The sequence below is a fragment of the Dermochelys coriacea genome, chromosome 13 (genome assembly GCF_009764565.3).
Source record: "Dermochelys coriacea isolate rDerCor1 chromosome 13, rDerCor1.pri.v4, whole genome shotgun sequence".
NCBI lineage: Eukaryota > Metazoa > Chordata > Testudines > Dermochelyidae > Dermochelys > Dermochelys coriacea.
The window spans coordinates 7,008,038-7,080,126 of record NC_050080.1 but is presented as its reverse complement, the minus strand read 5'-3'; the positions used below and the strand labels follow the sequence as shown (position 1 = coordinate 7,080,126).

At 42.7% G+C, this 72,089-nt stretch overlaps 1 long non-coding RNA gene across 1 annotated transcript; it reads left to right on the top strand.

Moving 5' to 3' along the window:
- Positions 1-44,513: 44,513 nt before the first annotated feature.
- On the top strand, positions 44,514-51,802 carry LOC122456399. The gene is made up of 3 exons (XR_006275324.1): positions 44,514-44,663; positions 51,725-51,730; positions 51,792-51,802. It is a non-coding gene; the product is annotated as an uncharacterized LOC122456399 (long non-coding RNA).
- The last annotated feature ends 20,287 nt before the right edge of the window (positions 51,803-72,089 follow it).

The following is a 72,089-nucleotide window of genomic DNA, read 5'->3' as shown; positions in this document are numbered from 1 at the left end:
GTCTTTAAACCATGATTTGAGGACCTCAATAAGCTCAGACATAGGTGAGAAGTTTATTGCAGGAGTGGGTGAGATTCTGTGGCCTGCATTGTGCAGGAGGTCAGACTAGATGATCATAATGGTCCCTTCTGACCTTAATGTCTATGAATCTATGTAACTAAATTCTTTTACAAAGACATCATTGTGCAGTTGGCAGGGGGAATAAACCTGGACAATAACAAAGACTCTGGCTTCAAAGGTAGGTCTAACCTGTCTTAAGGTCATTTGTGTCAATAATTCCTATGTAGGTTCTCAAGGGGGTTTATCATAGAATATCAGGGTTGGAAGGGACCTCAGGAGGTCATCTAGTCCAACCCCCTCCTCACAGCAGGACCAATCCCCAACTTTAGCCCCAGATCCCTAAATGGCCCCCTCAAGGATTGAACTCACAAGCCTGGGTTTAGCAGGCCAATGCTCAAACCACTGAGCTATCCCTCCCCCCAACAATTTGGAAAGACTTGTATATGGATCAAGTCTTCAAAAGGTGAAATTCCCACTTTTCGACACTGACAAACAGAAGGGTAGCCCTATCACTCACAAGAGAAGGGCTCATTACGATTTGACACACAGAGGGTACACATGGGGAGGTATACAGGGTCACAAGGCTCCCCCACCCCGGATTTCTGCTAGGGTGTATATGCCCTGCCGTGAACCCCGCTGCATACCACCAGCACCTTTAAATTGTGCCCCACACGATCAACAGTTACACGTCGCCTCTGTTTGACAATGCTGCTTTATGTATTCACAAAAGACACAATCGAGAGGGCCCGCCTGGATGCTGCTTGAATTTGAGCTAAAATCTGGACTTCAGAAAAAAGCATCACAGAGTCCAGTCCAGACTTCTCCCTCAAAATTCATCTGTAAACAACAGTCTTTGACAATATTTGACACGGTTTCTCATTGAAAATTGATGTTGCTGCAAATTGTGGAACAGAAATGCTGATTTGGGCTTTGACATGTCGGACTGTAATAGGACTGAAAGAGGAGGACTGGGGAAAAAAATAGTAACAGGGGACTGACCCATATGGAGAAATATGTGTGGAGGTAAACTCTTCCAAACAATTTGGAAAGACAGGAGATCTTTGCGTGTCAAGAGAGTATTTGATATTCCCTTAATTCTTAAAATAGAAAATAACTGTGATATACCAGATGCTGTATGGTACTTGCTAACTTTTAAAATGTGACTTTATATACATCTTCAGAACTCTGTATAACAGTGGTTTTCAACCTGTGGTCAGTGGACCCCTGGAGGTCTGCAGACTATGGCTAAGATTTCCAAAGGGGAAATCCAAAATTCAAAACTTTTTAGGGGTCTGCAAATGAAAAAAGGTTGAAAACCATTGCTGTAAACATTTTAAACAGTTAATTGTAGGCAATTAATCTTTATAATTTTAAGTGCCTCAAGGTAGGACTCTTACCCTGATTGCGTCTGGTACAGCACAAAACCTGCTCTAAATAATGAATGATTATAATAATTTGATTGCTTAACTACTCATTTCTGCTTTGTTGCTGTACAGTTCTCTTTGATGCCTTGAATATGTAGGGCTGCCTGCGACAGTCACACTCGCTACATGGATATGTGTAGCGTTTGCATTCCCAATAAGACAAAGCAATCAAGGCTGTACAAGCAAGTCACTTCCTCTTGGGAGTACTTCAGAACCACAACTTCCAGATTCCACTGCCTCTCCCCCAAAGACATCATAACAAGGTGGCTTCTGGACATAAAAATAGATTTGGGACTTGTAGTCTCACCTGTGCTGGTTATCACCACTTGTTACCATAGCAAGAGATTGGACAACTTTATTTTCTTTTCATGTGGGAGAAAAAACACATTCTTTGAGTTTAAACATTTATTTTATATATCTTGAAAATGGAGGCCCCTGGGGAAAAATAGGTAAAAACAAAAACAAACAAAAATACACCCAACCAAAATCAAACCAAAGGGGAACATAATAGAATTATAGAATGATAGACATGTAGGCAGGGGAGGTATCTTAAGAGATCATCTAATCCATCCTCCCTTTGCTGAGACAGGATAATGTTTACCTAGACCATCCCAGACAGGTGTTTGTCTAACCTGTTCTTAGAAACCTCCAATGACAGGGATTCCACAGCCTCCTTAGGTAATCATAGAAGTGTAGGACTGGAAGGGTCTCCAGTAGGTCATCTCGTCCAATCCCCTGCACTCAAAGCAGGACTAAGTAATCACTACATCATTTCATTTCATTCCAGTGCTTAATTATCCTTTGAGTTGGAAAGTTTTTGCGAATATCTAACCTGAATCTCCCTTGCTGTAAACTGAGCCTATTACTTCGTGTCTTTCCCTAAGTGGACATGGAGAACAACTGATCACACTCCTCTTATAACAACCATCTGCATATTTGAAGACTAATGTCCTCCCTCAGCTTTTTCTTCTCTACGCTCAACATGCCCAATTTTTTCAACCTTTCTTCATAGGTCATGTTTTCAAAACCTGTTATCATTTTTGCTGTTTTTCTCTGGACTCACTCCAGTGTGTTCACATCTTTAACAAAGTGTGGTGCTCGAAACGGGACACAGTACTCCAGCTGAGGCCTCACAAGTGCTGAGTAGAGTGGGACAGTTACCTCCCATGTCTTACAAATTTCACTTCTCTTAATACATCCCAGAATGACATTTGGGTTTTTTTGCCACAGAATTGCCCTGGTGACTCGTATTCAATTTGTGATCCACTATACCCCCCCAAATCCTTTTCTTCAGTACTCCTGCCTAGCAATTTATTCCCCAGTCTGTATTTGTGCATTTGTGTTTTCCTTCCTAGGTATATTACTCTGCACTTCTCTATTAAATTTCATTTTATTGGTTTCACACCAATTCTCCAATTTATCGTGATCATTCTGAATTCTACCTTTGTCTTCCAGAGTGCTTGCAACCCCTCCCAGCTTGGTGTCATCTGTAAATTTTATAAACATATTCTCTACTCTATTATTCAAATCATTAATGAAAATATTGACTAGTGCAAGATGCAAGACAGACACCTGTGGGACCCCACTTGATTGGTCATCCTAGTTTGACAGTGAACCATAGCTACTCTTATGAAGTAGTTATCAGCAGATACATGTAGAGTGAGATATCAATAGAGAACACATCAAAACCAAACAAACCCCAAAACCTAATATAGGCACCAGTGAAAATTTTAAACGTCTAAAGCAGTGTTTCCCAAACTTGGGAGGCTGCTTGTTCAGGGAAAGCCCCTGGTGGGCCAGGCTGGTTTATGGGAGCCGTGATCGGCCGAACCTGCAGACCCGGCAGGTAAACAAACCAGCCCGGCCCTCCAGGGGCTTTCCCTGAACAAGCGACGTCCCAAGTTTGGGAAACACCGGTCTAAAGAATTGGAATAAGGTAAAGCTGAGTGTCAGAATCCAAATCTTGACCCAGATCCAAAACGTTTCCCACAGTTTGTGGGTGTTTAGAATTGGAGTTTTGGTTCGGGCCCATGTCTAAATAGGAATTGTGAAAGAGGCAAATGCAACCTTGGATGTAGCAGGTGAGGTGAGCAGAGATAGAGAAATATTAATGCCATTGTACAAGGCACTAGTAAGACCTCATCTGGAATACCATGCACCATTCCGGTCACCCCTGTTCAAGAAAGATGATTTCAAACTGGAACCGGCGCAAAGAAGAGGTAGAATGATCAGGGGCCTATCTTATGAGAGGAGACTGGAAGAGCTTGGCTTATTTAGCCTAGCAAAATGAAGGCTGAGATGGGCTATGATTGCTCTCCATAAATACACCATGCGGGTAATCACCAGGGAGAGTGGGAGAAGAGCTATTTAAGCTCAGGGACAATGTTGGCACAAGAACAAATGGGTATAAATTGGCAATGAATATATTCAGGGTGGCAATTTGAAGAAGGTTCTAACACCCCAGGAGTGAGGTTCAGGAACAGCCTCCCAGTAGATAGGGTTCCCAACTGTCTAATTGCACAAACCCAAGCACCCTTGCCCCGCCCCTGCCCTGCCCCTTCTCTGAGGCCCCGCTCCATTCACTCCATTCCACCCTCCCTCTGTTGCTCACTCTCCCCCACCCTCATTCACTTTCACTGGGCTGGGGCAGGGGGTTGAGTTGCGGGAGGAGGTGCGGGCTCTGGGCTGGGGCTGAGGGGTTCAGAGTGTGGGAGGGGGCTCCAGGCTGAGGTTGGGCCAGAGGCTTGGGGTACAGGAGGGGGTGTGGGGGGCAAGCTCTGGGAGGGAGTTTGGGTGCAGGAGGGAGCTTTGGGCTAGGGCAGGGGTTTGGGGTGCAGGCTCTGGAAGGGAGCTTGGGTGTGGGAGGGGGCTGGGGTGAGGGAGGGGGTGAGGGGTGTGGGCTCTGGCCGGGTGGCATTTATCTCGGGCGGCTCCCTGCTTGCCCTGGCCCCACAGTGCTCCCGGAAACAGCTGGCACATCCCTGTGGCCCCGGGAGAGGGGAGGGGGCTCCATGCACTGCCCCGGCCTGCAAGCACCGCCTCTGCAGCTCCTGCTGGCCACAGTTCCTGGCCAATGGGAGCTGTGGAGTTGACGCTCGGGGTGGGGGCAGCTTATGGAGACCCCATATCCCCACTAGGGGCCACAGGAATGTGCCAGCCACTTCCAGGAGTGGTGTGGGGCCAGGGCAGGCAGGGAGCCTGCCTTAGCTCTGCTGCATAGCCGGACTTTTAGCAGCCTAAAATCTCCCAGTTTGGCTTCAGTAGCTTCTGGGAGGTAGAGCCCAGTTCCAGGAGACTCCCGGCAAAACCTGGAGGGTTGGCAACCCTACCAGTAGGAGTAGTGGGGGCAGTTATAGTAACTGGGCCTACAAATTTACCCTAATTGTGAGCTCAACGGTGACCAGTGAGTGAAAGTTCATAAAATGTCACAATAACCGATAGCAAATGCTGGTGGGAAAAGGTGCAAAAAAGAGACATAACTTGAAGTAGTCCAAACAAAATGGCTTGGTGATACAATTCAATGGTTGCGGGAAGATCATGCCTGGCAAACAACAGCAGTGCAAGACCAGAAATCAATGAGCCAAAAACTAGGCCTAACTGGTGGACAAAATAATGAGGGGAGGAGGTATTTCACCTCTCTCTCCCTTTTGGGGTCCTTAAAAAAATCAAAGACACTATGGGAGGAATAGCTGGGGGAGGCTATTGTGAGGCCGACTGAGGGAAAGAAGGGGAATGAGAGAGTTTCACCATTATGGCTGCCACCCCCATCTCCACTGTTCCGCCTGGACCTTCTTCCTCCTAATCTGGAGAGACCTCTTGACCAGACCAGGCCAGGGAGAGGGACCTAGATGGCATCACCCCCTCCACTGGCTCTGGCTAAATCCCCACCTCCACCAGGGATATGAGCCTTTGTCACCCCTCTTGCCCTCTCCCCCAACACCTGGTGGGTTCTTTTCCTTCCCCACCTTATTTCTTCTCTTTCCTCTCCCTCTCCTTTTTTTCTTCTGTCTAATAAAGCTGATTTAGTTGGCCAAGGCTATATTTTGCAACACCGCTCTCAGCCTGTGACCAAAGAGGCAGTTAAAAGCAATACCTTCAATAGCCCAATGCTGGTGCAAGTTTTCCAGGTTTTGGAGTGGCTGAGGTGAAGGTGTGTGCCTGGACTTTTCCAGCAGGGAGGCTGCAAGTGAGTGTTAACACCAGAGACAGAGGCTGCATTTCCTGTTTTTGCTGTTTGTTCTGCTTCCCATTTTGGGTGTGTTTGTCTCAAAGGCAGCAGGATTAGACTTTAACAGCAGACACAATCACAGCTCCAGCCCAGCTCAACTCACCTTTTCTCTTTCCCCCCAAAAGAAGAGTCATTACCCTCTAAGACAGGAGACTGTAAAACAAGGGTGTTCTCCTCTAAAGACTCTCTGCAGCTGGAGGAAAGGGGAACGAGAGAGGTGTTAAAATGAAAGCCTTACTTAAAACTTTGCTCTTCAAATGCATTAGCTGTTTTTCTTTCTTTTCTGTATCTTTAATACAACGTTAAAGATTTTTAATAATGTGTTTGCCATGGATTAAGCAGGCTGAGGTCTTTGTGGGCAGACTGTGAACTTTGTTTAACACTGTTTAATTTTGGATAGTGAATGGGTCATGTTTACACCTTTGACTCTTGGGGTCCTGTTATTCCAGCTAAATTACTACAATAGGGCAAACAACCCAACTAGTTTTGAAATGGAACTTGCTAAGTTTACAGATGGGGTTATAAAATGGAGTTGGCTGAGATAGGTGGGAACTGGACACAGTGATCCAGGAAGTCCCTTCCACTCCTGTGTTCTAAGTTCCTAAGAACAAACTTATTACAAGTGAAGACTTGTCACCTTATTTAAAAAGAAATCTGGTTGCGTGTTCCAACCCCATCTCAATTAAGTTTTGACCACATGGTCTAGGTCATAAATGGGTATTTTTCCATTTGAAAAAGGAAGGAAAGAAGCATAGAAAAAACTATAGCAGGAGTTTGTTACACTAACAACAAAACATAAATAGAAAACAGAGAAGAGAAAAAAAATAAGACCAATGTGCACTGACCAGGGGTTTTAAATGTGTGTGTCCAAACATACTGTGCATTAAAATATTTTCTTTTTATTGTATTAAGATTAAAAGTTCACGGTATTTGATGAATCAATCTTCCCCTGTGGTTCTGCGACCAGTGCTGCGTATCTTGACTGGACATTCAGTGGGGTCAGATCTGAAAAAAATATCATAATTTATAAATAACTTCCATTCTATGCATCCGATGAAGTGGGCGGTAGCCCACGAAAGCTTATGCTCTAATACATTTGTTAGTCTCTAAGGTGCCACAAGTACTCCTGTTCTTTTTGCAGGAAACTGAGTGCCTGCTGTTTGTAAAAGTCATATACTGACACCTAGCGTCCATTTAGTGGATTGCACTTTTTTGCTTCACATGAAAGACTGCAGAAGGCAATTCACATTGATGACCTCTGTGAAATTTTAATAGTTATAAATTAACCTAACACTCCCCACATCCTTTTCATTAACCAAAGCAATGAGCCAGAGATTATAAAGTGATAAAACTTCAGAGAGAGAACCAAAGGGTAAGGGATATGGTAAGGACTGACCCTTTTTAATGTCTGTCTGAGGGTGTTATACCGCTGCCAATCACTGCGGTATCTGACTGCCTTCCATGTAAATCTATGCCTGGTTTCTGAAAGGCAGCTAGCATTTTAGCAAGCCTAGGATCCCTTCCTCTACTGCAGAGCAAATGGATGGATATCAAGAAGAGAGAGGTTTGGGGTCGGGTCAGGTCTGTGTGGTCAAGGGACATGAGGCAATCATCCACTTTACTCAGTTCAGAGGAGTACTTGTGCACTGTGCTCAACAAGATGGAAATAAAGGAAGTGGAGGTACTGATGAATAAATACAGGCTTCTCTTTCCTGACACCTTTCAGCATGTGCAATAGAGAATCTGCTATGAAGTTAGCAAGGGAAATGGAGCAGAAAAAATATGAACCATTACCTAGTTGGATGTATATAGTGGTGGCTGAAGGCCACTTGAGCCGCTATATCCACTGAAACTATTTTTGCAAATGTGCTTGTCTTCTCTATTCTGAAGTTCCCCACCCCTGTTTATTCACTTGTTGCAGATTATAACCCTAGACTGTGAGCTCTCCATGGTAGGGACTCTGTCTTTGTTTGAATCATTTGCACAGTGCCTAGAACAATGGGGCCCTGATCCCTGACTGGGGGCTCTAAGTCATCATGGAGAAGAAAAAGACCAGTTGGCTCTTTTTTATTCTGGTAGCAAACTTCCTGGCTTGTTTTCAATGGAACTCACATTTTTGCCAGTTAGGACACTGGAGCCAATTCCCTCCCGTGATGTGATACAATTGAGGGCATGGATGGGAGCATAATAGAAAGGCATAAAAATACTTCACATTGCCATCTTCAAAACACATTACAGAATTAATTAATCCTCAAGATCGCTCTGAATCATTCAAAGGAATATTATAATCTGCCTTTTATAGAGAGTGAAACAAACGCAGAGAAGGAATCAATGGCAGAGACTGGATTAGAATTGGATCAGGCATTCCTGGTGTCCTGCTCTTTCCTGCACCTTTGTACCATGGCTCTTTCTTAGAAAGAAATGGCTGATTTGAAAAGCTTGGGGAGAAACCGGCAGATAATTCATAAACATATTTATTGAGTAATTTGTTTTGGAAAATGTCATTTTTTCCCTCATAGTGTTTTCCCTCATAGTACCGAAGAGTGCAAGATGAGACTTAGATATTATTATGTATGACAAAGAGTGATTTGATTATTCACCTAGTTCTTGCTGGGAATATACCTGAATTTCAGTATCTGTGGCTCATGTTTTGTGCTATTCAGCCGTCCCAGTCTTGGGTGCCCTCCCTCCTAGACATGGTTGTGAGCTTGCACTCTGGCCCCTCAATTTTCAAATGTCTGGAAACATTGATTGACTGTGGTGGAGCAGTTTTCCTTTAGTTCATCTCCTCTCTTCCCATTTAGAAGCAGCTGGTGTTGAGTGGTGGATCCAATTCCTCTGCTATATTGGTTTTCAGAGGTGTTTTCTGGGCAAATGGACCCGCTAATGGCTTAGCTTTATTTTTAAACAAGTTAGCCTTAATATTCTCCCTTTGTGTTTTCTGCTTACCCCATTGAGGTCTAGAATTAGTCGGTCAATGCTTTTAACTAATTGGCCAGCCAGGTTCTTGGCCTAGATTAACTACCCTTTGTGCTGCTTCATCACAAAGGGGACTCAGCGATTCCCTGAAAGGGCACCAGGGGATTTCCTGTCGGGGGTGGGGCGGGGGGAAGAACCCCTGGTAGTGTAAAGCTCAAGTATCTGGCTCTAAGCCATCTGCTTCCCCCTCTTGCACAGGTTTATTTTTGGGATAGATGGAGTTTCCAGGAGGTATGGTCAGAGTATGCTGTCCTCTACCAACCCCCAGCAGAGGGAGCAGTCCCAGCTGGGGTGAGTTAGAGCCGCCTGGGTCGCTCTGACATTCAGCTGGATCTCCAGCCAGCCCCAGGATAGGGGGAGATGTAAAGGTGGTATAGAAACACCTTTGTCTCCCCATCGGTTAGCTATGCTGAATGTGAATTTGGCCCTACTAAGGATTAAACCCTGTGTTCATTGTCATTCTAAAGTAATGACGCAGCAAAGAATGGCAAGCATGTCAAAGTGGGCCAGACAGATGGAGATCACAACTAAGGAATCATGTGGGAACCAGATACAGATGGGAGAGCATTTGAGGTGGTGGTGGAGCCGTGTCTTTTTAAAAGCTGATGGGCAATATATTGCTTCTTAGCAGGGGCAAGGACCAGACCTCTTTTATGACACTTGCACCATGAGGATGGTGCACTTTGGGCCAGAATTATTTGCTTTTACAATTCTAAGCTCTGTTGCTTTTATTTGAATATGATCATTTGGCACAAACCTTTGTATGCTAAAAAATGTTTTTGGTTACAATTTAATGCAGCCTAAACAGCCTACTGTTAGTGGCATCTACCGGACCCGCTCACCGACCACTGATCCTGCCTCAGTCATTGCTTTGTGAAGGAGATTTCAGTGCCTTTTGCTGTGACAGCTCCAGCATGGCCACTCTTTTAAGCAGCCTCCGTTATCCATTGTCTCCACTGCCTTTTGGGGGCTCTCTGGTACAGCCACAGTTAGTTCAACTCAGCTCTGGTCTACGTCTGGTAAATCTCTCTTCAGGCGTTTCCAGAGGACATTCTCACCCCTCCAACCCCCAGGCTGTGTCCTGTCCCACGCATGGTGCTGTAAGGCCTCTTTTTGCTGATGTTGCTGATAATTAGTCTACAGCTAGTTAAAAACAATTCTGCAGGTGGGAGTCTGTGTTGCTCCAGAGGCAGAAAGCACATAACTCCCCTTCTGGCTCAGTTACACTTGTTAGCAGAGTCTGTATTAGCTTCAAGGTGTTTCTCTTAACCTATTAAGGCTTTCAGAATCTCAGGTGAAATTATCTTTGATCTAGCCCTGCTACTTAGGACAGTACTAGCCTCCCTTAACTGAATCATGAGGCATGGCTATTGTACCAGTGATTTAATCCCTTCTCTCTATAAATCCCTGAGAGGTGAAACATGCCGTCACTCATTCATTTTCAGAGGAATGGCAGGCCTGAGGTTAAGGTACTGGCCTGGGAGTTGGGAGATTTGGCTTCTGTCATCTGCTGTGCCACAGACTGTGTGACCTTGGGCAAGTCACTTGACCTCTCTGAGGCCATCTGTAAAAGGGGGATAATTTTATTTCCTTTCTCCTGCTCTTTTCTGTTTGGTCAAGTTACTCTGTCAGCTCTTCAGGGCAGGGACTGTGTGTGTATGTACAGCACCTAGCACAATAGGCTCTGGTTCTAGATGGGGCCTCTAGGCACTACTGTAATTCAAATAATAAATAACAATAATTCACTCTGTGAATGACAATGGAAAATCCCCTTGCTTTAGCAGAGCACTAGCATAGGACAAACACAGCAGCCCTTAGTTTTGCCCTATAGATGCATCCACAATTTCCTTGAAAGCTTTTATAAAGTGCCTCGAGATGTCTCTGCACAATAAGTTGCTATACAAAGGAAAAGTTTTGTTGCTGATCAGAGATTAATGATGACATCTGTCCTCAGCTGTCTCTCAAGGGACTGATAAATTGCTTAATGAAGATAGGTTTCAGAGTAGCAGCCGTGTTAGTCTGTATTCACAAAAAGAAAAGGAGTACTTGTGGCACCTTAGAGACTAACAAATTTATTTGAGCATAAGCTTTCGTAAGTGAGCTGTAGCTCACGAAAGCTTATGCTCAAATAAATGTGTTAGTCTTTAAGGTGCCACAAGTCCTCCTTTTCTTTTAATGAGGATAGCCGTCTAATAGAGGTGGAGCAAAACCCCACACAGAACTTTTGGGGTTATTTTCAGGCAGTCTCTTAAAGTAGCAGGAGGTTGACTAAATGAGCAGGCTCCTTATGTGCAGGTTTCACTCTGCCACTTACATGTTTCTTCTTTCCCCACTAGGTGGCAGCAAAAATATGGTTATGAGAATATTGTGCATTTTACATTTAGTAGAGAGTTTCTAATTGTTTCTCCTTTTGGATAGATTTCTCCTGGAGGGAAGAGAGCTGGTGAATCTTGCAATGCCTAGGCCTTGACTTATGAAATATGTTCAAAAGAGGAATGGAAGTGCCATTTGCTTTGCATGGGCTGTTGGGAGTATCATAGCTTCCCTGTATGTTTCGGTACTATATATAGATATATATTTGCATGAGCAGATTAATTGGTCTTGTAGCACCCTCTGCTGGTTAATTATGTAGTTGTGCTGAACTGATTTCAGAAGCAGCCCTTCACCTGATATCTTGGTCAGCTGTAAGAGTGTGAAGATGCAGGCTGCAGAAGGGCCGAGGGCATTCAGATTGAAAAAGAAAGACTGCCTCGGAGGACTACCATAGCAGATCTGTGGATATCGTAGTGGGGACACTGGGGTTATTTGTTCCTCAAGACTTTGTAGCTGGGCATGGTGATGACATACTCAGCCTTGGGGAAAGATAGGGTCCTAGTGCCTACATTGTGCTTAGAGGATGAGATTTGTTCTTCCAGAAGCAGAACTGTAGTGATCACAGACTGTTTTAGGAAGAAAAGGAGTACTTGTGGCACCTTAGAGACTAACAAATTTATTAGAGCATAAGCTTTTCTTTTTCTTTTTGCGAATACAGACTAACACGGCTGCTACTTTGAAACCTGTTTTAGGAAGGTGAGACTAATGAGCAGCACTCCCCTTCCTCAGAGCAACTAGGCCCAGTGGCTAGGGTACTAGCCTGGGAATCAGGAGACCTGGCTGCTCTTCCCAGGTCCGCCACTGATCTGCCACGTGACCTTGGTTAAGTCACATCCTGCCTCTGTTTCCTGTCCCACCTCTGGTCCATTTAGATGAGGCTCTGAGTGGCAGGCACTGTCTCTTGCTTGGTATATGCACAGTACCTTGCACAAGGGGGCCCTAGTATTGGTTAAAACCTCTAGGTGCTAGTATCACGCCCCTAACATTCCTTATGTGCTTTCAGAGTATGTCATTGCTGGTGCTAAAGGAAGGGATGTACTCGGAGGTCTGAGAGACAAGCAGCACAGAGGAGGAAGAGGAAAGCACCTGCATTCTTAGGGGGAGTTTTGCTGTAAAACAGAAAAAAAAAAAACCACTGTAAAAATACCCCACCCCTCTAAAGCCCAGGCTCAGCTACAACTGGGCCTCCCACAGTCACTGTCTGAAGTCAAGGGGATAAGGGCCAGCCTGCTTTAGTCCATCCCCAAGCACGCACAAAACAAACCCCAACCACCCCTTTTCTCCTCTCATGCCCATAGCAGCCTCAGTGCCTCACAGCAACTCTCTTATAGGGTGTGCAGGGAATTAGTTGATGGCCTATAGCTGGCCTGGCCCAGCCCAGCTCAGGGCAGGCAGCTGTGAGCCTTCCTGAGGCCAAAGGGAGAGTGTTAACCCTTTCCCTGCCATCCTCTGGACTGTCAATATGTTAGCTACTTTTCTGCAAAGAGTAAAGTAATAAACAAGCAGTTGCAGGAGCAGCATGCGGGGACAAGGTGATCTGCATGTTCAGGAGTTTAAATTGTTGTGGATTATCCTTACATAATTGCTGGGCATTCCAGGTGGAATAGAAATATATTCACCAGGCTGCTCTAATCTGGGAATCAGGAGACCTGGGTTCTATTCCCAGGGATGAGGTTAAGGATTCACTTGCTTAAGCCTGAGTTCCAGAGGCATTAAGGTGGATGGACTAGGGTTAGTCTAACCCAGACTTTGCTACTTTCGGGGTGGGGCATTTTAAATGGTATCTTTCTAAATCATTGGGATGCATCTGGTGTTTAGCAGCGCTTGGGCCACATGTCATACATGCCCCACTCTGCACTGACCTGGGACATGTTCTGCTCCTGGTGAAGGCAATGAGAAATTTCCCACTAATTTCAATGAGAGTGGGAGCAGCTCCCCTCCCCGCCCGCTATCTCTGAGGCCTCCAGGCCATCTCTGCAGAGCCCAGTGCGGGAACTGAAAGGAAGTGGCTTGTGCCTCCCCTATCCTGGGGCTGCCACGGGGTGGTTCGGCTCCTACTGGCACAGGGCAGCCAACATGGAATGCATCCCAACTGCCATGGCTCCTGGGGGCTTTATGGAGGGTTTATGGCATCCAGGGAATAGCTGGCATGGAAGAATGCCCTACTCCAATGTGTGAGGGACGCTTGCAAGGGAGACTCTTATGCTGGGACATTCCATGGGGAGACCTGACAGCTCTTTGGCAACCACTTTGTACCAGCATAGACAGCGTAGCTGAGAGCAGAATCTGGCCCAAGACTGTAGATTGTAAGCTTTTTGGGAACAGGTGCTGACTTTTCATTGTGTCGGGGGGTGCTCGACCCCCGGATCTGCCCCAGGCCCCATCCCCACCTTATCCCTTCCCTCAGTGCTGCACCCCCGCCCTGCCTCTTCCTGTCCCTACTCCACCCTCTTCCCCCAGCCTGCGGAGTCCTCGCTCTCCCCTCCCCCCCATCATACCATGAAACAGCTGATTGTGGCAGGCGGGAGGCACAGTTAGGGAGGGGGAAGGCGCTGATCGGTGGGGACTGCTGGCGGACAGGAAGCGCTGGGGGGGGAGGGGAAGGTGCTGATGGGGGGCTGCTGGTGCTCCATTTTTTCCCCATGGGTGCTCCAGCCCCAGAGCACCCACAGAGTCAGTGCTTATGTTTTTGGGGCAAGAACTGTCTTTTTGTTCTGTGTTTGTATAATGCCTAGCATAATGGGGTCCCTGCTTCTTGACTAGGGCTCTTAGACCTTCCCCCAGATATTCCACAAAAGGAGTGATGAAAGCCAAGCTTTCCTTTCCTTTCCTTTCCTTTCCTTTCCTTTCCTTTCCAGAAGGTCTTTCCATTATTTTGGGACCTTTCCCCGCACTGCAACCAGAGCATCCAAGTGTTAGCAGAGTCCCGGCTGTTCTAATCAGACAGGGGAGCAGTTGAAAATAGATTAAGAGGGGATTGAATGCGTCTTGTGAGAACCTGGCTATTGATTTCTATCCCTCCCATTCTGGCATCATTGCAGAAATGATTTTTACACCGTGTGGAGATTTAAATATTAATAAATTGGAGGAAAGAAAAGGAGAGAGGAATAAAAGGCCAGATCTCAGATCATGTCCTCATCGCAGTTAAAAAGCAAATGAAGGATATTTGTTACAAGGCTTCGCTGTCTGGAGTTTTGTGAGCCTAATGTAGAAACACAAGGGGTTGTAGTGAGATGATGATGGTGATTTTTTTATTGGTATGGGGGTAGCCCCGAGGAGTCCCCCGTCATCGTGCAGTCAGACTCAGTCCCATTAGTCTATTCATTATGTAAAGTGGGGGCGACTGGCATCGAAGGATGCCCAAGAGATGATTTTTATGTCATAGATGTTTTGCGGCTTGCAAGCCTTGGCCATCTCGGAGAGCTGTTGGGTTGCATGCTCCAAACATGGACTGTGAACAAGTGGAACCCAGAGGCATGGGCATCTCCTGCAGGAGAAGAGCTGACTGTATTTGTGTGGCAAACGAGAGCTCCTGCTTTGTATAAACCTCCCTAAGACATCTGGTGCTAAGACAAATCTCCCCACTTTGAGGCCTCTTCTGGGCTTTGCATTCCCCTCCTGTGGGAGTTGGGCTCTCACACTAGTCAAGCAGGAACATGGCAGAATTGGAGTCTCTCGTCTAACTTGTGGAACACCTGGATTCGCTCTTCAGTGGGACTCGCATGGAAAACCCAGACGTTAGTTTGGTATATGGAAGATAACACTCTTCCTGGGAGTCATGCCCATCTCTCTTAGAAGAATGGCTCAATTAGGGCCCAATCCAACTCTTGCTGAAGTGCGCACACATGTGTGTGAGGGGCTGCTTCTCATAATTCAATTGTATTTCCTCCCAGAACTACGGAAAAGTGGGTGTCACCACTGTATATTAGACCAAAGAAATAAAATACGTGAACAATCCTCCACACATTTCCATTTAGAGGCCTCCATGCTGGGCACAGAAAGAAATTTATTTCTCTCTTGCCCTCTGTCTTGAAAACTCCTACCTCTTCAGTCTGGGACATCCATGTAAGTGGGCGGATGACCTTCTGGCCCTTCGGACACCAGCAGTCTGCCCCCTCCATCTCGCCTGCTTTAATGTGAGATTTTTTTCTATCCCAAGACACTGCTTATGAAATGTTAAAAATGATCAAACTCAGATGATCAAGTTCAGCATTTTTCTGCATTAAAAAAGCAAATCAAAGCAGTCGGTGAAACTCCATCCTCAAATCCAGAGCAATGCTTTTGATTTCCGAGGGATGTCTAGTGTAAGATTTGGCCCAATGAGTAACAGAACTTTAATGTGTCACCATTTTTGCATCATTGTCTCCTTCCCTTCTAAGACAACAGTTTTTCTACTGCACAAGATAAATTTTGAGTGTTGGACATCCCGAACAATCCCTTCTTTGGCCGGCTCCCTTCTTTCCATCACTGACTGTGTCCAGGGGCAGATAGTGCTGTTGTTAGTTCTTTGAGGCCCTGAGGCAAAGCCTCTTGAAGAACTCCCATTGACCTCAGTGAGCTCTGGATCAGGCCCTAAAGTGAGTATCTTTCCATTTCTCCACTCCCACCACTGAGGCCCCTTCTCATTGTCCTCTCAGCTGAAGAGGACCTAGATGGTGTGTACACATTCAGAAATGATTGGCTAAATATTCTGGGACAAAAAGCCTACACAGCGTTTGTTCAGTCCTTACTCAGGTGAGATGCTTGTTGACTGATATCAGCTGGCTTGGGAAGGCTAGTAGAATGGGTCCACATATGTTTTAGTTCTGCCAGTGACTACTTTGCATGAAATAAATGCGCTAAAGGCAGGAAGTAAACAGTGAGGTGACAAAACTTGCAGATGATACAAAATTGCCCAAGATAAGTCCTAGGCAGACTGTGAAGAGCTACAAAAGGATCTCTCAAAACTGGGTGACCGGACAACAAAATGGCAGATGAAATTCAATGTGGATAAATGCAAAGTAATGCACATTGGAAAACATAATCCCAACTATACATACAAAATGATGGAGTCTAAATTAGCTGTTAACACTCAAGAAAGAGATCTTGGAGTCAGTGTGGATAGTTCTCTGAAAACATCCACTCAGTGTGCAGCAGCCGTCAAAAAAGTGAACAGAATGTTGGGAATCATTAAGAAAGGGATAGATAATAAGACAGAAAATATCATATTGCCTCTATATAAATCCATGGTACGCCCACATCTCAAATATTGGGTGCAGATATGGTTGCCCCATCTCAAAAAAGATATATTGGAATTGGAAAAGATTCAGAAAAGGGCAACAAAAATGATTAGGGGTATGGAACAGCTGCCATGTGAGGAGAGATTAATAAGATTGGGACTTTTCATCTTGGAAAAAAGAAGAGTAAGGGGAGAATATGATAGAGGTCTATCATGACTGGTGCGGAGAAAGTAAATAAAGAAGTGTTATTTACTCCTTCTCATAACACCAGAACTAGGGGCCACCAAATGAAATTAATAGGCAGCAGGTTTAAAACAAACAAAAGGAAGTATTTTTTCACACAATGCACAGTCAACTTGTGGAACTCCTTGCCAGAAGATGTTGTGAAGGCAAAGTCTATAACAGGGTTAAAAAAACAAACCTAGATAAGTTCATGGAGGATAGGTCCATCAATGGCTATTAGCCAGAATGGACAGGGATGGTGTCCCTAGCCTCTATTTGCCAGAAGTTGGGAATGGGTGACAGGGAATGGATCCCTTGATGATTACCCATTCTGTTCATTCCCTCTGGGGCACCTGGCATTGGCCACTGTTGGAAAACAGGATACTGGGCTAGATGGACCTTTGGTCTGACCCAGTATGGCTGTTCTTATGTTCTTATGAAGACTTTGAGGTTAAGACATTGACCTAGGGCTCACCAGACCTAGGCTTCATTTTTTGCACTGTCACCATGTGATCAAGAATGAGTCATTCAGGGTGGGCTTCACAAAGCTATTTGGGCACTTAACTCCCATTGTTTTCAATGGGATTTCAATGGGAGGTAGAAACCAAAATATAATTTTGAATCGCAACTTTAGTCTCTCTCTGCGCCTCAGTTATCCAGCTATAAAAAGGGGATAATAGCAGTGTCCTCCCATGCAGGGATGCTGGGAGGATAAATACATTAATGATTGTGAGGTGCTCAGGTATGACGGTGGTGAAGACAATAAGAACCTTCATAGATCTAGGCCCCCATAAATAGCCTCCCGCATTGCATAAATTGTTCAGTAATAAAATGGGAGCAAGCCCCCCTTACTAGCTATATAAAGAGAACATATGCAGATTATGCCCCACGTCACACCCTAGGTTTAGAAGTGACATATGGTGTCTTTTTACAGACACCCGGGAGTATTTAAAGGATAATCTAGCTATGTATAATAGAACTGCAGAAGATGTGAGAAAACCATACCTCCTCCCATCCACCCCCGTATGGGAGGCAAATGCTTTTCCAGCCCATCATTCGCAGAGAGCTAGAACTTTAGCAAATAAGAGACTTTATTAAGTTGTTAATAAGATTTCATTTTCTCACTAATGTTGCCGTGCTACATTATTAATTTAAAACTGTATTTAGCCTGACATGCTAAAGTGCTAGGCCTCATTATTAATGCATAGCCCTATGCCTCTGTTGTTTAATTAAACACGATGATTATGAAGGTCTGATGTGGCCTAATGATAGCAGGCTAGAATGGCAGCACATTCCGGAGCATGGCCCCCGTATCCCCCCCACCTCCCTTTATTTCACCTTAAAAGCAGAAGCGCAGTTGTTGTTCTACTGAATAAACATTACGTGAAAAATGATGTTGATCTTTCCAAAGTGAAATAGAATTGCCCAAGCCATTTTTATTTTCTTAGTCTTAGCTTTTTATTGATCTTACATTTCAATCCTCTTTTTTTATGGCTGTGAAGATAACCTTGCTTCCACTTCCCCAAAGACCCCTGAACATTTAGGGTGAAATCCTGGCATGAATGAAGTCAATGAGAGCTTTGACATTATTTCAATGGGGCTAGGATTTTACCCCTGGAGGGATTCATTTGTAGAGAACAGAGCTAGGCAATTCGTTTTGCATCTCTGTGTTGAATCTGTGCTGCTCAAAATGGCTTTGTAATGTCTGATACCTATTGTCTTGGAGAGGTGGTTTGATCCAGTGCATAGCCCCTGGACCAGGACTAAGGACTCATGCATTCTTTTCCCAGATCTGCTGTTTAATCTTGGGCTAAGCCCTGATTCAGGAAAGCATTTTAGCAGAGAAGAGCAACCAAAATGATTAAAGGTCTAGAAAAAATGACCTATGAAGGAAGATTGAAAAAATCAGGAGAAGAGAAGACTGAGGTGAGACATGATAACAGTTTTCAAGTATATAAAAGGTTGTTACAAGGAGGGAGAAAAATTGTTCTCGTTAACCTCTCAGGAGTCATCATCTTCATCATCATCATGTTTCTATTACGCCTCTGGCATTTAGGGCAGTGACAGAGCTCCTCCACTCCTGTCTGTTTCTGGCAAATCTCTCAATGGTTCCCCAGCTATGCCCCAGGTTTTTCAGCTCGGCTTCCACAGCTCTTCACCATGTTGTTTTCGGGTGGCCTCGTTTTTGCTTGCCTTTGGGTGTCCATCTTATTGCCACTCTGATGATGGAATCAGTTTCCATCCGAAGCACATGACCGATCCATCTCCAACGCCTCCTGGCAATGATGGTGCTCAGATCAAAAGGAGTTTTGTCATTGACTTCAGTGGAACCAGGATTTCACCCCATGTGTTTGTACAATGCCAATCTCACCTCTAAATAATAACAACAAAGTATTTAATTCAAATATGCTTTTAAAGGACCTTAATTCTTTTCTAGGTAATTAATAAAAAATGGTGTAAGATACAATAAAATTTCCTTTCAATTCTTAACATGCATATAACTCTATCTATTTATCTTTCTATAGTGTGTGTGTGGATGTGTGTGTGTGTGTGTGTGTGAGTGAGAGAGAGAGATAAATATTACCTTTACTTTCCTTTTGTTTTAACACCATACAAATTATGAATTTAACACCAGGATATAGTGGATTATTCTTTAAATGAGTTTGCAAAGAAAAGCAATCTTCTTTAAACTTCCTATCACCAAAAGGTGACCTTTTTGCATTTATGAAGTGCTTGTTGGTAGGATTTAGATCTTTCCTGAAAGCTGTTATTTCTCTAAGTACAGGAGAAAATGCATTGTCATATCCATTTGTGTAAAACCATCATTTCCTGCTGTTCTCTGCTTGCCTCACCATGGAATCATAATGTGAGGTTCAGTGGCTTTTGAGAGAAATACATTCCAGAAGTGTAGTGGGAACTGGGAAGTCCTCCGCGATGCTTACTGCTAGGGAAGGGAAGGAAATGAAGGAAATTGCAACTCTTGGTTTCTGAAATATTTAAGGATTCTGCGTGCCCAAAGTTGCTCAGCTTCTACCATCAAATCAGCTTCAATTTAGGAGGGTCATGCAGGTATTTCATAATTGTACAAATAAAGAACCCATGGGTAGCTGCAAAGATTATATATGTATTTGGTGGTAGCATCAGCAGCTGCAGGAAGCCACTTTGGTTGGATTTAAGCGAATCCTGTCAAGCCATGATACTGATGAGGAATAGCAATAATTTAATATAATTCTCTGTACAATGGTGATATTACAAGTAATGCTATTAATACCTGATGCACTAGGAACTACACTGCTTCAAATATAGTTGGCCGCAACAAAGAAAAATGTGATAGTTGAATGCATATGTGTGAAGGTCACTTATAGGCATAAGTGTAATAACATCTTCATGTCATTCTTCCTTAAATTTCTGGGATTGTTAATTTTTGTTGAGAGTATGAGATTCTAAGAAAAATTATAAAGAATAGTTTGACCAATTTCAGCTCTTTTTCTCTTTGCAAAGTAAGTGCAAGGAAGTTCTCCAATTTCTTTGCTATCTGAGATTGTTCACAAATAGTTGGCTCATTGCAGATCATTTGCCAACGGTTCATTGCAAATATTTGAAATTCTTGATACCTGGTGTATTGGTGAGTTATGTGACATATGACATCACTTCTGTTCCCTGACTGGACGACTTGCATATCTAACCAACATTGGTGCGAATTTCACATTCAGATTTGAGGGTCAAACTCACTGATAGCAATTTGAACTTCTCGCAGTTGTTGGGTAATCAATAACTTTGCATTTGGCAAGTGTTAGAACGTTGGAGTTTAAAATGTGCTTTTTGGGAAAATTTATACTATAAAACTCATTTGCTAAAATATTTGCAGAAAAACACAAACGGGGATGGGGGGAAAACCCAGGCTAAGCAAATTCATTTAAACATTCAAATAGATATTCAAGGACAGTTTTTTTCAGTATTCATCCAGCTCTACTACTCACAAAAATGCATATGCAAATGTTTTTCCAGCCACAAAATTGTCCACATATCTGCCCTTGCAGGAGCAGATTTATGAGTGCAAACACACATTCAAAGTTGGGGACAAAATTCAGAGGTGTATTTATTGGGTGAAATGCTGACCATAGTGAAGTCAATGGCAAAACTCACATTGACTTCACTGGAGCCAAGAGGTCACCCACTGTCTCTGTGACCTGCTCATGGAATCTCCACTAATGTCAGTGTGAGTCCTATTCATAGAACAAGAGGAGAGAGAGTGGATCTCATAGATTAGTAAGAGTGACATTTCCCACAGTAATGATATATAGGATAGTCACAAATTCAAGGCACCACGATGAGGGGCCATTTTAACTACAACGCCAATGAGCAACCATTGTTGACTGCATTATGTCATCAGATCATTTATTTGTCAGCCACAGGCGCTTGCTGTGCCACTTGTGCCGTCATCTCTCCTTGGCTTGACAACCTGCAACCCCCTTTACCATGCCTTCCCCAAGCCTTGTCTCATTGGACTCCAACATGGACTCCCCACCCAGCTCTTTTTGCTTGCCTAGGGCTGACCTTCTTTAGAACCTCTTTTCACCAGAGCATCTGACATCTGGAACAGCCTTCCTTTACCCTTCTGCTTCACTGACCCTCTGTCTGATTTCAAATCTCAGCTGAAAACATGTCTTTACTCCCGTCTCTATATTTCTTCCTGTGATATTATTTAACTCTGTAAAGCATTTTTTGGATACAGTTTGCATGTAAAACATTATATAAAATAAGGCCCCAATCCTGGAATGGGACCTTCTGGTACAAACCCTTGTGCCTATGAAAGTCAATGGAGCTGTGTATGGGATCAGTAGTCTGTGCATTGACTCCAGGATCGATGCCTAAAGTTGTAAGCAATTCTGTTATCTGTACATTATAGGCGAAACAGTCTCACATGGATTTCTTACTGGAAAATGAGAGCCAGTATATACTGCAGGTATGTGCTGGTAGGATATACATTCAAGGTGAAAATTCAATTAAGTGCAACACTTACACTATTTCTTTGCAAAATTGCTATTCAAATGTTTTCATATGTTGGTTAAACATTTTATGAACATGATAGTATTTCAGACAGAGGACAGCAGTAGCTTAAACATTTATCAATCATACAAAAATCTTTGAATATAATTTATTGCTAGGGAATGGCACAAGCCTTTGGTGTCTGTTGCCATGTGTTGAATGCAGTAGCTTCAAACCAGTCAGTCATATCAGTGGGGTAAGTGTCCTTAACAGAAATAGGTTTTCTAGCTCCATTCTCTGTTTCTCTCTCACATACACTCAGTATTGGGCAATGGACAATTTCACTGAAACAACTAAAATTAATCAAGTCCAAATCCCTGCTGTCCAAGAGACCATGAATTCAGCTGGATCAGAAACCCTCAGTTAAGGAGCCCCTGAAAGTCTATCAGAAGTTTATTAATATGATAATTTATCTGGGTAAGTGCATAAAGAAGCTAATTGAAATAATCATTTTTATGCTTTTTTAAAGACAAAGTGTTTTTTTTTAAAAGGCAGGAAGTGGAATTGTTGCTTATGTTTCATAATTTCCCTAGAGCTTCAATTGAAAAAAAATTAAAATGTGAAGAACAAAGAACTTGATACTCGGAAGATTTGGGGCTCTTGCCACGTCTGGTTCTGGTCTCGATGCATGAAGATAGATTGAATTAATCAAACTTTTTCACACTGCTATTTAATCGGGTTTACAATTAGCTGAGGGCTGCAGGTCTCCTGGGCCTATCAGCTTTGCCAGCAGAAGCTGTAATACAGCGGTTCTGCAGTCACACACTGGGAGTACTTTACAGACCAGATTGTCATAATGTGGCATGAAATTAAAGCATGATGTTACTTGACAACAGAATTTCAATTTTTCCCCTTCTTCTCCTTTAACAAAGTCTCTACCTAGAGATAGTCAACCCATTGAGCTGCCCCCACCTGCTCAGAGCTACACATCTGCCTTCAAAAGAGTTTCTGATAGTATTAAACTGATCTATGTTTCATTACAATCATTCTGGTATTCCTCCGTGTCTGCTTTCAGCGGCAGATTAGTTTGCTGTGAGGAGCTAATAAGCATAGAGCTCTTAACTTGTTTCAATTCTTACGCAAATGTATTGATTTCCTCTCTCTGGCTCCTCTCACAATGATATTCACTTGCGTCTGTCCTCCCCAAATCAGCATGCAATTACGTCAGTCCTACTCACCCGCCCTGCTTACCTTTGGATTTATTAAGTCCAATTGTATTCTGATAAATGATCACCATCCTCCCTAGACGTATGAATTTTGGACGTTTTCTTTTTCGTTTTTTAATTCCCCTCTTGCAAAACAGCCCATGTCTGTGGTCAGTAAATTGGCTTAAGCACCCCTGTCCTCTCCAAACAACCCAAGATTTCTGAACAAGAATAACAAATATCCCTGGGTTTCGATACATGGATTTGGGTTATTTTATTGAGATCTGTATTGTGAACAGCAGCAGCAATCCCAGAAGTAGTCGGGAGGAGGTGAGGATGAGGTCAAGATGATAATGTGGCTGCTGTCCTTATTAAACTGAAAAGGAAAATAGTCTAATTCAGCATACAGCTTGGAATCAATGTGTGGAGAACAGAGAGCTCCCTGCAGTTAAAAGGAAAATGTAGGGAAAATGTTCCCACTGGTGAGAGCAGACTGTGGAATAGCTTCCCAAACCACAAAACTTGAAGCATTGAGAACTACCCTGGACCAAGCAAAAAGAAATTTATTGGAAGGAGACATGGAAAGGGGATGCACTGTGGGTCCATCCCTGTTCCCAGTGAAGTCAATGAGCAAATCTCCTATAGTAGCAGGATTGGGCCCTTGATGGTTTTGCTCATGTCTGTTTTCTGTGGGCCACATCCTGAATGGTTCTGAGCATTTAAGACTCCCATTGGTTTCTCTGGGTCTTGCAGGTGCACAGCCGTTCTCGGGATTTGGCCCTATAAATCTGTACTGACAGATCCAGCTCGTTAAGTGTATGTTTTTATTACCGACAAATTATGAGAATTGTTTCAGTTCTAGATCATTTCAGTTCATTAGTAGTAAAAGCACAAGCAACCGGAAACCACCAGGCTATGTCCTGTATGTGCGTGTGAATCAAGAGCTCTCAATCAGTGCAGTGGGATAGCACGTGAAGGGTTCAAGCTACACAGACAAAAATATGTCTTGCAGTTTCCTTTTTAATTTCATCTGCCTTTTCAAATGCCACAGCACTGTAGCTTTTTTACATTCTTAATCTCAGCAACTGCCGTTTAGATGTCAAATCATAGGAACAAAAAGAGCTCTGGTTAAAAAGGAAAATTAATGCAGCAACAAATGAATAAACAGTTTTCTTTCTTTCTTTCTTTCTCTACCATGAACAACAACAAAATCCCAGTTCCTGCACTCCTCTCTCTCACAGACTGTTATGTACTTAACTCAAAAATGGCTGAATGAATTTTGCTCAAACCTCGTAAAATCATCCTTCCCTTTTGCACTCAGCGCAAGCATGTCATGTTAGGAGTGAATAGAACGAGGGGTGCAGGGAAGTGCTTCTCCAGCCTGAGGCCCAAGTTTTGCAATCAGACCCCTGCATGTTTGTCAGCCCCACTGACTACACCCATTTGCCCTTGGAATACAGTGTGGTATCTTTTGTGGGGTGGCAGAGGGGGAAGTTCGCTGGCTGCAGCATGGCCCCACACAGGAGCAAGGGGTCCATCTGCCTGGATTCAATTACAGGATTGGGCCTAACCCAGCTGTGGCACTGAGTATCTCTGCAAAGGACAGAGCAACTGTTCAAAGACTCAGTTCTGCTCCTATTGAAATCAGTTTCAAAACTCCCATTGAAATCAAAGAGCATAATCAGCCCCATTGTCAATGGGGGTTGAGGGCGTTCAGCACCTTATGCAGATGGGATTTTAAATCCCTCTAGAAATGGTTTGTACAAAACTTGCAACTTTGGCTGAATTAAGGATCTGATCAGTTTTAAATGTCTCCTCCCCTGTTGTAAAAATGGATTTTTTTTTAAAAAAGGCATTTTTCTAACTGAGAAAAATCAAACTGAATGAAATGGCATGAAATCAATTGCCTCAATTTTACTAGGACATTTTAAATTAAAGAGCAGAATGTAACATCTTGTTTGCAGATTACTGTAAATATTTCAATCACTCCCTAATTTGTGGTAAAAAGGACAGAAGCCTGGAGTTTTGGGATACTAATCAAAGATCATTACAGGGAATCCAGGCTCTTTGTTTCCTCCTGTTTGTGCTTGTCTGGAATCTTTGGGACTTTACCGAAAAATGTAAATATATATTTATAGCTGAATATTTATGAAGAGTTAGCTAGTGACAGACCATGCTGGCCCTGTGGGCCCAAAGGATTTAATGTAAATTCCAGTCAACCATGAAAACCCACCAGAATTGAACTGTATTTTAGCATGGTGGATAAACACATCAAAGAGCAGAATTTCTATAAGATAATTACACACAATGTAACTCTAATCGCAGAAAGATTGTGGATATTGCTGATAAAGCATAATAAATCTTTTATGACTACAGTTTATTCTCCTGAATCAGCTTTCTGTTCTGTTACATGAAACCCCAGCTTCTCGCTTTTATTTGTATTTTTTTTATTTTTAAATGTTTTGACTAGCAATTTACTCAGAGGTTTCATGGGGGATTTGTTTTTGTCAAAGTGCGTTGGGACCAGCAACAAAAATTAATACCGTATGCCTGGTGAGTTTAAGAAAATAAATAGGCAAACAGCTGGAAATCTGCCTTTTTGTCATTTTTTAAAGAAATTGCAGCAGTTTCACTATTACCAATCCCATGTTTTCAAAAATCAGGAATCAGCCCCCTCCTGCTCCTCCCCTGTCCCAAATTACAAGATTGGCTTAAAAACACAAGATTAAAAAAAGATAATAATACATTTATTTTTGCCTTCTAGGTTTTGAGCCTCCATGGTGCACTCCAGTCAAGTGCTCAAGCTTTTCTTCACAAATGTTATGGCTGGAAACTTACTTTTTATTCTAAATGAAAGCTGTGATTCTCACATCCCCTCATGACTCCAGGAGCTGAAGCTTTAAGAAGAACATCAGGTATCAGGAGATTCCTGCTAAAATTGTGAGAGTAGGTGTGTCTGTCAGAATTAAAGGGGAAATGCAGCGGCTGTTCCTAGCAGTATAAATTAGCAGAGGAACAGTTATTAAATAAGGGCTCAATTGTGAGCTAGCTTATGCAGTTGCAAAGGGGAGTAAGGGGGCATAACTTACTCCTTTACACCCTTGCATAGTTGGCCTTCATTAAAGGTAGCAATGTGGCTTGAGGAGACCAGTTTCCTCAGGGCACTAGTTCCTTCCCATGCATGTGTGTGGTGGATGGGCAAGGCTGGGGAGTAGTCTGAGCTCTGGCTCCACGCCCATAACAATGGGCCAGCAAAACTGAGTCACTGTGGAGGGGAAGAAATCTACACCAGGGATAGGGCCTGCCTGATGCTGATTATTTCCCACCCTGGAGCAAGGGGGAAACTGGAAACTTGATTGTAAGGAACTCTGAGGCTGCAATCTGGTTACTGGTCTGCTACCAGAGCCTTCTTCTGGATCTTCCTTGTGCACTCCCTTATGTAGGACTGGGCACAACTGGGGTTCTACAACTGCATTTACAGATGGTCTTTTGCATGCATAGTTTATTAATCAAGAAGCCCAGGGTTTGCCTTCTTCACAGGAGCTTTGTCCTTCATTTGTCTTTTAGGCATATGAGCAGCAGAAGGGCTTTGCTTCTACCCGTGTGAAAGAACCTTACATGTGGTTTAATTACAGTAAATTAACAACAAAGAAAAGTGTTTGCAGAAGGCCGGCTGAATAGCATTCCTGGGCTCGCTGGAATAACACAGCATTTCAGATCAGCCTAGGAGTTGCATGCTTGTGATTGACATAGTTTAATTTAGGCCCTGTTCAGATAGAGACAACCATGCCTGGTATGTTCAGCTTTAGGGACAATTTATCTCTGGTACTTATATGTAAAGCTGGTCAGGATAGGAAATGGTTTTTCCCAGTTCATGAATAGTTTCAAGAGTTTGAAAATTTGGTCTGTCCTGACTCGGGCCAAAAAGTCAAAATCTTGAAAACTTTCATGAAAGAAATAAATTCAAAGTTTTCATTCTGGGTCAATTGAAAGGTTTCGTTAGGACAGTTTTCAGGTTTCAACCTTTTTTTTCCTATTGACCCTTTTCTCAAGCTAATTATCTTAAATTTCAAAACGAAAAGTCATTTTGAACCAGCAAACGAGAATTTTTTGTTTAAAAAATGTCAAAATGAAACCTTATGACAATTCCAAAAGTCCTCCCCCCCCTACCATTTTTTTGGAGTTGGGAGATGCATTGAAACTGACCCTGTTTCATGAACAGTTCCAAGGAATAAGCATTTTTCAATGAAAAAAAAATGTTTTGTCAAAACAATTCCAGACCTGATCTAGTTACAGTGGTCCTCTCTAGCATAGTCACTAAATACCTCAGTCTTTAACATATGTAGCCTCACAACCCCCCTCTGCGAGGTAGTGGAGTGCTATTTGTTCCATTTTACAGATGGAGAAATGAGGCACAAAGAGACTTGTCCTAGGTCACTCAGGATGGCTATCATAGAGCTGGGAACTGAGCTCAGATCTTCAGAGTCCCAGCCTAGCATGCTAACTGCTAGACCATCCTTTTATTAATTATTATTATTATTATTAAAACCAGCAGGGAAAGACATATAAACAGCCTTGCTCAGCTGCATGGCGACATTCCAGTCAAACCCTTCAGCAAGATAGACAGGAAAAAAAAATTCTGCAGTGATCTGTTGGCAATCAATACCACCAGAAGCATAACTAAAACATACCCAAAAAGCATTCAAGCTTTTTGTAAATTACTGTCGTGACAGAACCAATAATAATAATAATATAATAAATAATAATAAAAAAAATTCCAACCCAAATCTGTAAAGCAATATTTGTGCACACATGAGCCCCTGTCATTTGGGAACACATGTGTTAGTGGTAAAAAATCCTGTGATGGTTGTGTGCTTATAACAGGGTTGGCTGAGTCCTGAGTGCCCCCTCATGGCAGGGGTGCTTCTATTTTCCCCTTCTTCAAACAAACTCCATACAGTCTTTCTCCTCCAATCACAGCCCTTTTTTTGGGGACTGCATTTTTTTTTTATTAACACAAAGTTCCAAAAATCTCCCCCAAACCCTCCCCCCCTCACCACACAAAAAAGGCATCTTCCACCCAACCTTAAGATGGGCAGAGCCATTCTCCCACAGATACTGTCCATTCCTGATCTCTGAGCAGCTGGAGAAGATGCAAGGCCCAGCCCACTTTCCTTGCCTTCTCCCAAAAAAACCCCCAAACTTTCAGGTGGCTCTTTTACCCAGCCCCAACTCCTTTCTTTGGGGACCCCCGCAGGAGACCCTCTCTTCCTGCAGCTTCATTCTTCAGTTCCCCTTCTAGCTCTGCCTCCCCTGAAATTCCCTTTGATCAGTTGTAGCCCCACCCCCTTAATTGGCTCACCTGGGAGCATCTGTTCTGGCACAGAGGAGCTGGACCAGGCCAGCCATTCTGTGACAGTGCAGATGGGCATTTACTCGGAATTACCTGTTTAACAAATGCATGGTGGCACTCACAAACTGGTGCCCTGGAAAATTTTACAGGTGCTTTTAAGGCGGCGCTCTAAAAATATGTGTTCTGTGTTGGCAAGGAAAGGGACTAGATGACTTTACAGATGTTTCTGATTTCTAGGTTATATGAGTCTATGCTAATTTCAGATCATCCACTTATACCCATTTGTTCTTGGGTGGCTTCCTCTCTGGCTTTTGGCTAAGGTCAAGTGGAGTGAGTCGAATGTGGGATGATACATGCTCTGTCAGGTGGACAGCTCCTCTTTTCCGTATCTGGCTGCTGTGCTCCTATGATTCTATTGAAAGGTATTCAGAGGAGGTCATAGTATATTTGGGGTTTACCACACCCCCTTCTAAGCATACCAGTATTCATCCTTATTCATATTAACTAAATCCACCCCTAGGTATTACCTAATGGAAAGTGCTTTGTACAATCCAGCTACATAGGAAGACATAAAAGGCCACATCAGGACAATGAAGGGCTGCAGAGGATGGTCTTCTTTTCCATGATTTACATCAGGCCTTTGAAAGTGTGTTGTTCCCCATCCCACTAGAGTCTGAAGCAAATAAACAACATTCCTGGGGAAAGGGTCTGTGGTGTTCAAACATCCTGCTGAACTTTAATGTTCTGTACGTTGTTAGGAAATGACTACAAACTCCCTTGGAAGAACAAAGGAAGAAAATTAGCTTGAGGCAAGGTGATATTCCCCCATTCAAATATATTTATGTAAAATTAAGATGCCAAAGAAATCTCATTTGTTCCAAGAAGGCATAAAGCCCATGTTATGCTTGATCAGAAGGGGCTTGGGAGCTCATTTGCAAAAGCAGGAGGGAAAAAAAGCATATTGTATTAGTGCATTTTATGCTACTCTAGGAGAATAATGAATGCAATGGCACTTAAAAAGAAAAAAACAACGTTTATTAACTCAATGTGGATCATAGCAGTAACTTTTAGGGCAAATGCTTCAAAATGTGGCCTCTGATTTTGCAGGCACAATTCTGCAAGCAGTGTTTTGGCGTGCACAAAGGATCATATATGGAGAACTGAACATTCAAATTTGGGCCTGATCTAACTCCACTGATTTGAATGCTAGCTAGGTGATTTGGATGCATAAAAACGGATGCTTCCTAGAATATTTGAGTCTTATTTCTGTGAGGAGGGTACTTACCCAAAGTCTGTGATGATATAGGGCAGGGCTGGTAGCACTGCTTGTCATGAAATTGTCCAACTCTTCCCATGATAAGATAAGATCCCTGCTCATTTTAGTGTGTTTCTGAGCTTTTTTGTTTGTGTGTAACTTTATGAACTAGATTCTCAGCTGGTGTAAACAAGCACAGCTCTGTTGACTGGGTTAGAGGAACACTGATTTATGCTAGTTGAGAATCTGGTCCTCTATTTCCAGCAATGTGTGCATCAGTGAGAAGACGAGCATTCTGAATGCAACAAGGATGCACAGCAGAAATAATACTATATATGCAGTACCATTAGAAATGGTATGTGCTGATGCCTGTACACGCGAACATCCAAAACTTCTGATCTTTTGTTCTTTTTCTTCCAATTCATCTCAATTGTTATGGGTTATTATTTCTCCTGGGATCCAGGACCATATTACCATTATTCACTCATCTTCCATTCTATCTACCTGCGTCTGCTACCATCAGTCACCACTGCCTCTGTGCTCTGCGCAATTGAGATCTGTCACATCTGAGCCCGTTGCTATAGTTAAAGGCAACCTTCTGTGTTCTGGGTCATCAGGAGCCATGAATGACGGTGCGTTTGCAGTATTTGAGTGAATACTGCTGCTTCATTATATGGAATCATTATATTTGCTCACTTTGTAAATTTGAATGGACTTGAGGAGATAACAGGATGAAGTTTACACTTTCCTGGGCTGGAGTAATTTTTTTGAACATCTTTTTCCTTTGCATTTTATTGTGCACTCCAAAAGGGATAATTGGATGTATTATCTATTAGAACCTGGAGAGTGCTATTAAATAATACTCTAAATTAGATTAATACTTGGATGAGATATTAATTATAATAGCATCATCAGGGCATTTGAAGACCATGAGCCACGCAGACAGGAGGTGTAAATCAGTGTAGCTCCTATTTACATGAGCTGAGGGTCTGTCCTCCTGGGTGCATGTTGTGTTGATAGCATATATTGTATGGAATGAAGTTGCTTAAAGATATGTTCTAAAGAAAGCTCATGGTCAGCTTGCCATTAACTGCTAGAGAGTGGTAGGGAAAGTCATTCTGGGTCTTTAATTCAACATTTTATGGTATATTAACCATCTGCAATAGTAGGATAAACCATTACAAATACTAGTTTGAAGTCCCCTAATAAACCTGCCTCCAGAAAAAGTAGCCTCAGTTGGAGCTGCCAAAAAAAATCCCCTGCACACAAGTGCTGTCAGAGTCAAAAACCTCATTGCGTTTCAGGGCACTACATACCAGTGGGGATGTTGTTCCATGTCTCTTTTCCAGTCCGTTATTCCCCAGTGGGAGCTGCTGCAGGTTCACTCTGTGATCTGATCGGAAAACTCAGCCGGTCTAGCACTGGGGGCAGCTGTGCTGGGTCGGGGAGGGAATGACAGCAAATGGGATTGCACTAATGCACATGATAATGAAGTTCGTGTAGCTGAGCTTACTGCTCCCTGGGGTCCAGTCAAAGCTTGGATTGTTCCTTAAGTAGTATTTGCTCAGAATGTACACAGTGTGGATTTTTTTTCCCTTAAGAAATCAGCAGAAATCTCATATCTCTGCCTAGGCCAGCTTGTCCATCTGTTTTGATGGCTTCTTTTATCACTAAGCAGCCCTATGAAGACTGAACACACTGAAAGACGGGGTTTTCTTTCTCCCCAATAGTGGACAAGGCTCTCCCCATTGATCTTGCATGAATATAGTTGCGGCTACGTGGCCATAAGCTGATTGCATTTGCAAGTGTTAATCGTTCAGGGGCCAGACAAGGTGAATAAGCAAACTACATTTTCTTGAGTTTGACAGAGGGAGGAGCAGAATGGAAATTATCTTTCTGTTTGTCACTGACCTAGTGACTTGAGCAAGGTCACACAGCAAGGCAGGAACAGAACCTACATCTCCTGAGCCACAGTCCAATGTGCTATCTACTGGACTGTTGTCTGTGTGTCCGTCTTAGCACCCACTGTGTCACCAAGCCTCACTTCGCCACTGTGAAGCCACAGTGGCTCCACTCGCGGATGAGATCTTCGTAGGGCAGTGGAGGGGAAAGAAGGGAAGGAGAAGATAGCTCATGGGATGGGCAGACTGAGTGACAGGGCCTAACAAGAGACATGTTGCAAGAAATGACAAGTGCCAACAAGGTTACTGTTCATAGACAAACCACTATGGATATTTGCTCACTTTTGATATTTGCTACATTTGCATGGCAGCTGGGAGATGTAATTCATAGAATATCAGAGTTGGAAGGGACCTCAGGGGTCATCCCTAGTCCAGTTTCCTGGTCAAAGCAGGACCAATCCCCAATTTTGCCCCAGATGCCTAAATGGCCCCCTCAAGGATTGAACTCACAACCCAGGGGTTAGCAGGCCAATGCTCAAACCACTGAGCTATCCCTCCCACCCATGGGGTTAACTGTACCTAATTCCCAGTGGGGTTAGATGTACACACACCAGCTCTGCTTGAGCTAGCACCTAAAAATAGCTGTGTGGCCACAGAGGTGTCTTGGGCTAGCCACCTGAGTACAATCCTGCCTGACACCTCCCCCCGGGCTACATACTGGTTAGCTCCAGCCACCGCTGCTCATGCCGCCACAGCCATGCTGGTGTTGAAGCATTAGCTCGAGCAGCGCTGGTGTGTATATGTCTCTCCATGCTGGGAATTACACCTGCTAGCTACTGTGCTAGACAGACACTAAGACAGAGGTGTAGCAGCCCCATACTCTGTGCAGGGAAAGGAGAGAAGGAATCATTCTCCAGTGCTCCATGATGTGACTAGTGGAGAGGAATAGGCTTTGTGGGCCTTGTGCCTCAAAACACACTAATGGCTAATGGATGTAATATCCACACCTTGAACTATAACCGGGGTTAAAAAAAAACTAGATAATTTCATGGAGGATAGGTCCATCAATGGCTATTAGCCAGGATGGCAGGGATGGTGTCCCTAGCCTCTGTTTGCCGGAAGTTGGGAATGGGCGACAGGGAACGGATCACTTGATGATGACCTGTTCTGTTCATTCCCTCTGGGGCACCTGGCATTGGCCACTGTCAGAAGACAGGATACTGTGCAAGATGGACCTTTGGTCTGACCCAGTATGGTCATTCTGATGTTCTTATGCTGTGAGTTATTCTTCCCAGATCAGACACCCATGTGTTATTCTGTCCTATGCTGCGCAGTTAGCCTCCAGGATTCTTTGAGCATATTTTTACCGTGGGTGCATTGATGGGCAAATATTTAAGCCACTGCTGAGTCAGGGATTGCCCAGCAAAAGAGATATTAATTATTAATTTCTGATCATTAATTGTCATGACTACAAGACCAATATTGCCATCCTCTATAATACTGCAAGTCTCAATGCACTAATATCATTATTTATTTGTATTGCGACAGTGCTAGGAGCCCTAGTCTTGGGCTAAGACCCCACTGGGCTAGCTGTTGTACCAACACAGAACAACAACTATTTGACCCAGAGACCTTACAATTGAATTGATCCTCTAACTTTTCCCTTAGAGGATCTCAAAACACTTTGAGCCAAAATTATTATAATCATTTCCAGATGGGGAAGGGGAAATGGGCCACAGGACAGGTAAGGGCCAGCTCGTTCATTAGCTATTTCCACTGGTGAGCAGTGACTCCCATGAGCCATCCAACTGGGTTCAGTTGGTCTACTTGCCTGGGTCACTGTTTGCCAGTCTGAATCAGGAGTTTGCAATCTGGCCCCACAGGAATTGCCCTGGTTACACAATGGATCAGTGTGGTGGGGTCAGAACCCAGGCTACTGTGATGCCCTGCTCCCTGCTTTAACTATCAGAGAATGCTGCCTGGCTTGCATCACACGCATACTTCTTGGTGTGGAAAAAAGTGTGTGTAAACTTAATATTCGTGTTGTGCGTGGCAACAACCGTAGCCAAAAACGAAGGGGAAGAGGAAGTTGTGAGTGCTGGGAAGAGGAAAATGTAGCTGCAGAATAGCCAGGAAGGTTGGGCCACTTGAGAGAGAGGCAGAAAGTGAGCAGGATAATTGGCAGAGCCTGGTAGGCAGGGCCACCGATACAGATATTAGGAGCTGAGACAGAGGATTCCACAACTATAGTCTGTTGCTTCATTCTCCATATCACACTATTCTTCTTATTTCAAGATCTGATCAAGTCTGACTATTTTCACCTCCTTTTGCTGTAAAGTTGCCTATTAATGTTGACAATGTTGATGACTGCGGGATATGGCATTAGTACTGACAAATGCTGGTAATTTGCAAGCAATGTTTTCCCTCTAGCTCCAGTGGGAAATCACCTAACCTTTGCCAATAACTCTAAACATAACTCATAAAACCTCATCTTCCATCATTATGAGGAGGAGCATTTCTGAAAATTGTAAGCTTCTTTCTGAATCTATCCAGGCTAGACTATACAGAGGATGTGATATTAATCAGTATGTGAGGCCCAATGTAGTATGAAGGATTCTCTTACAAGATATTTTTACCATATGCTCTCTGATATTATGCTCATTGATTATGCTTTTAGAGCTCCCCTCTCTCCTCACCGTTTTTTAGCTATGTTGCATCATTTGACTTATGTGGTTTTTTTAATATTTTTTTTTACCATAATGTATTTTAAATCACGTGTGCTAAGCATTTGTGTATGTGCGTTCTTTACAACAATACTAATTAGTAATTTAATAATCATAATGGGCTGGCTTAATTACAAGCAGTAGGTGTAAATCAGCATTGCTCCATTGATGTTGAAGGATTTGATGCCAGATCGGTTTGCTTGAAACATAAGGGCCAGATTTTCAGCTCCTAGCAGCTCCTACGGAGAATAATGGGGGCTGCTGGACACTGATGTCTTTTGAAAACCTAGCCTTAACTATTCAGCCGAGGATCTGCAGAGAAAAAGACACACACACACACACACACACAAAGCAGAGAGAGAACACAACAACACTGTTCAGAAGCATGTTGGAATACAGCCTCATCTCTCTCTTATTTTGCAGAAGCTGTAGCAAAAGCAATGGTGATAGCAAGGGCCTTTAAACTGAAATTAAAATGTAATGGGGGTGGGAAGTAGCGCCAAGCCAATGTGGACCATCTGAGCTGTTGCAATTCTAGAATTCATCAGCGCCGATGAAAGTGGAAGGCGGCTGTTGTGTTATTGATGCTGGGGGGGGTGGGGTGGGGAGGGGGAAGGAGAGATTATTGCATTACTGACATACAGTAGGTGGAGAAAGATTACTGTGTGAGCGCTGGTACAAGAAGTGAGATTATCTGAATGCAATAAGCCATTGTTACAGCAATGACATTTTTCCCTCACCCACTCTCCACTGCATAACATTAAAGGTCAGTAGTAGCCAGCCAGATGGCTGGAGATGGGTGGGTGATGAGAGTCTGCTTTCCTTGGTCATTTTCTGGAATGGTGATTGTGCTCAGAAAAATACCGGTATTTTGGTTTTCTGACTGGGATTTCATCTTAATGCTGCAGGAGGGAGGGATGGAATTTGGGTTAGAATATTGCCCCTCTCAAATGTGTACACACTCTCCTGCATTACAGCTCAGAGAAGCCGGGGGCACTCAGGTAACCAGCATAGCCACATTTCAGGCACCAAAATCATTATCAGATTAAAACCACTGGATTTTGCTTATTAATAAACAACTTCTGTTGAACAGTTTTCTGATGTGCTCCTTATGCTATAGAGGCACAGTGAGCACTTTGGGGCAGGACTGTCGTTTTATGATATGAGGTTATGTGCAGTGCCTGTTTACAACCAGGCTCTGATTCTTGACCAAATGCACGTGTGTGCGTCAGTTTCACCTGCCTCTTCCAAAGACAATGCCATTTACGCTTGTTCTCAAATTGGCCCCATGATTTTTACTAACCCATGTTCCATCTCCTTCTGCATTTGTTTAAACTGTTGTCAAAGTAGACTCAGTAATGCTAATCTTAATTGAATAAAACCATGACCCACTCCAGAGGAAGTATCTGACAATGTAAACTGACCTCCCTAGAAAATGAATCAAACAGTGTTCATTGGCTTGATGCTCAGATCATTGAACTCTGTGGACAGATTTTCATTGACTCCAGTGAATTTTGGATCAGGCCCCAGGTGTTCAGCTCATATCCTCTTGGATTTAATTGGGTTACAGGGGAGACTTCTGATCCCTGATCCCAAGGGATGAGGCCACAAGGAAATGCCCTGTGTTCAGCAATCTCATCTGTCTGTAGTCTCAGGCCGGGAGAGAAGAATGGCTGCTTAATCAGATGCACAATCTGAAAATGTCACATTATTATTTATGAAGTGCTTAATAATCACACCACAATCATTGAATGCACTGGGCTGGAAAGTGAAAATACATTTTTTTAAAAACAGTATATTTGAATTTGGCTACTCAGTCACAAAAAATAAAGTAAACACTTTCCTTTAATTTGAAGAATGTAGGCCATTTCAGTGTTGCAATGATGCCTAATTTATGTCTGGCATCAGAAGTAATAGACAAGCAGGACAATTTCTCGTTCTGCAGCTACAACCAGCTATTGACTGGTCCCTTGTCAATCTTGTCCCTTTTTACTGTCTAAATGCATAGCTCACTTTTTTGTTGTTGTGATACTACACAAAGGTTGTTTAGTCCTGCACACAGCAGCATAGCCATTAGATTACCTCTGAATAGAGGCACGTCTCTAAAATTCACCTTGGAAATATCTGAATAAATATTCCACGAAATATAAGAGCAATAGTTCAATGGCATATTCAGCTGGAACATTGAGCTTCTGTACAAAGCAGGGTCTTAGTTGTCCAAATGATGTCTACCAAATGGGATGCTGCATTTTGATAATCTGGGCCTAAGAACTGGACTGGCACAGAGAATAGAGTAACCACTTCCATAGTATGTGTTTTTCTCAGGAACAAGGTTGAGTGTCATTAGGAATGTGAGATGGGCCACTGTACCTGGTAGGGGATAAAAAGAGGAATCCAATCTGTCGTACTTTCTGATATACAGCTCGAAAAAAAAAGCAGTATAATTTTCATTTATTGTGTGTGTGTATATTGGTTTTGTGGGTATGTGTGTGTGCTGGGTGGATATTTAATCTCATTTAATCTCTCTCTCTCTTGCTTTCGCTCCTCTTTGTGCCCCAGGAAGTATACTGGAGGAGAGTGTGTGGTGTCTACTTAAGCTTGCAAAATTATTCTTGCTCACAGTTTTATCGTTCCCTCTTTGGCAAATTGGCATTTTCCTCCGTGTGTTTTTAATGGATAGGAGATTAAAATGCATATATTTAAAAATCATTATTTTTATTCGAAGGTGGCCCCCCTGAGCAGCTGAGCACCTCCAGGTGTCAGAGAAGAGAATGGGAGATGAGTGCACACTGCATTGCGCAGGACTGGGTCTTTTGCTACTTCCTTCTTTATCTGTCAGTAGCACTAGCTGACAGGCTGATATCACTGGCCTGGGGATCTGGCTTTGCTAGTTGGTTTGTGCTCCCTCTGTTGGCTGCCTGACTCTGCAGTGGGGGAGAAAAAAAATAGCAGCAGCAGAGAGCCATTAGCTAACCCTGAGAATTAGGAGATGCAGTACTAAATTGGGGATAGGTCACATGACTGTAATGAGGCTAGAATGTGTCTGGCAAAGTTGTCTAGTTATTTGAGCACGTCGGTCTGGGCTTTCCAGATTTCTAATTCTACCTTATCAACTTTCTTGATGTTTAGCTTTAGCCAAGTAACTTTGGGGTCCATTTTCTGCCAGACCTCTACCCATTATGATATGTGCACACACATATATGACTACACTCCTGCTAAAACATGTATGGGCCTGATTCTCCACTTTGACATACCGTGATCCTCAACACTTCTGCAAGTGATTTAGTCCCATTTTACACCTACTCTTCACCCATTCTGCCTGGGTGTAAGAGACAACACAAGGTGCATGGAGAAGCAGGCCCATATAGGTACAGTATATATTTTGTATATCTTCCTAGGTGTGATCTCTGCAGATTAATGTAGTGCAATCAAACACAGTTTAATATGTTACTACTAAATACATTAATTATATTATTCCTTTCCAACACCGCAATCACTAGATTTTTATGTTTTGATGCCAAATCTAGTAAAACTTTAAATTATGGTAATTAAATAATTAGCCGTAATATGTGACAAGCTAACAAAACGATTGCTGTGTTTTATTATTTAGCCATGACATGGTTGGTTCTGTTTTTACTCGGCAGCCAGTAATGTGTAATCAACAATATAATCTTATTCGAGAGGTAGAGATGCCACCAGGAATCAAGCGTGACCCATTGTGATTGTTTGCATTTTATTTCCTGCATTCCAACAGTACCTCTCAGTACTCCCGTTTCTTTATCTTCCTCTTCTTCCTTAGGAATGATTTCTCCTCTTTTCCAAAGGACTATAGTCGCTAATGGCTTTCTCTCTCCCCACTCCCACCTTAACCTAACACCCCAGTGTTCTTGTTTAGGCTTTTATCTTTGATTCGGGGCTTTGGTTTCCTGCATGCCTTTAAAACAAACAAACAACTGCATAGCATATCCCCGTGACAACTAAAAACCAAACAAACAACCACCCCATTTCTGCCTGAGGAGCTCCTGGCGGGAAACAGTGGGTTTGGTGATGTTTAAAAATCCAACAGCGACAACCCGAAATCTAGGAAACTGGACAGCATTGCATGAGACATAGATTTGTCACTGTTGTGTCTTGGAATGCTCAGAAATGAACTATTAGTTTAGATGCACAGTCAAGTTTACAAGCAGAAAGCCTGCGCTATCTCTCTCTCTCTGTCTCCTCATCCCGCCCCTCAAGCTCCCAATAGATACATGATTTGCTTATTTCAGAGTAGCAGCCATGTTAGTCTGTATTCGCAAAAAGAAAAGGAGTACTTGTGGCACCTTAGAGACTAACAAATTTATTAGAGCATAAGCTTTCGTGAGCTACAGCTCACTTCATCGGATGCATTTGGTGGAAAAAACAGAGGAGAGATTTATATACACACACACAGAGAACATGAAACAATGGGTTTATCATACACACTGTAAGGAGAGTGATCACTTAAGATAAGCCATCACCAGCAGCAGGGGGGGGAAGGAGGAAAACCTTCCATGGTGACAAGCAGGTAGGCTAATTCCAGCAGTTAACAAGAATATCAGAGGAACAGTGGGGGGTTGGGTGGGGGGGGGAGAATACCATGGGGAAATAGTTTTACTTTGTGTAATGACTCATCCATTCCCAGTCTCTATTCAAGCCTAAGTTAATTGTATCCAGTTTGCAAATTAATTCCAATTCAGCAGTCTCTCGTTGGAGTCTGTTTTTGAAGCTTTTTTGTTGAAGTATAGCCACTCTTAGATCTGTGATCGAGTGACCACAGAGATTGAAGTGTTCTCCAACTGGTTTTTGAATGTTATAATTCTTGATGTCTGATTTGTGTCCATTCATTCTTTTACGTAGAGACTGTCCAGTTTGGCCAATGTACATGGCAGAGGGGCATTGCTGGCACATGATGGCATATATCACATTGGTAGATGCGCAGGTGAACGAGCCTCTGATAGTGTGGCTGATTTGATTAGGCCCTATGATGGTATCCCCTGAATAGATATGTGGACAGAGTTGGCAACGGGCTTTGTTGCAAGGATAGGTTCCTGGGTTAGTGGTTCTGTTGTGTGGTGTGTGGTTGCTGGTGAGTATTTGCTTCAGATTGGGGGGCTGTCTGTAAGCAAGAACTGGTCTATCTCCCAAGATCTGAGAGAGCGATGGCTCGTCCTTCAGGATAGGTTGTAGATCCTTGATGATGCGTTGGAGAGGTTTTAGTTGGGGGCTGAAGGTGATGGCTAGTGGCGTTCTGTTGCTTAGGAAATCTTTGATTTTAGCAGTTGTTGCCCCTCTAGATCTTTTCCCTGTTTCCAGGTTTCATACCAATACAATTAATGCTGATGCTGTGCATTATTGAGGAATAAATTAGTTAGGTGAAAAAGAGAAAAATCTCAGTTTTCTAAGGGGGGGAGCAATCCCACTGATGGCAGTGGCATTACGCTGCCTTCACAAATGCTCAGACCCGAATTTGGCATTGGGAATCATTGCTAGAGCCAAGATGAGAATACAGCGGCTAAGGGCTACCAGTCCTGTTACTCACACCACTAGACCGCACCACTCCTTTGATAATTGGACAATGTCTCAGGGACTCAGTCCAACTCTGCTTTATTCTGTGCTGTCCCCTTTACTTAGCAAAGCTTCCCATGCATGGAACACGTACCAGTTTACAATCCTCCTTGCAGGCGGACATCGCTAATGATCCTGAGACGTGCAGTTCTCAGAGTCTTAGCAGCCAGCAAGGCCTGTCAGCAAACTCACTGGCCTGTTATTACATTGGGTTCCTTACTGTCCTAGCCACGCTGTTAATGAGCTCTACTGAGTAGAATCACATGGGCCCCATTCTCCTGCTATCTCATGGGTGAAATTTACTGCTCTTACAGTCTCATGTAACCCACCAAAATAGGGAATTAACTGGCGCATATGCCTGGTATGAACTCTCTGCACAGGGGTGGATTTTTCCCAATATAAGTAGCTCCCATTGGGATCAGTAGAGGCTACTTGCATTCTGTGGAAGGATAAGGCCCCTGGAATGCATCACGATATGGACCTTCAGAATGAAATCCCCCCCAGCAGACACCATGTTCTTTGTTTCCAGCCAATTTTTGAGATATTGAGAACAGCAGTGATGTGTTTGACAGACCCCGGAGAACGTGAGGAGAGATGTCATGATTTTCCTATAAGTATGTCTCTAATCACACAAAAGCATAAACCCCTCTGGAGAGATTCAGGTGACTTGACATGCATCAGTAGGGGTCTGACTTTTTTTTTTGCTTCATTTTTACATCACTGCAATTTCTGGTGGACGAGCCGCCTCTCTGGGCAAACACCGTACGCTCAGTCCCAATAAACACTCAGTGGATCCAAATTTACAATACATCACATTAAGATAGCTGATCACAAACTAACTACTAATCCTTAGGCCAGCCAGGGAAGTAAAACATTATTATCCCTATTTCAAAGATGGGGAAATGGAAGCAAACTGCATCAAGTTAATCCCTGCTGTCCAGTAACATCGCTGACTTCAATGGAGTTCCAGCAGGGCTTAGTTTGGCCAGGGGAGATTATGATTTAAGTTTTAAAAGGCAACCTCCAATTTGCATGTACTTATCCCTGTGCCTACATTTTGTAGGTGCGCATGTAAAACTGACAGACCCTGGTCATTGGTGGGTGGGATTGAACCTGGGATCTCTGGAGCTAAATGCCACGTGACCATTAGCTAAGGCTGTAGCAGATTTGTTAATCTCTAAGTGGTTTTGGTGCCATTGGGGGAGACAGACCACCACACCCAGGAGATGTGTGGGTTACACAAAACCTGTACATGCCCCCCTTTAAATAGTCTACTACCTGTATGCACCCCAACGTTGGAATGTGAAGCTGCAAAACACATTGTCCTCAGTATTATTAGACAAATCACATTATATGGATTATACATTACAAGCAGTGTGCATTATATGTATACATCTTCAATCCTGGGTCACTGAGATGCCCCTAAGAATACAAACTTCTGCTAGATTCCCATGGGCAGGTCCATAAAGACACCCATCCTCACCTCTTGGATTGGATTTGTCCAGAGAGGAGAGATGTGAGGGCAGTCCTGCAAAATAAAAGGACAAAAATATTTTTAAAAGATACATATTGTTCAACACAGACTTTTACAGAGACCAATGTTTAAAGAAAAATACAAATACTTGATTATGGCTGGACTGATTCTCATTTCACAGCTACACTAGTGTCAGTCCTAATAATGACAGGTTTCAGAGTAGCAGCCGTGTTAGTCTGTATTCACAAAAAGAAAAGGAGTACTTGTGGCACCTTAGAGACTAACAAATTTATTAGAGCATAAGCTTTTGTGAGCTACAGCTCACTTTCATTCGGCTCACTTCAGTCCTAATAATGCGACTGGAGTCAGTGAATTACTTGGATTAACCATGTTCTGAAGCCACTGTGCTATTCCCTAACCATTTGATGGGGCTGGTTCTTGCAGTGTGGGATACAGGTATTATTGGCATCAATTGAATTACTCAGGCGGACTCATATTGGTGTAACTGAGATCAGAATCTGGTCCCCAGTCAGGCCATTTTAGGACATTTTATTGTCAGCGCTGCCTTAAACCAATGGGATCTATTGTCCCCTCACTTTCTGGGCTCTTTATGTGTGTAGCTTCATTGTATATCAACCGGAGTTTTGTGCATAAATCCCCCACCACTGATAGGGAAATCAGCTCCAATATGTGCAAGCACAATATGGTATGTGTTTGTATATAGTAGTGTTTTATAGGCTTGTGGAAAGATGCCATGTACTTAGTAGCAGGTGAATGGAAAGAAGAGAGAGTCGTAATCAGGTTGGTGACGATTGGCAGCGCAGATCCGTGTGTCAGGAAAACAAAGCATCACACTATATAGAAATCTGGCCACCTTTCAAACATATCCATCAATATATGTAAACCAGGAGGAAGAGTTATTTAACATTTGGAGAGCATGACACAGATTTCGGCACCTACCCCTGATGAAAGATGCAACCTTCTGAACCAAGCCTTTTCTGAATACATCATCTAACTTATCTCCCAGTGCAGCTGTCTTCCACGATTCCAAATGTCACTAAGTTTTTGGAGATTTCTGAAAGGAAATGTGCTCTGTATTCCTTCAGCTGCTTTTATTAATTAAACCTGAGGAGGAACAAGTGGATACAAATAGTTTCATTTGGCATGCGGGACACATTAATTTTGGTGTCTTAATCTGAGTGTTTTATTAGCCAGAGTAGCAGAACCAGGGCTGGATAGTGTTTTTATTCAGCATGTCTGAATGTTAAGGAAAGCTGGCTGTGTTACCCATGAATCCTGCAGTCCATATGAAGATCCTAATGAAGTCCCTGGGTGTTTTGTGTAGTCAGTGATTTCAGGATTGGGCTCTGAAGAGGACATGGGCATTGAAACATGGCTTAATGTGACAGCAGAGTTAACTTTTATTCTGTGAATTCTTTGCTCTCTCTGCATCCCTGAGTGTCGTGCAATATAACTGATAGGGGCTTTTGGTGGTAACGCAGTGGGCTCACCACACTGTCCTTTTTCTAAAGACAGGGGTTCAGATTCTAGTTATGAGCAAAATACTAGCCCCAACTGCATCTTCAGTTCAGAGTCCTCTGAACCACTGCAGCCCACCTCGACTATGTGTACAAAGACACCAATGCAGGTTTTAACACCCCTTTCTCCTGACCCCTCAGTGCTAGTCACATGGCTGCATCCCTTCCTTCTGACTCCACCCCCTTCAATTTCCTGGCTCAGAACCCTCTTCTGTGGTTTTGGTTCTGGGTTTGGATTCAGCACTGGAAGGAGCCTCTTTTCTAGTTCTGCTTTGGATGTGGCTAAAATCCCCTGGTGATGAAGGCGGCAGAAACGCTCCAACATTTCTTGGGCTAAATCTTGTGGAAGAGCTTGTAGTTTTTGGTGCTATCAAATCTGAACCTGAATCAAACTCTAACCTAAACCTGGTTTGGCCTCAAATCCACACTGATCCAGCTCTGCATCCCATTGCACCCACTATAATTCGCATTAGCAGATGCAAACCAGCACAATAGCGCTGGTAAATTATGCACACAATTACCCATTTTGTAATTGCAAAGGCCCATTTGCACACACAAATTTCAGCTCCAGACACAATGGAGACCTGCACTTTGTGCAGACTTTGCAGCCTTCTTTGAGAATGCATTCCATTGGATATGGCTGCATAATACTGTCCCTTGTATTAACACTTTGCTACAGCCCAATTAACAAATGCTGGAAAATCCCAGAGGCATTCTAGCCCTTTTATTTAGGATGCTAAATGCTGTAGGAAAATGTTTAGCTTTTACAGGAGCTGTTTTTAATTATTGTGCTCAACTAATTAGTCATTTTTCTTTATTTATAATTTTTTGAAAGCATGAATCATTAGGAGGTCATAGCCAAAAGCTCTGCTGCTGACAGATGATTCATGGAACAGAATCCCCTTGTGATTTAAACTGCCAACAACTTTGGGAACCAGAAAGCAAAGGTGATTTTCAGAATGCTACAACCTCTTGAACTGTGGACGTGTATCGATAAATTACCCAATTGCTTCATTCTCCTCCCCGACAGTACTTTCAGCACCTGTGCTTTACGATTAATGTAGGAAGACGGACCAGGTAATATTAAGTGTGTAGGAATGTTTCCCTGAGACAAAGGCCTATTGAGGGGAATTTCTTGGGACAGATTGATGGAATTCAGGGGGAAATAAAAGATTCGTAAGAGGGCCTGGGCTCTGGCTGATTTGCATGTGAGGGGCTGGATGCACCTGAAAGCTCTTTACATTCCAGGGAATGCCTCAGAGTTAACACCTCCATTTTTCTTGAAGCTTTTATTTGGATATTTTCCTAGTTAAGGGCCCACTCCTGCTCCCATTGAAGTCAATGCAACATTTCTGCCTCTCTGTCTTAGATACTGAGATGTCCCTCATTACCATACTATGCTATACAGCCTCACAGTCATTAATGTATTTATCCTCACAACACCCCGTGAGGCAGGGTAGCGCTGCCATCCCCCTTTTACAGATAGGGAACAAAGGCCCAGTTGCTCAACAGCATTTAGGTGCTTAACTCCCATTGAAATCAATGGGAATTAGGCGCTTAAATACCTTTGAGGATCTGGGCCACAGAGACTAAATGCCTTGCCCAAGGTCACGAAGGAAGTCTGTGACAGTGCCATAGGTGCTGGAACTAGGTGTGCGGCAGCACCCCCCCCCACCCTGTTTGAAGTGGCTCCCATCATATCCAAGGTTTACAGTTTGGTTAAATGGCTCTCAACTCTCCCACTCTACAAATTGTTCCAGCACCCCCGGGGCAGAACATGGATTTGAATCCAGGTCTCCCAAGTCCTAAGCCAGTGCCTCAACCAGTGGACCATCCTTCCTTTTAACTTCAGTGGTGCAGACTCAAGCCTAAGAGCAGAAATCATCTATAACGAGTGCATGATCCTGAAACTGGAGGGGCCACATTCTGGGAGGTCACTAGGAAGTCTGGGATATGGAGGGTTGGACTTGGCCTGCAGATGCTGGAGCCCCAGGTTGGAAGCCAGGGTTCAATAATTCCTAACCTGGGGTTACAAATGAGTGTAGACGCTCAAGCCCTAGATTAACAAACCCACGGTCTGCTAGCTCAAGTTCTGCTAACCTGGGGCTTACATTGCAGTGTAGACATACCCTAAGTGGCTGCTGTCTTCACACCTGGTGAGGAAGCATATGTAGTCAGTAGGTGTACACCTGCTCTTCACACTCCGCCGCACACTGCAGGAGCAAGCCACTGACTAGAGTTCAGATACTACAAGGTGCAGAGGACCTTTTACTTCAGTTAGTACAGAATCTGCCACCTTGACTCTCATTCCTTTCAAGGAATCCCAAGGTATCACCCAATATGAGTAAAGGCAGCAGAAGCTAGTCCAAGAGGCATAGAAGAAGCTCAGCAGCTTGCAGGATTAGTCTTTAGGTTTGTAGTTTTCAGGGGGATGAGATGCCTGAGCTGGAAGATACCTGGTACATTCTAGCTCATGCATTGGGCCAGATTCTGAGCTGGCATTATTAGCTCTATTGTCTTCACTGGAACTTGGCCAGTTTGCACAGTGCAGACTCTGGTGCAAAAAAATGGCAAAACAGTTTTCAAAACAATGAATAGGAATAATTCACCCTAACACATAAGCAAAGGAACTAAAAGGGGTGAGCGAAAGCAGGTTGGAATCTATAACCCAGCTCAGACTCCAGCTGTTCCCTGTAATTAAAAAGATTCTGTTTGGGTATGCGGGATCAGCTCCATCCACTATCAAACCAACCCCACATTTCTCCGTGTTAACGCTTGTTTAAATAACACTCTCTTGCTAATTTTGACAGGTTTCAGAGTAGCAGCCGTGTTAGTCTGTATTCGCAAAAAGAAAAGGAGTACTTGTGGCACCTTAGAGACTAACACATTTATTTGAGCATAAGCTTTCATGAGCTACAGCTCACTTCATCGGATGCATTTGGTGGAAAATACCAAATACCATTTCCAAATGCATCCGATGAAGTGAGCTGTAGCTCACGAAAGCTTATGCTCAAATAAATGTGTTAGTCTCTAAGGTGCCACAAGTACTCCTTTTCTTTTTGCTAATTTTGGTTTGGCTGCCACCTGAACTTGAGGCCTGAGAAGAGAGAGAGAGTGTGAGTGTTTGTGTGAACACAGCTGGAGGAGAGCTGGCCGCAAGGGCAGCCTTGGTGTATGGGCCTCAGTGGGTTAAACAATGGGCAATGCTGGCAGAAAGACGTATAAGAGAGAGCTCTGCTCTGGGGGAAGCAGTAACTCCTTCTCTTAGTTTACAGCTATGAGCTCCACCGCACTTGAGATCTGACATCCTCTGAAATCTGTCATGCTGTTTAAACAGGGCAATGTTTATTAAAAGGCTTAAGAGAAACAGATGCCTGAGTCTTTCCATTGCCGAATATAAAATTAATTAGCAGCTACCTTCCAGGTTAAGAATTATCTGCATTCCACATGGCATGCTCTTTGAGACAGATTCATACCTCGCACCTGCTAATTCTCCCCCAACCCAGCCCTACACTAAATTATTCAAAGGTCATTTGGCAATTTTGCCATCAGCCTTGTTTTTCAGGAGGTTAGAATTTGGCCATTTAAGAAAGAAACGCAAACCACCAAGGTCACACAGGATGTCTGGGGCTGAAATTTGGCATGTGTAGCATCCTCCTAATGTTCATTTTCGCCACTAGGAGTTAAGCAGTACTGTTGGGGGCTTCTGGTGAGCAGGGCTCATGTGTAGGTATTCTGGCTTCTGTGTTTGTTTTATACTGATGCAGCCTTAATCGCATAGGGGTTACACACATGTGGATGGAATACAGTACATGGCCCGTTTGGAGTTATCCTTATAAATACTCAATTCCCACTGATGCAATACGCAAAACAACTGAATGAACCCATCAGGGGCTTGCATGCCAGTCATTTGCAGATTAAAACTTCTGCAACGTGCATTGACACAATAGGCCAGCTCCTGTCCGGAATGGGCCTCTGGAACTATTGTGTCGATAATCTGGGGATTAGAGACTTTAATAGAAGGCATTGACATGACAGATCCTAACAGCTCTAAAAAAAAAACAACTGTTACTCTCTATGGGTCTAATCCTGTGTAAAATGAGCATCCTCAGATCCCGTTGACGTCAGTGGGAATTCAGGGGCATCTGAGCATCTTGCTGGAGGTGCTGAGTGTCTCCTAGGACTGGACCCAGTTGCATCAACAATCTGCTGATTATAGGTGTGTGTCCTATATAGCAAACTTCCGATGGGATTTTCTGTCTTTATTAAGCCTTTTTTAAAACCATCATTAAAAATGTTCCAACAAAGCCAATGTACATATTAGATTATAGTTATTGAATAAGCCTGAATGAGGTCCTGAAAAGCAAGGAGAAATGCAATGAAAGTATCTCCCCCGTTCTTAGCTGCACCTGCAGCAGGTCCCCAAACACGTACTGCGTGCAGCAATCTGATGAGAGCTTAGTCCACTGCAATGTTAAAGGGAAACAGCGCAAGTTGAAGTTCTAACTCTGCCTTCTGAGTGCTTTGGTGCAGTCCAGTCAGGCTTTTAGGGACGGGTCTTATTCCCGCAGGCTGTGCTGAGGAAGTGCCCATTCAAATTAATTACATTTGGGTTTCGATATGAATATGAAGCTGCGGCGATTCTAAACAGTTTGTCAATATTTTAAGTGCCTTTCATGAGCCTGAGTCTAATTAATTAAAGGGTTATGAAAAGCCATTAGGTTTTGATAGGGATCACCTTCCCTCCAGTCCCATGTCTGTGCAGAAACCAGAGAGGTTACAAAGGCTCAGGTTGAAATTTAGAACTGCAGCAAAGAAGAGAATACTCAGCTCCCACATGGATTGGGGAAATTAGGACATTTGGTGCCAGATTGTCTGACTAATTAGATTTCTATCAACTCCTAAGGGACTGGCTGATGCAGTATTTTAATTTAAAGCAGCCGCAACTCTTTTCCTTCCCCTTGTGTCTTTTATCAAATTACCCATGTTTGTTTCAACATGTAACCATTTTGTTTTAATGTTGCACCTTTACAGGCCTAAACTGTCCTGTCCTGGGTTTCACAGCAAAAGCTTATCTCAAAACTGTCGACTTCTTCTGTCTTTAGGGTGGGTTTTTCCCATAAGAGGTAGACCTGTTATTGCTTGGCAGACACTCAACGAAGAAAATGCAGGGGGCAGTAAGAGTGTAGCAATGCAGTGTAGGGGTCTCATAATGGCCCCAGCATGTTGGTTTAGGTTTAATATTGATAGTTCATGTTGCAGTTGAGGATGGGCCAAGGAAACAGTGACTGTCTGGCTGTCTATCTGTGTACTTATGCTGCTATCAGAAACTTGCTAGGCGAGGGCCTTAGGATGTAACGTCTGGGCATCGGAGGTTTAGGCCAGGATTTGGGTTTGAGATGAAATCATGGCAAGTGGAGCAGGCATTCAGCTGCTGTAGCAATGGAATCTCGTGAGCTGTTCTCAGGACATATTTGCCCACGTAGTGGAAATGTCCTGATGTCAGTTAGCTTCTGACCTAATCCTGCAGGCAGCAGCACGTTCACGGCTACACTCCCGCTGATGACAGTGGGAGCAGAATGGCAACCCTTGTGAGATTTCGTCTATCTGGGTCTGAAATCTCATGATACCACTGTTCTGGTGAGATTTTTTTACTGCATCCAAACTGGAGCTGGAAAACAGATGCCTTTTTGGTTTGGGATCCCACCTGGAACTAAAACCACAGAGCTCGGCCTAGATCCTAGGAGCTGAGGCAAGTCCCTTGGAATCAAAGTTCAGTTCTAGCGCATCTCTAACATGTAGAGAGCCACACTAAGTTCACCAAAAATGCACCTACGAGGGGCCTTAGCCTATCGGTGTGAATAAGATGTTCATGATAGGGCCCTAAATTTGCAAAAAAACAACAACAACAAAAAACAAACCTCCCCCCCCCAAATTGTCCCAACAGCTGTGCACACAGACATGCATGCTATTACTTAATCTGCATGCACAAAGGCTTCATGCAAATAAGTGCACTTGCAAATTTAGCAGGTGCAATTTTGGAGGCAATTTGAAGATTTGGTCCAAAGATACTATAATGCAGAATAAGTCTACTCACTTGCTGAGAGTAAGTTTAATTGCTTGCCAAACAGTTAAGGGAATACACTTTTGGGGGAATTTGCCTTTTTTCAATCAAATAATAGGTATGGATTCAGATAGCTGGTGATATCATTATCTAAGATCAATTATATACACAGGTGGTTTACTTGATTTGATGAGGTTGTCTATGATTGTAATTGTATATTGTTATATATTTAATGTTAAATCTTGTTCATTTCTTAGCTGATATTTGTATATTATTTGTCTGTGTGTGTGTGTGTGTGTGTGTGTGTGTGTGTGTGTGTGTGTGTGTGTGTGTGTGTGAGATCAATGACAAGGTTCAGAATTGGTATGGAGCCTTGCACAAATCGATTCTGAATTAGGGAATTGCCAGGTCCCTGGTTAGCAGACACCACAGTTTAGTGTTAATTGCCCTAAAATTAGTTAGCATCAATGAAATAGAGTGAGTGGAATTTTTAAAGCCATTTCTTTCTTGGAACCAGGAGACTGCAAAAATTCACTTGCCTTATTTAATGAAAATTATTGTTATTTTATATGATGGATACATAATTAACACTCTTTCCCCTCCCCACCCCACCCCCATTTTACTGTACTGCTTCTTTCAGATTATTTTTTCAGAAAAAGATAATGGAATTATATTACATCTCTTGCTTCAATGAAACTGAAAACGATTATTCCTCTCAATAACTGGACCCAACAGTGTCGACCATTTCAGTGAATATTAAACACAAAAAGTACATTTCAGACCTATTATGAATCTGCCACTATGCCTTTAACTCATTGCTTTGTGAAAAGAAGTAGAGCCGCAGAATGAGTTAAAATGAAACGACAGCCTCTAAAGGCTTTGAATTTCCTAGTTTTCGTTGATTGAAATCAGACCTTTAACATTATTGAAACAGTTTCATTTAACTTCATTTCCCTGTTGTTATTTTGTTATGCGTTTATGGAAGGTTATACAATGCTTATTTACCGCTGATAAGCCTCCACCTCCCAAGATGCTGATAGTGATTTGACAACATTGTAGCTTAATCGGATGCTGCCAGAGAGGGCAATGGGAGTCTTGCCTCAATAAGGATTGCCAGATTTAGCCTGTGAGTGTTTTGACACAGTCCATATGTTAAAGAGGGACAGATGCTAATTACCAGTATTATTATTTGAATAGTGCTAGCACTGAGGAGCCCCAGCCATGGACCAGGACCCATTGTGCTAGGTACGGTACAAACACAGAACAAAAAGACGGTCTCTGCGTCTAAGTGATCAGATTTTCAAAAATGTTCAGTGCATTGGGGAGTGAGAGCTTTTGACAATCTAGCCTTGATTTTCAAAAAAGGGAGCTGGGGGTTCTGAGCTTTTTTGAAAATTGGGCCCTTATTGAGGTTCCAAACTGGGAGCTGAACTCTTTTAAAAATCTAACGCGGGGAGCCAAATTTCCTTAACATCACTTTTTAAAATTCCCCCCACCTTTTTGCACCTGCATTTCTTCACCTGTAAAATTTTGGTGCATATAAAAAAAACCCTTAGGATGCTGCATGCAAATCATACTGGCCGATGAACTGCCCAGTTTCCGTGTGCAAATGCAGTTTGTGCATCCAAATCAGAGCTTTAGTCTGCATGCAAACGCGATGTGTGAAATAAAATCTGCGCAAGCGCAAAATCACAGGTGCTATTGCGGAAGTTGCTTTTGTCCATGGTAGAGGAGTCATTTCATAGTATTTTGAGGGTACAATATTGCAATATAGGAATAATTTGAAAAGGTTAAAGCAGATAGGTGCATGGATATTAATGTGAGGAGGGCTGTATAAACGCCTAGGTCGATCTCGAAGATGGCTATGAAGTGGTGATGGGCTGCTATGTCACAATAAGAATGATAGACTGAGGGTGCTGATAAGCGTACGGAGATCAGTTACAGCAAGTGTTTTCAGTGAAGAGGTCAGATATTTGAACTGGCTTTTCAGCCACTTTTTATATTTTGTAAGTGAATTCAGTGCTCACAAAAGATATTTCACGGACAGCCTTTAAGGATATTGTCCCCATCTACAGGCAGTGGCAGTTAAATATCCATTACCACCTTCCGCACATATCTCAAGCTTGGCCTGGAGGGAATCACCTCTGTATGCGTGAGAAAGGACAGTTCAGTCTTTAGTGTCTCTGCTGAGCCTACTTTGTTGTTAGCAGATGCCCTGGATCCAGAGATTCCCCCCAAGAATTCAGGGAAACTGCAGTCTAAGTCTCTGTCTCTCTCTTATTGCCTGTCCCCTCTGTACAGCTGCAAATAGCTGCATTGAAAGCTTTCTGTGGTGAACTATACAGCATTTTCGCTATTAATTTTCCCTCTTTTTCCATGAAAGGGGGTGGTTTGCTCCTCTAATTGCTCCTTGTTACCTAATCTTTTATTCCTTGCCAGCTGAATGCTGTGAGACCCCAACCCTGTCTCTGCAAACTTTAATTCCTTTAGTTTTAAAGAGACAAACGTGATCCTTTTAGCATCAGAGTAATGGAACTCGGGTAAGTAGCCGACCTGTTACAATAGATCCAGACTAGATTTACAATTAAGTGCTGCATTAGTACTAAGCATATGGCCATGCTGTGACTGATAAGGAGTATTTCTAGTATTGCCTGAATAGAGAAGGTGCCATGATAGGAAGACCCAGATTCTTTGAAACCAGAGGTCCAAACCCTGGTAGTGTCAACCACATCCATCCAAGAAAATGAAATCAAATTCCATGTAGCTGACATCTGAGTCTTGCTGAATATATCATGTGCAGAGCTTAAACCTCAAGGTAGTTTTCAGTTAAGGATTTGTCCCAATGTCCTGTCCAACTTATCCCTTTCTCCCCCACTGTTATAGTGTTCTTTCTGTTGCCCTCACCCCAGAGATGGCTGCAGTGGAGTTTATGTTTGAATGTATGTGTAATTACACTGGGGGGGCAGGGGGAGGAAGTGTGTGCATATGGATGTGTCCTCCTGTTGGTTCAGAAGTGAACCAGGACATGCTTATCTATCTGAGGTACTTCACTGGCCCCTCTTATGGTTTCACAGGCTGACGTATTTAACCTCACAATACCCCTGTGAGGTTGGGCAGGGCCATTACCAGAGGTGAAAGTAAGCCGGTACGCCCCGGTATGATGTACCGGCAAGAGCTGGTGCGCCATACCAAGACCAGCTTTCCCAGACAGCAATTTAAAGCCCTGGGGTAGCGGCGGTGGGGCTGCGGTGGGGATTTAAAGTGCCGGGGCAGTAGTGGCTGCCGGAGCCCCGAGCCCTTTAAATCCCTGCCAGAGCTCTGCTGCCTGAGCCCTGGGGTAGCGGCGCGGGGCTCTGGCGAGGATTTAAAGGGCCCCAGAGCTCCAGCTGCTGCTACCGCCCGGGCCCTTTAAATCCCCGCCGGAGCCCTGCTACCTGAGCCCTAGGAGATTTAAAGTGCTTGGGACTCTGGCAGCCGCTACTACAGTGGAGCCCCAGGCCCTTTAAAGCTCTGCCAAAGCCCAGAGCCCCAGGGTAGGGGTGGCAGCCAGGAGCCCCCAGGGCTCCTCAGTGATTTAAAGGGCCCGGGACTCCAATGCGGTAGCGGCAGCTGGAGCCCTGGGCCCTTTAAATCGCTCCCGAGCCCTGGGGTTCCCAGCCGCCTCTGCAGCTGGTAGCTCGGGGGTGATATAAAGGGCCCGGGGCGCACAGCCACCACTACCAGCTGGAGCCCCAGGCCCTTTAAATTTGGGGATTTAAGGCCCTGCCTCTTCCGGTTCAGGCCACGCCTCTTCCAGTGAGGCCACGCCCCCTCCTCAGGACTCCAGCATACCAGAAAGTCCTTTAACTTACTTTCACCCCTGGCCATTATTCCTATTTTACAGGTGGGATAGTGAGGCACTGACAATCTAAGTAAGATTAGATAAGTAACTAAGATCAGACAGCTGCAGCGGCACAGGAGCTAGCAAACAGAGCTCTAAACAGGGGCGTTTGTATTGTGGTGCTTGTTTGGGGTTTGCTTTTGCTGGGGGGGGGTCTTTTTGGTGTGGCTTGTGTTTCCAAGATTAACAGGACGTAGGTGGGAAGGCGATGACAGATACGGAGGCAGCTGTGGGAGTGACTCCTGTAGTGGAAGACACATTGAGGATGACTGGATGTGGAAGCTGTGGTATGTACATGATCCTGGAGGGGGGAACCGGTAAGAGTTTTGTCTGCATGAAATGCCGCCTGATAGAGCTGATGGAGGAAAAGATCCGAGGTTTGGAGATGCAGGTGGAAAGTCTCATTGAGTTTAGGAAGGGGTTTGAGCAGATGATGGAGCAAAGATATGAGGTATCTGAAGGGAAAAGCTCAGACTCACGGATGGAAGCAGCGCTGGGGAATTTTGAGGGGAGACTGGATGAGGAAAGTGGTCAGTGGAAACATGTGACTCAAAGAACCAGGCAGAGAAAAAGACAGGCTAGTGCAGGAGAAATAGAGCTTAGGAACAGGTTTGCAGAGTTGGAAAATGAAGAAGGGGCTCAGCAGGTAGTCGCTGAAGGTGGAAGGGTAAGGAAGAAGAGAAGAGAGGCTAGCCCTATAGAAAAAGGGGAAGAGTCAAGGGAGACTACACCAAATATGAGCCCCAGGAGGATACAGGATGGGTTGAAGAGGATTATAAGGGAAAATAGGAATGGAAAGAACTTGCAGCCAGAGGGAACAGGGGAGAGACTGGAGAATAGCACTGTCACCAGGAAAAGGCAGGTCTATGTGATCGGGGACTCTTTATTGAGAAGAATAGACAGGCCTGTAACTAGAGCTGATCCTGAGAATAGAAGGGTGTGCTGTCTTCCGGGTGCTAAGATACGGGATGTAGACCTGAGGTTGAAAAGGATCCTCAAGGGAGCGGGAAAGAATCCCCTAATTATCCTTCATGTGGGAACAAATGATACAGCCAGATTCTCGCTGGAAAGTATCAAGGGAGACTATGCTAGGCTGGGGAAGACGCTTAAGGAAATTGAGGCTCAGGTGATCTTTAGCGGGATCCTTCCTGTTCCTAGAGAAGGGCAACAAAGGTGTGACAAGATTATGACTGTCAACAGATGGCTTAGGCAGTGGTGCTATAAGGAGGGCTTTGGGATGTATGGCCACTGGGAGGCATTCACGGACAGAGGTCAGTTCTCTCGGGATGGACTTCATCTGAGTAGGGAAGGAAATAGACTTCTAGGATCGAGGCTGGCACAACTGATAAAGAGAGCTTTAAACTAGGAACTGGGGGGAGATGGATGGGAGATGTCCAGAAAATCTCCATGCCAGATTTTAGCATTGAGAGGGAAGAAGATGAAGTAAGAAAGGATACAGCCATGGGTAGGAGAATGTATATAAGGAGCGAGGGCAGTGTGGATACTAGTCTAATAAGTTATACTGGCTGTAGAATGACTGTGCCTAATAGGGTACAAAATGTGAGCGAGGCCAAACAGCAAAAATTAAGATGTTTGTACACCAATGCGAGGAGTCTAGGTAACAAAATGGAGGAACTAGAGCTACTGGTGCAGGAAGTGAAACCAGATATTATAGGGATAACAGAAACATGGTAGAATAGTAGTCATGACTGGACTACAGGTATTGAAGGGTATGTGCTGTTTAGGAAAGACAGAAACAAAGGTAAAGGGGGTGGAGTAGCATTGTATATCAACGATGAGTTAGAATGTAAAGAAATAAGAAGCGATGCAATGGATAAGAAAGAGTCTGTCTGGGCAAAAATTACATTGGGGAAGAAAACTAGTAAAGCCTCTCCTACGATAGTGCTTGGGGTGTGCTATAGACCTCCGGGATCTAATTTGGATATGGATAGAGCCCTTTTTAATGTCTTTAATAAAGTAAATACTAATGGAAACTGCATGATCATGGGAGACTTTAACTTCCCAGATATAGACTGGAGGACCAGTGCTAGTAATAATAATAGGGCTCAGATTTTCCTAGATGCGATAGCTGATGGATTCCTTCATCAAGTAGTTGCTGAACCGACTAGAGGGGATGCCATTTTAGATTTAATTTTGGTGAGTAGCGAGGACCTCATAGAAGAAATGGTTGTAGGGGACAATCTTGGCTCAAGTGATCATGAGCTAATTCAGTTCAAACTAAATGGAAGGATTAACAAAAATAAATCTGCAACTAGGGTTTTTGATTTCAAAAGGGCTGACTTTCAAAAATTAAGGCAATTAGTTAGGGAAGTGGATTGGACTGAAGAACTTATGGATCTAAAGGTAGTTGAGGCCTGGGATTACTTTAAATCAAAACTGCAGAAGCTATCGGAAGCCTGTATCCCAAGAAAGGGGAAAAAATTCATAGGAAGGAGTTGTAGACCAAGCTGGATGAGCAAGCATCTTAGAGAGGTGATTATGAAGAAGCAGAAAGCATACAGGGAGTGGAAGATGGGAGGGATCAGCAAGGAAAGCTACCTAATTGAGGTCAGAAGATGTAGGGATAAAGTCAGAGAGGCTAAAAGTCGAGTAGAGTTGGACCTTGCAAAGGGAATTAAAACCAATAGTAAAAGGTTCTATAGCCATATAAATAAGAAGAAAACTAAGAAGGAAGAAGTGGGGCCGCTTAACACTGAGGATGGAGCGGAGGTTAAAGATAATCTAGGCATGGCCCAATATCTAAACAAATACTTTGCCTCAGTCTTTAATAAGGCTAAAGAGGATCTTGGGGATAATGGTAGCATGACAAATGGGAAGGAGGATATAGAGGTAGATATTACCATATCAGAGGTAGAAGCGAAACTGAAACAGCTTAATGGGACTAAATCGGGGGGCCCAGATAATCTTCATCCAAGAATATTAAAGGAATTGGCACCTGAAATTGCAAGCCCATTAGCAAGAATTTTTAATGAATCTGTAAACTCAGGAATAGTACCGAATGATTGGAGAATTGCTAATATAGTTCCTATTTTTAAGAAAGGAAAAAAAGTGATCCGGGTAACTACAGGCCAGTTAGTTTGACATCTGTAGTATGCAAGGTCCTGGAAAAAATTTTGAAGGAGAAATTAGTTAAGGACATTGAAGTCAATGGTAAATGGGACAAAATACAACATGGTTTTACAAAAGGTAGATCGTGCCAAACCAACCTAATCTCCTTTTTTGAAAAAGTAACAGATTTTTTAGATAAAGGAAATGCAGTGGATCTAATTTACCTAGATTTCATTAAGGCATTTGATACCGTGCCACATGGGGAATTATTAGTTAAATTGGAGAAGATGGGGATCAATATGAACATCAGAAGGTGGATAAGGAATTGGTTAAAGGGGAGACTGCAACGGGTCCTACTGAAAGGCGAACTGTCAGGTTGGAGGGAGGTTACCAGTGGAGTTCCTCAGGGATCGGTTTTGGGACCAATCTTATTTAATCTTTTTGTTACTGACCTTGGCACAAAAAGTGGGAGTGTGCTAATAAAGTTTGCAGATGATACAAAGCTGGGAGGTATTGCCAATTCGGAGAAGGATCGGGATAGTATACAGGAGGATCTGGATGACCTTGTAAACTGGAGTAATAGTAATAGGATGAAATTTAATAGTGAGAAGTGTAAGGTTATGCATTTAGGGATTAATAACAAGAATTTTAGTTATAAGTTGGGGACGCATCAATTAGAAGTAACGGAAGAGGAGAAGGACCTTGGAGTATTGGTTGATCATAGGATGATTATGAGCTGCCAATGTGATATGGCTGTGAAAAAAGCTAATGCGGTTTTGGGATGCATCAGGAGAGGCATTTCCAGTAGGGATAAGGAGGTTTTAGTACCGTTATACAAGGCACTGGTGAGACCTCACCTAGAATACTGTGTGCAGTTCTGGTCTCCCATGTTTAAAAAGGATGAATTCAAACTGGAGCAGGTACAGAGAAGGGCTACTAGGATGATCCGAAGAATGGAAAACTTGTCTTATGAAAGGAGACTTAAGGAGCTTGGCTTGTTTAGCCTAACTAAAAGAAGGTTGAGGGGAGATATGATTGCTCTCTATAAATATATCAGAGGGATAAATATAGGAGAGGGAGAGGAATTATTTAAGCTCAGCACCAATGTGGACACAAGAACAAATGGGTATAAACTGGCCACCAGGAAGTTTAGACTTGAAATCAGACGAAGGTTTTTAACCATCAGAGGAGTGAAGTTTTGGAAAAACCTTCCAAGGGAAGTAGTGGGGGCAAAAGATCTATCTGGTTTTAAGATTCTACTCGATAAGTTTATGGAGGAGATGGTATGATGGGATAATGGGATTTTGGTAAGTAATTGATCTTTAAATATTCAGGGTAAATAGGCCAAATCCCCTGAGATGGGATATTAGATGGATGGGATCTGATTTACTATAGAAAACTCTTTCCTGGGTATCTGGCTGGTGAATCTTGCCCATGTGCTCAGGGTTTGGCTGATTGCCATGTTTGGGGTCGGGAGGGAGTTTTCCTCCAGGGCAGATTGGAGAGGCCCTGGAGGTTTTTTTGCCTTCCTCTGTAGCATGGGGCATGGTTGACTGGAGGGAGGCTTCTCTGCTCCTTGAAGTTTTGAACCATGATTTGAGGACTTCAATAGCTCAGACATGGGTGAGGTTTTTCATAGGAGTGGTGGGTGACATTCTGTGGCCTGCGCTGTGCAGGAGGTCGGACTAGATGATCAGAGTGGTCCCTTCTGACCTTAGTATCTATGAATCTAAGTGGCCCAAGGTCACACAGGGAGTCGATGGCGAAGAACCTTTTTTCTCCTCCAGTTGCAGTGTTAGTCAAGATTGTCCCATACTGCAGACCCCAGATCTGCCTTTCCAACTGCACTGGAGTTAGGAGGATACAGATCAGTAGTTTTGGGTTCAGCCACTTCTCTAATTTTTAGTCATGCTTTTTAGTTAGGGGAGATATTTGAAAGTTGTTATCTGGCATTTTCTTCTACAAGATGCAAATGTGCACCAGCAAATAGAGAAATATGATCGTAGGAATTGCCAGACTGGCTCAGACCCCTGGTCCATTTCGTCCAATATCCGATCGCCAACAGTGGCCAGTACCACCTGATTCAGATCAAGAAACCCTGCCCTAGGCAGTTCTGAGATAAACTGCTCCCTGGGAAAATTCTCATAACCCCAACTAATTTTTCATTTGTTTTACTGGTTGCAAGCAAATGACTGTTATTTCTAATAAGTGATCCCCAGGCCAGCAGATTGCAAAAGCCAACAAATCTGCAGTCAAATTGTCTAATGGATCATGTAATGCCATCCTATGCAAAAGTAGGTGGCTCTCCTATTCTATTGTTATCCCAGCCCATGCCGTCAGTGGTAAGCTTTTTTTTGAAGTTAGGTGCCTTTGAAAATGTTACCCCATTTCTGGGCTTTCAATAGCTGTACTGGACCCGTGAACTGCTTTAGAGTAAAGAATAAACCATTGCAATAGCTCTTTAAATGCATTTCCAAAAGCAAAGAAGTTAAATAGATGAAACGATTACAACTGCCCCCATCTGCTTTTCCTCTGGCATAATGAAGTGACTGTAGGTCCCTGTTACCTTGTGCCTGCATGACTCAGGCAGGAAGTTTCCATCAGCAATTTCCAGTCCACAAGCCCCTCTGACCAGCTACCTCCAGCCAACACATATCACTTCCTTGTGAAGTGAAGGGGAATCTATTTTGTTTGTAATAAAGCTGATTATCATAGATAAATGTATCTAATTAGTCTCATTTGCTGACACACAAGCCTTTAATTGGAAGTTGAATAATTAGACATATCTGCATATGCAAATGCATAGGGTTACACTATGTCAGTCTTTAACATGATTTCTCCAGAGAAAAATAACTCTATATTTCAAGAGAGAATATGCTATATTAATTTCCATAGACAAATAACTTTATTTAGCATGAGTCACTCTCATGTTTGGTTACATAAAGCAATACACAAAGAAATCGAAGAGATTTTATGTAGCTGAAACAGCTGGAAGATACTAATTTATGAGGGGGAAATCCTTGCAAACCTTAATGTTTTTCTGTGCAGTCAATGAGTGATGACAGCAGTTAGCGTTTCCCATAATAAAAATCTCATTGCTGGGATGAGACAAAATTGTCACACTTACTGTTGGATGGGTCACATCTACCTTGCCTGGGATAATAGATTGAGGCTTGTAATGCATAACGGTCCTCTCTGCACAGAAGCACCGCGGTAGGACGGTACTGTACCTTTTAGATCTCTACTACAGAGCATGTGTATAACACAAACCATTTTTCCTCCCTTCTTTCTTGCTGGCATTTTTGCATTCTCCTCTCCCCGCCCCCCAATGGTGAATTATATGACGTTATGCTTAAATTTTTTGGCCTGTTTGCTAACCAGATGGCCACTGCAGCACTAGCAATGGTCTGCAATTTTGGCCCAGGTGCATGCTGGGATATGTGTCCCTCCTCCATCTGGATGCAAAGTGCATACTAATCAGGCAGCAAGATGGTTTTTTTCTTATTTCTAGTAATCCCAACTCCAGGCTAGGGAGTCAGGGGAAAGACTTTAAAAGCAGGCAAGCAGGTTTTCTTGTCACGGTTTCGAACAGTGTTAGTCAGACTAGTACATCAAGGATTTTGCGTGGGTAAAACCTGAGCTCAGCCATCCAACATTCAGCAAAGCTGCATGATGGAAAAATACAAATAAATCACCTTGAATCAAGTGATATTTTGGTGGTGGCAGGCAGTTTCCCTACAACAAGACTTTTTTTGGAGGTGCCTAATATGGGAATGAAAATCTGCTCAAAAGCCAAATTTCTGTCCAAAGAAACAATGCTTAAAGAAAAAAAATCCAAACACCCCCTGGCATCTGCTTTTGCAGCTACTTGCCTTTTTACACTAGCTATTGGCTCCAATTATCTGTCCCACTGATGCAGGATTGTTTCCCCTTTTTCGCTTTGTTGTACCTTACGTGTCATCTCCAAAAGGCACTTAATTATTTTTGAAGTGAGTCCTGATAGTAGAGCACATGGGTTTACGCTGCTACAGGTGCTTAATAGTAGAAATATTGCTCTGGAAGAAGGTTGAAGCAAGCTAATTAGGAAGCTTAAGCCTAGGTGGAATTAATGGGGTTGCTAATTATGTCCCTGGTAAGCCTAGGTTGTAGTAATCTAAATAGTGTTATTAATGTCCGCACTGTCACTCTGGCCACGTGACAGCCCTGCTCTCAGAAGCTGTCATCGCTTGGGTGGAGGGGGGGGTTGGCTGGAGACCAACTAGTGCATCCCTGCTCCCTGGGTACCCTGTGTGTTCACTTCATCCCAAGCTTGACAGCATTTAAAATCAGACTGGACAAAAGCACTGGCAAAGCTACTGTTGTGAACCAAGCGGCCCAGGTAGCCGGGGAGTGGGATCTAATAGGTCTTTCCCATCGCTAACTTCTATGAGTGTCTGAATTACTTCAGAGCCTTTGCTAGGGTTTATTTGATGGTGATGATTGGGGAAAGGGGGCGGGGGGTTGGGAATTTGCCAACCCCTCAGCTGCCATTCCCACTCCCTTCCTTGCATCCTCCCCACCCCATTCTCCTGCAAGGCAATGAGACATTCAGCTGCACCTCTGCAGTCACATCCTTCCCAAAAGCCTTTGCAGCAGCCCCCTTTTCTGTTTCCCTGGCAACTGGAACTGTGATGCTGAGTGGAGCTGACACTGTCCCAATGCAACCTTCCCCCTCGCCACTCCCCCCCCTTTGTCATGCCTGCAGTGGCCGAAAGGGGCCAGCAGAGGGCAGCACCATCTTAGGGCTGCTGATGGAGAGGCAGGAAGGCGCATCACCCAAATTAGAAACCTTTACCTTGAAATGTAAGGTCTGATCTATTAATGGACTAACATGGATTTATGCATAGCCTGTATGCAGGGAAGCTGTAAAAGGGGCAGGATCAATTCTCTCTCTGTGGAAAGCAAGATCTGGGCCTCCTGACACTGTTGGTTGTGGTTGTAATTTTTATTTTGGATACTTTCTTCCATAGCCCACTTAACAAAACCGGGGATGCCTTGGTATTTCACCTCCTGACCACACAGTGCAGGAAAGGACAAGTCCATTTCTCACCAGCCAGGGTCTGCTCCCATTATTGTTGAAAAGACAATCGCAACAACAGACAATTACAGTTAAAGCCCTGTGAGTTGGGGCTAATTTACAATAGCCTTGCTGCAGTCAACTGTATTATGCATTTAACAACCAGGAAAGGGTTTTGATAGTGAGAAGCACTGCTTGGTTGGTGTATGAAGCCAAGGCTTCCAGTATCTGCAGTAGAAAGTCTGAGGTGCTTCTTCACAATTTACAGTACATTCCTGGAACATGTATTGATTGATTCAGGGGGACCACATGCTGCAGTCTGTCACAGAGCATTTCTTAAACTTCTCTATTTCAAATCAAATCCAGATTTCATACCTTTAATTTAAACATTACAATTTTGAATTCAATAACAGGAGTGGGGAATATGTTGTGGTTTTTGTTAGGGCATGCTTGAAAAAAATTCTTTTAAACCATCCCCTTTGTGCTAAAGGAAATAGTCAAATCCGGTATCAGATTAGTATGATTTTCTTTTGGTGAGGATCATGGATGTGCAGGATGTTAGGCCCATATTGGATTTTATTTGTTAAATATGAACTTTTTCTAGGAAAACAAACAAACAACCTCTCCCACCCCCCAAGTCCAACTACTTTCTGCTTATTGAATTTTAATGACACCCTTAATGCTAAACAAAATAATGCTTCTTTGACCTGACTATTAAGGGCTTCACAACAGAAGAAAGATGGAGAAAATGACTGCCATAAGGCACCAAAATGTCTCCTCTAATTCCACACAGATCATAGTTTATAAGCACACTGTGAAATAGTCTCACTGAGGTTCTGTGTTTTGTTGCAAACTTTTAATATTGTGACAGTTCTAAATGTTTCTAGAGCATTAGCAGACTGGCACTGCATGGGTTAACTAGGCAGGAGGGTGGACTCTGCATTTTAAAAAGTCATCAAGCTTCTATGAAATCTCAGTGGGGTGGGATTTGGTGAATGGCACCTCTGAAGGGAAATCTTCCCTACATAGTCAAGGGTTGTTGTGTAACAGCTTTGAGAGGCAGCAGTGGCAGCACTGTGGTATGACATGGGAGAGGCTCCTCCTCCCTCTGCCTTGCTTTCTGTAGGATGGAGCTACCCCTTCATGACAAAGTCCTGGAGAATTCAAATCACTAACCGCAGTGGGCACACATCCCACATTCACAGAGAGTCTATCCAGGGCTGTGAAGGAAATACGCCATACACCCAGGTCCTGGGCCTTCATCCCCTCTGAGATTTCTCCTGGGGAGGCAGATCCAGAAAGCCCTATCTATACCCCAGAACAGATGTTAACCCTGCTAGAGACACTGAAATCCTGACCATTGAAATCATCTATTTGTTTACTTGCTTCTCTAGAAGTAAGGACCTAGAGTGACCAGACAGCAAATGTGAAAAATCAGGACGGGGTGGGGGGTAATAGGTGCCTATATTAGAAAAAGCCCCCAAAATCAGGACTGTCTCTATAAAATCGGGACATCTGGTCACCCTATAAGGGCCAGACTCTGTACCCACTGTATGCCAAAAGCAAAACTCCCTTCAACAGGAGCAGGATTTGATCCTTATTGAAATCTCCCACATTATGCTCTTTTGTCCCTTGCATTTCCTAGCTGTTTAAACATTCTGGGAAGTGCTGACATGGCATAACATGATGCTCCCCGGCAGCAAGCACAATACTGTAATTCACAAAGGACTCATACTTCATTGAGCTATAGAATACCTATACGTTATTTCTCTCTTCCATGCTCAGTGTTTGCTAATTTCACCTCAGCCTTTGCTCCCTGTCTTTAAGTGGGTGACAGTGACAGATCAATGGTCCCACCAGCATGGCTGCGTATTGTTTCTGACGTGTGCACAGCTAAGGGTGATGCTTAGTGTGTGACTTTGCACACAACCCCCGAATCTGAAGCCACAGCAAACCACAGCCACAGCAAACCCTTTTCTATCAAAGTTGCATCATTTTTCCCAAATGAGTAGCTAAAGATGAGACTTTTCCCATTGAATTATTAAACATTATCATTGCAGTAGCATCTAGAAGCCTGAGCCAGGTCACAGTCCACTGTGCTAGGCATGCATGTACAAACGTCTAGTCAATGACAGTCCTGATCAAAGAATTTAGAAGCTAAAATAAATTCTACTTTAGCGCTTGCACACCAGTAACTATGCATGTGAGTCGTGTATACACACACATGTGGGCACACATCATATCACATAATCAGCTGAACTAATTCCATTTTGAATTAGTTTGGCTGTTGCATGCCCATATGTCTACTTTGACATCCCCTGCCATATGATTCTTATTATTTTCCTTACTCAAGAAATTGATTTTCATTGCTTGGGTTGTATAAACTATAGAAACCATCTTCTATTTATACCTTTTATTCACATGACTGGGAAGACTTTAGGGAAGCTGCGTTTACAAGCAGAACCTTTAGCTGAAACCCACATGGTTTCACTGAAGCAACATGGTCTACACTGCAAATCAACATGTACATTGCCACAGATTAAATAAAAAAGGCACATTTCCATACACCTTTCTTTAGTGAATCAGGCCCCCACCCCAAGTTATCCTGACACCGTTCAAATCCACCAGGCCTCCCCTTGTGGATCTGAGAGGCTTGCCAGCCTGCCCTGTACACAGAAACATAGATTGATAGATATAGTGAGAGGTATTTTCCCAGCATGGCAAGGCCATAGTGTCTTGTTAAAAATGGGCATGTTGTCCAACCCAGGCAAAGAGAAGGCTCAAACCACACGCTCAGTGAAGAAAGATAAACCAAAAGAGCCTATGTTTTGTTTCTTTTAAATGAAGAGTTGATTTCAATGGCCAATTCCTTTCATAAAAGGCACATTCTAATGTAGGTCATCCTTATTTGTTCTATAGCATCTTTGCATCAAGACAACACAGCGCTTTCACAGTACAAACAAGTCCAAGGAATAGACTAAACAAATTAGCTATAATGTAATTAAAACAGATGACTGATTAGCATTTCTTTTCCCAGCCTGCTTTAAAATAGCTGTCTTGGTGCTTATCTTTTCCTGATTTTTGGCCTCTGTGAATTGCTTAGAAAGATAAAAGGATCTCCTAGCGTGGCTAATGCTATCAGTTTGTCCTCTGACATTGAAAACCCTCTTCTTTTACACAAGGTCAAATGCAGTTCTGAGTCCCACCAGGGTTAATCTGGCTAAATCCATTGGATTTACTCTAGATTTACCCTGGTGTAACTGACAGTCTATAGAACTATTATGGTATCTCATAGTACCGTATCAGATATCACGGGCTCTTTGGGAGGAAGCTACACGTTAGGAGTAGAAAGACACCCAAAATAGCAAAATGAACCTTCCTCACTCCTGGCAAGCAATATTGGTTAAGATAATTGCTACACCAATGAAAATCCAAAGGGAATTCACTGATTTTGATAAAATCCCTACGGATTTTACAGCTTCAGACTTGAAAACAGGAAAAAATAATCCATGGCTCACATTCTATTTCCTCTTTTTCAATGGCAACTCTGTCTCTCCCCATATGAATTAAAACCTTACCTAATGGATGTAAGGAAAAAGATTCCCACAGACTATAATATTATATAGCCTGGTATTTACTTCCTGTAAATATGAAATTGTAATGCTGAACCACCAGAAAAGTTGTCCTTAAAATCAAATCCACTCCTCCTTTTCTGACTCCCTGGCTGCTTCTGGGTTCTCATTGTGAAATTCATCAAGGTTCTATTCTATTCGATTCGATTCGATTCTGTTGGTGGTTCTATTATTCTTATGACCATAGTATCTGAGCGTTTTCCAGTTGTCCATTAAGTAACATAGCTTACATCTGTCATGTGAAGTTTGTTCTTTCTCTCATTGTGAGAAAATTGTGTATGGAGTGTTTTGTTTTGATAGGGTTTTGTTGGGAGGGATTTTTTAAACCATTCAGACTCTTTCCTTGCTGCATTGGCCAGGATGAAAAATCCATGCAAGGAAAAGTCCTATCGGAAACATTTCCCTACCTGCTGAACATTTCCTGGCTGACTTCTCATTGTTTAATATTTCCCCCTGCCCTTCTGTGCGGGAGGCTTTGCCTCCACAGCCCCAAACCGAGACTTGGTATTTGCCAGCCTAGAGCCAGAGAGATTGTCACAGGCAATCAGTAAACGCTTGGAATCTGACTGATACATGGAAAAATATCACCCGGTGTGGGCATGTTCTCTGCAGCGAGAACAGAGTGGAAATATACAAGACACCATCACTGCACTTTCAATGCAAAGAGGCCAGTATGCTCTGGGCTCATTGGGCTGCTAGTTAACTACCTAAGCAGAAATCCTTTTGTGCCTGATCCTGCACCATTGAGATCAGTGGGAGCTTTATCATTGACTTCAGTGGGCACAGCATCAAACCCTTTGTGTGGGTGTATATGTGTATCATAATAATAAATCATAATAATAGTAATAATTAATAAAGGCTCCATTGATGTGAGCTGGATGCTGGAGAATATGGAATGTGAAGTCTAGTGTACAGTTCACTTTGATCTTGGATAACTCTTTTGACCTTAGCAAGGATTGCTGGATCTGGGCTGCTATCCTGTCTAATACATGTTTTTCTCCCCCTCTTTATGTTACAGGGCTGGTGAGAAAGTTTATGCCACTTCCCTTCTTGTTTACAGCTTTATCTGATCTGCCTGAGTCAGATCTTCAGTGGCGCTGGTATTTTTTAACTTGCATGGGAGTGTAACATCCTTTATGTAATCCAGACTAAAACGCTCGCCTGTCACTGCCTAAAGCCCTTTCTGGCTCCCTTATCAATATTTAAACTTAATAGTCAATTCCTGTCCACATTCCTTTTTGCAGGCTGGGTCATAAAGAAGGCTTTTTTTTTTTTTTTAAAAAAAGAAAGCTAACCCAAAGATGTGTCATTGTGCTAAGTGCTTTCAAATCTTCCAGGATGTCACTGTGTCACAATTTCAGTTCATTAAGCAGTGCAGGGAAGATTCTGTGACATCAAAGCCCTCTTTTTCCCTATAGAAATGGTTATGGCTCTTTTGATCTCAGCCCCCAATACCCTCCCCCCCAATTAATATTACTTGCACAACTGAAACCTACAGGGGACCCCACACTTGATTCCTCCATATGTTCTGGGGCTGTTTTAGTTGCTTTCCTGACTTTTGGAAGAGGGTGATATCTTTTGGTTTGCTTTCCCTGTTCATTTTGCCCTCTGCATCTCTAACCCAGCAGGAGAAAAAGACCCAACCCACCTGAGTCAACCAGTCACTTTGAAGCTTGCCACAATCCATTGTTTTTATTTTTGGGGACACAGCCAGCTGTTTGTTTGAATCCCTGGCTTATACTGAGTCAAGGAGATAATCTCTCAGGCCCCATGTGCTTAATCTGTTAGCTGCTAATGTTGCATGAGATATCAAAATGGTCCCTTCTCCCATGGGTTGCCAGGGTATTTATAGTTTAAAACAGAGATTTACAATATAAACTCAATTTTCAGAGTTGCACAGGGTGTGTGTGTAAAATGACAAAATTCTCATTGACTTTAATGGGGATGTTGTGATTGTAATTCAATGCAGCAATGTGACAATGTAGTTTGTGTACTAGGAATATGTCTCCTGATAGAAAGCAACACACACAGCTTCGTTTCTAGTTAGATCTTGTTTAGGATCCCTATTGTCGTATTGCAAAGCTCAGAGGCTCAGATGCTATTTATACTTAAGCCTCTGAGCTTTGGCATTAGGCAAAAGGAATCGTAAACAAATTCTAACTGGAAACCAAGTTGTTACTAGAGTACTATTACTTTAGAAACCAGTTGTTATATCTGAGCAAGTTTGCAATTGCCTTGCAAATATACTGTATACTCCCCTAGACAAGTACAGATACAGAGTACACAAGCGCTGGTGCAGATCAAACTTAGTACAGGTGTGGAGCGCTGATCTTTCATATAAAGAGAGGCATGGATCAGGGTCCAGATCTTGAAGCCAATTAGAGCCAAGTGATTTGGCTGAGAGTGCTAGATACATGACAAAATGGACAAAAATGAATTCAGTTCAGAAACATGTCATTTCTTAAGTGATTCTCTAAGAATAATTTCCCCAAAGATGTTTCAAGTGGTTAAGCATTAAAAGGGGGAAAAGATGGGAAAGAATGCTAGAAAATGACTGCAGAGTCTATACCTCCCCATCCTTCATTAAAGCACTGCATGTCCTGGTGTGGATGCTAAATAAAAAAAAAGACAGGGTTGGCAGGTAAGTTTCTTCTGTGTTGTTCCTGTCTTTAAGTAAATAGAGAGCCTCGTGCTGAAGGTTTATTGTGTTCCATTCTATGTAGGTTTTTATACCACTTTCCTCACTGCAGGATCTGGAAGGTATTTGGAGCTGTCTGTCCTAAAACCATAGGCACTTGTCCAGAGTAGGAAAATGAGTGGTGTTTTAAAATGGATTGTTTAGCATATTTTAAAACACCATGTGCCACCAAGCATAGAGAAAATTAACGATGTTCAAAATATATGAGCTGCTTGTGGTCAGCTTCACTCCTCAGGAGGGATTCGCATGACATTGCTGTTCTGAGCCATTTTTCTACACCCACCTCGAAAACTTCATGGCATACAGATTGTTACTAATAATGACACATGATCAGTTCCTCTTTTTTCTCTGCATTTCCCCCCTGCTGTTTAGGGGGTTAAGCAGCATTGATTTTCTGAGGCTGACAACACCACCTCATATACTATTTATCTTGTCAAAACTCTCTCCCTCTGCCCTCAGCTCCCATTTTGTTCTCATTAATAGCGATTATGAAAAATGGGGCTAAATACTTACTTTCATATGATTTATCCAAATGTTGAACTGCATAATTGGGGAAGCTAAGACATTATCTCTTCAGATTCTGTCAAGACTCAATTTCTACATTTGATTTAATTTTTAAACTCATGACCCATAACAGTACATATACTTATTGCCATGATGGTGGTGTGGCTGAACAATATATCTATCAGTCAGAAAGGGGAAGGTGCATATAATTTATAAGAATTTAAACAGTCAGTCTTTTTTAAAGAACACTTCCTTTCCATGCAATAATTAACATCAAGCATCAACAGAAAGGAAATTCAATTGGAAAAGAAAGCCCTCACAGATGTATAGAAGATAGTAAATAGCTGGCATCAAACTCTGATTTTACTTTTACTGGCAGAAATGACACGTGAACAAATGTGTTATGTTGTTAGAACATAGGAATCTAACATATCATTTTAGCAGCTGATCCAAGTCCATTGAAGTCAATGGGGTTCCTATTGACTTCAATGGGCTTTGGATCATTTGTAATGCAGTTTTATATTTGCAGTGGTGTAGGAGCTGAGGACCCTGACAAAAAAGTTATAGCAGCCTGCTTGCTTAGCATCTACTTGCCTGCATTCTCCTCTGCTTTCTATTTGCATTATTAATTGCTTTCCTATAAAATGTATCAGTTCACAATTAGAGAAAACTGGGCTGTCTTTTTTGAGTGTGAGTGTATATATATACACTCACTCACATACACAGAGTGTATGTGTGTGTATCCCTGGGCATCTGACTTTCTGTGTATCCCTGTCCATCTTTCTAACCCAGCAGTTCACTCTTGCTTTCCTCAAATGACTTTTGCCTTGCTCTGACTCTGGTCTCCAGTTGCTTATCCTCAGTGAACTGTCTTGATCAGACGTATTTTCAACATGCAGCTAAAATCAAGATCAAGAGTCCCATTGACTTCAAGAGCAGTTTTGCCTCAGTGAAGACTGTTAGCACTAATCAGTGAGCTAAGTAGTGAAGCTTTTTTTTTTAAACAAACTATGCCATTCAATCCTTGTCATCAGCAATACCACACTGCTCTCCAAATCAATGCTGACACAGTGTTGAAATTGTTAATAAAACAAATAATCAAGCTGCTAATATCTTCAAGCACCATTTTGGAAAAAGATAATAGACCAACCATCAGGGAGTACAGTTAATGTATAAAACAATTACTGTAGTCAAATGCTTAAATAAGAACCATAGCGGTAGCAAATGTGTTACTGTACAAGAAAGTAGTTTACAATACAGATGATATTTCATTTGCATTGTGTAGCAGCACTGAAATCAAACAGAAGAAATTCTAAGATGCAACTTGATCTATCAATCTACTAGTTTTCCCTAGCAGCCTTTTTCCTTAAGCTGAAATATGCCATGTACACACACACAAACAAGATTTTTACTTGTTATCCCTGGTTGCAGAAAGTAATATAGTTATTTAAAGCACACTCAATTACTGCTAGCTTGTTCCTGTCAGTAGTTGTCTTTCTTTTAAATACACATGCAGCAATCAGTCAGAAGAGATTTCTTTTATGTAGGCATTTTAAACAAGACTCTCATTGCCATTTCTGATGAGGATCTAACTGTTAATCTTTTATCTTGCAGTCAGCCATATGACTTTGCAGTGATTCTTCCCTGCTTGCGAGATTCCTGCAGTAAACAATAAGACTATATTTTTAACTCATCATGCATTTAAGATGGAGGCAATAATTCAGTTTCCAGTTTCTCGAGCATTTGGTGGATTTGACCAGCTTTAACGGCTACAAAGCTCTCCCTTTTATTTTGTTATCACCCAGTTCTTAACTTGCACTCTGCTTTGCAGACATGGTTAACATTTTTCATTTTCTGTTTAATCCAAGTTCCTCTGTTGCTTGTGAGGAGGGACAACATAACAAAAACCAAAAATCATGGCAAAAGGAACAATGGTGAAAGGAAAACTGTGGATTTGGATCCACTGCTAAACTAGTTACAAGCAAGACTTGTGACTGTTGAGAAAGTTATAGGGGCATGTTTCTCTCTAAGAAAGGGTTTTGCTAAATTTTGTTGTAGTTTAACTATGGGGTGGAGACATGAGCACATCTTTTTCTGTTTTTAATTTTGAATGTTCAATTTTTCATTGAAATTTCAAAATTTGAAAAATTTGGTTCAGCTCTTCTGTGCATAATAACGGTCCATTATGGGCTGGATTTTTATTTTCCATACACTTGTGTAAATCAGAAGTCAGTGACGTTGCACCAAATTCGGCATAAAAGAGAGGAGAAATGGTGGCGCAGTAGCAATGTCTATTTTTCAGGTTGCCTAACATTTTCCAGTATAAACCCTTTGTTTTCCATTGCTTATAACTTTGATAAATATTAGCCTGAAGTTTGAGCAAAACTGGCGCAGTCATTTCTCAAAACAAGGTTACTGAAAAATAGGCAGCTTTGCTGATGTTAAAAAAAAGTTCTGGCTTATTTTTGAATAGCTTTGAACTATATATATACATACATATATATACACACACACACATATATATATATATATTTGCACTCTATATAGGGATACACAGTAGCATACAGTGTTGACTTCTATGGGTATTGGATTAAGCTCTTTCTGCACTATTACTTTTTAGTGTCTATAGACAATACCTTTAATGCCACAAATACTGAGTTAACTGCAAATTTGTATTTAATTGTCCAAGCCAAGAGGCAAGTTTCTTGGCACCACAGCAGAATATTCACATAGAAAAGCGGCAAGGAGTGAGGGAAGAGAGAGAGAGAATTTACAGTTGTAGTAAGAAACCCTTATTCACAATGGCCTGCAAGATCAAGAGATCCAGTGATTTGCCTGGGAGAACACAAACAGCCACTGGCTAAACCTTGATTAAAACCAGAAGGGCCCAATCCATTCTCAGTGTAACATCGCTGCCTCCAGTTGAATTACATCAGGGATACATTTGGCTCAAGATGTTTAGTTCAATGGCCATTGTTATATGTCAGGTCCATTAGGGCTGCTAATGTTTATTATATCCCTTGTCCTTTTTTTGTTTAATACTTAGACATTAAAATGTCAGCATCAATTAAATTAGTTATTATCTGTGTATATGTAAAAGAGGCTTAACTATTAGAAAGAAAAATGAATTGACCAGGGCTTGATCTATTTATGATGTTTGTCAATAAAACCTTAACTCACAAAACAGTTGTCACATCGATTTTTGGTGCTTTTTTTTAATGACATGAGGTCTAAGCAGCAAGTGTCATTGGCTTGTTTTAAATGAGCAGATATAGCTCATTTATTATTGTTAATACTAAGATAACTGGCTTGAAGAAAATGATGCCTACAATGGACTGATTTTAAAATAGACAATGAAAAAATATTTTATTTATATTTAAACAATATTTGCTGGGTGCCCAATTTCAGAAAAGGAGCCATTCACAAATGTAAATAAGAGACTCAACATACATGTCTTTATTTTACTTAACATGCTTTTTATTTATTTTCATTGCCCTCATGCAGCATCTTATTAATTGCATCAGTGCTTTGCTGTGCCATTTTAACATAAATTAAACCTCCCCCCCATGGTAGTTTGTTAAAGAAATGCCCGAGTTCCCTTTAGAATGGGAGGTCAATAGGTCATCACTTGTGATTTTGAACACAAGACAGACCTAAATTAAGGATAATTTTCGATTTCTTTAGTGGAACTGTTTCTGTGAGATCGTCAGAGAATACAAAACTGATCCACTCTGCACAGCAACTTGGAAAAGAAAATATTGACAGATCTACTATTTAGGACCCCATGAATGAGATATGTGGAAATTGCTAAACAATATCACCCTATATTTAATCTAAAGCTGTCTATAATATTAGATTTTAGATCACTAAAACAAGCAGGGAAAATAATGTTGAGGAAATTATGAGAAATCAGCTTTGATTCGCTATGTGCAATATATTTTCTCCTCAAATTGTTTATCAAACTAATATTGACAAAATACTGATTTGCTTTTCCAGATCTCAAACAACTTCAGCAATATTTGCCTTGGACAAATGGTTAAGGTTTTACATTACACTATGTAAACAAGTGGATTTTTTTATTCTCTAGAAGGTCAAAGCTTATATTTAATGGCATCTAAATATTCCTTTGTAGACCACATGAAGGTTTGGTTGAAATAATCAGTAACTATATTTTTGATTTGTGTTTAACTTGCTTTAAGGAAACGTTTGGTCTTTCCCCCTCTAACAATGAGTTGTTATGTATATAAGGGGCCTGATACAAAGTCCATTCAAGTCATTTTGAAGTCTCCCATTGATTTCAATGGGCTTTGGATCAGGCCTGTAATAAGCAATAAATACCTTGTAAATCACGGAAGAAAATGTAGAGCAATACTAGAATGTACCTCAAGCTTTCTGCTTATACAACAGTGCTTTCGCTGGTGAGCGTACGAAAGGAAACAGTCTGAAGTAGGCCAAAAAAGGGGACGTGGCATGCTGCATGCATCAGTTCATTTTTAACTTAACTGCCTCACCAGCTCCTGGGAGCGATACCCTTGTGCTTCACATCACCAAAACCATCTGCTATAGTTGTGCCTAGAATTGCCGAGTCCTCTAGAGGCAGCAGGGGGAAAAAAGCAAAGTGAAATTCTTCCATGGAAATAATGATATTAATAACAAC